The sequence below is a fragment of the Corylus avellana genome, chromosome 3 (assembly GCF_965113065.1).
Source record: "Corylus avellana chromosome 3, dhCorAvel1.hap1.2, whole genome shotgun sequence".
NCBI lineage: Eukaryota > Viridiplantae > Streptophyta > Magnoliopsida > Fagales > Betulaceae > Corylus > Corylus avellana.
This window is the reverse complement of record NC_142492.1, coordinates 25,771,128-25,827,639: the sequence shown is the minus strand read 5'-3', so window position 1 is coordinate 25,827,639 and position 56,512 is coordinate 25,771,128. Positions and strand designations below refer to the sequence as shown.

Here is a 56,512-nt window from a genome sequence, read left to right as displayed (position 1 = left end):
TTAAGAAAAAAGATTTTAAAAAAATAATTCATTGGACCAATATTCGGCCAGGGCCATTTTAGAATGTTTCCATCCCATCACAACAAAAGCCCACACATTCTCATCCAATGACTTGAGAAAAGATTGAGATTGTGCCTTGACAACAAGGGTCAAAAATACACTCAAAATGTTAGTTCAAAAGGAGTGAACCTTGATAATAATTGAGAGGATCATATTCAAACCCCAATGCACCACACAAGCAATAATGAAATAAGATAAAATAAAATGCTACAGTTAAAGGAAAACTACAAGGATAATCACCCAAACAATCAACACCACATTTTTGGTGACGAAATGAAAATCCTTTGAGCATCTCAAAACTACAAGGCAGTCAAACTCAAAAAAATCATTCACTATAGAAAATTCAAAGTGACTTCTATGTACATAGACAAACTCTTTGCTTACCCTTTTGCCTCCTTAGCAGCTTCAGCTTCTCATTGGCCAATTCTATACATAAGTTACTTACCAACCCACTGGTACACTTCAACGATTGAAAGATATGATAAAGGCTTGTGGTTTGAAACAAAATTCCAAGAGAGATGAAGCAACAAAAGCTTTCAACAATAGCTCTCTTGGCAGACAACAAGGTGAAGCTAAACAACTTTACAAAACGTTCTAGGGGCTTAGACTTGGTCTATAGTAGACTATCATCATCCTTATAAAGATAAAGGATAGAAAACCCTAATCCTTTTGTGTGAAAAATGCTTCAACATTGTGTAGAAAATCTTTCAATGTTAGGATGTGTAAATGCACTGTCAAGATACCTCTAGGGTTTCTTTATAAAAAGCCATGAATATAGAAAAGTATCAGGACAGCTTGTTGACGATGGCCTCTGGTAGGCTCTATAATTAATCTTCCATAAGTAGCGTCAGGACAATTTTTTTTATGGTACTTCTAGCAATGCTCTCGGGTAGGCTATGAAAATATCCTTTTACAAGCAACGTTAGGATGTCCTTATGATTTCTTCATAACAAACTATAAAAATAGATTACCATCTCGAGTGGGCTCTAGAATTCATCTTCCACGAATAGCATTATGACATTCTTCTGATGGACCTTTTGAGGGTACAATTGGGTAGGCTCTGAAATTTTTTTTTTTACATGTATAGTGTTGGCATGTTTTTCTGATAGTCTTCTAGGATAGGCAAAAGTTCTATTACCACATACCATGTGAGAACGATATATGATGGTCTTTCTGACAGTAGCTTAAAATTTTCAATCTAAGCCTAACTTTTTACACCAAAACATTTAGGTGATAAAAAGTTTACAACCCATGTTTTGATCACCAAAATGGGCCAATATCTAAAACCTAACACACATTAACATGGTGGATCCTACCCATTGTTCACACATCATTTATGAATTCTTACTATTTCTCTTGTAGGGTTTAGATCTTTACTGAAACATGAATTTATTGAAATTATTTTCTTTTAAATAGTGTTCCATAGACTTTGTGGCCTAACTTCTCAATAAATTGATTAATTAATTTTTTTAGGGAGATTGATACTTTAGGGATTTTAGTGAGCCATAACATAGCATGTTAAAACACCACACAACCCAAAAGCTTAAGCCTATGGGTTTGATTTACTATGGCTTTTCAATATAATTAATGAAAGATGGCTAGATATTGAAATTGACTTGGTGTCAACATAAGTAAAGACGCATGCTACTATGGTTTCGGGTTGGTTCGCGTCCACCCCAAAAGGGTTGGGGTTGTAACGTCTTCAAAATTAAATAATTAATTTTACTTAACTTGGAGTGTGACTCATAGTGTTATCAAACTAATTAACTGATAATTAGCTGAATTCATCACGCTATACTAAATATCAGAGTATACTATAGCAAAAAATGAAAATAAGTGATATGAGGCAACTAATCATATGATCTTCCTTAAATAACATCATGTATCATCAATATAGACTCGAAGCCTCCAAACAACATTGCTATAACGATAATAACTAACACCTGTCTAAGCAAACTTGATAGTGTGAGTCATTTTCTCGGCATCTTCATTCCAGCGAATTTTTCATTATACAGCCTGACAACATGCTAATATGCAAAATACCAAAGTGTTCCACAAGTGAAAGAAAGTAATTGTGTAAATCCATGACTTATTAAGTAAATTATTATGAAATTGGTCTATGTAATGAGCCCTAATAAAAATGTGTTACTACGGTGAAATTAGTCTATGTAAATTAATGATTTAGTAAGTAAATTATTATGTAATTACTAAATTTTAAGTTATTACACCATTGAAATATGATTTACTTTTAAAAAGGGGTGGCATAATTCCGGTGATAAGTCACTCATGTTTTAATGCAAGAAATAATGTGTTAGACACATACAAATCTTAATAGTCATAGAAATTCTCCATATGGTCTGCTCGGATCCTTAACTCCTTTCTGCTTGGGTTGATGTTGTTCCGTGGGATCTGTAATTCAATACCAGTATCCTGAATATTGCCGCATACTGTCATGTACTTATAGAGGTCGATCATTCGTGAACAAAAAGCAAACGTTTGGTAAAACAATGAAACGTTCGATGACTTGTGAGGATGCATGAGAAACCCAAAACTACCTCTTAAAATCATTTTCCCAACTTAACCAAGATTCCTAACATCCGTAAAAAGAAACAACAAACCATAATAACGTGACATAACAAGCAAGTAACGTTTGAGCAAGTTTATAGCTTTTTGAAAGTTTAGCTAATCCGTGCATGATTATTGGAAAATCCAAATGAAATATACTTGAATGTCTTTAGAATACACATGATACTAGCTTGTTAAACAAACAAAAGCAGTAGATTAAAGCAAAGGAAAACAGACTAATACATATTAAGACAAGATTGAGGTTTGACTGGTTGAGGCTGTATGTGTGGATTCGTTTTCTTCGGCGTGCTTCCTGCCGTTGGTGCGTTTTCTTTTATTTTTTTGTTCTTGTTTTAATAGTGTACCAGGCCCATTCAGATAGTTTCCATTCACCGTCAGCATCGAAACAACACTTCAGAAACTTCATTGGGTATATATATAATCTTTTTTTTTTTTTTCTTTCCGACATAGGGTATCCGACTCAAACAAGACGCGCGCGAAGGTAAAGAAAGTAAGTTTTCTCCGGCGTGCTTCCTGCCGTTGGTGCATGCGTTTTCTTTTTGTTTTTTTTGTTCTTGTTTTTATCAAAATAAATGGTGTGAGAAGGATCACTTGCTAGTTTATTAATAGTGATGATTAAGATAATGTAGACTGTAATGGAAACGTCTTAGACTCAAGTAATCAATTATAAAAGCATCCATCATCCTTCCATGGGGCAAGTATGTAGACCTATTGACTTGAAAAATCAGCACCGAAGGAGCATCTCCTCCTTCCTTTAAAGTGGTGGATAATAAATAGCCCATTCTTCCACATTAATTTCTTTGAAAGCTATAATTTACCATGGCTTTCCAATATATTAATGAATTCATAGGACAAGTAATCAACCACCAACATTAATAATGATGGTTAAGATAATGTAGACCGTAATGAAAACGTGTTGAGTACCTCATGGTCATAGACTCATAGGTCAAGTAATCAATTAACTATGTGTCAAATTAGACATTTTTGTATTTTTTTCATTAAAATACTTTTAAATTTATTAAAAAAAATAACCATTTGAAAATACTTTTAATGTACCTCATGGCCATAGACTCATAGTACAAGTAATTAATTATGGAATAGGATCTTCTCCAATCTAAAATGGACTAGAGAATATTCAGTAGTTCATGGCTAGATTTCTTTTAGAAATCCTAAAGCCATAAATAAGTCCCACAAACAAAAAATAATAATAAAATATTATTTTATATTACAAAAAAAATTATAAAATATTAAGGGTTGGCTAGCCACTCCATTGGGGGTGGCCGAACCACCCCAGTTGGGGGCTAGGGTGGCTTCGGTCACCCAGACTGGCGGTCTGGGGTGGCCGAAGCCACCCCATGACCCCAAAGGCCAAATCTAAAATAAAAAAATAAAAAAAATAAAAAAATAAAAAAATTCGTTCCTTGGGGGTTGGCCTTACCACCTCCAAGGGCTATGGGGTGGCTTTCACCCCAACCACCCCTTAATATTTTTTGATTTTTTTTTAATTTTTTTTTAATATAAAATAATATTTTATTATTATTTTTTGTTAATAGGACATGTGTCTTATTTGTGGCTCGAATTTCTAAGAAAAAATCATAACTATGAACTGGATATTCTTCGCTCCAAAATAGACCGGAGAGCATCCTATTTCATCAATTATAAGGATATTCAAATCTATTAACTAAGCATCCATCATCCTTCCATTGGGCATACAGACCGTGTTGTAGTGGTCTATTGAGTATAGGGATACCCATAGACTTATAGTTCAAGTAATGAAGGTTGGATCAATAAATTATGATAGGTAAAGCATGTTTGGTGAAGAGTTTTATTGTGAATTTTTCGTCAATTTCGTAGGCCTACAACTTATTAATTTCACGGACACTAATTTTCTACTACTTTGACTCTACACGCAATATTTATTCTTTAAAATATTAAAAAAAAAATGTGCTTCTCAGATACTAAAAATACATGTTACTTTTAAAAGTTAATTTGTATGAAATTTCTTACAAATCAATTTATAGGAAATTTTTGTCCAATGTAGACTAGTTGCCATCAAAGATATATAGTCAATTCTTGAAAACATTTTTTAGGGTGACTAACATAGCTAAAGCCACCCCCAGCAGCTTGGGGTACCCCCTTTTCATTCGGGTGGCTGAACCATCCCGTAATCGACCACCCCTCCTCATGGGATGGTTCAGCCATGCATCTTAAATGTTTTTTCTTTCCCTTTTTTTTTTTTTTTTTTTTTTTTTTTTAAGTTTAAATTTAGTATTAATAATTAAAAAGAATACATTTGGTTTTTCAATTGCCAAAGCATGGGTATTTTTGAAAGATTATGATCAAACTTTGTTTTACCATTTATTCTAGTGGTCAAATGCCAGTAGATTGGCCTTTTGCCATAAAAATGGTAGTTTGATGTATCAAAGTGTTATGCTTGTCACTTTGTAGGGTTTTTTTGAAAATGAGTGGTAATTGAAGGGACTTTTTTTGCTATATTTTTATTACACATCCAAACAAGTTCCAACATTTGGAGTCATGCTATGTACATGAAACATCACCCTATTATCCTCATCCTATCCCTCCACAATTGATGTACACCCCTCCTCATGGGATGGTTCAGCCATGCATCTTAAATGTTTTTTCTTTCCCTTTTTTTTTTTTTTTTTTTTTTTTTTTTTTTTTTAAGTTTAAATTTAGTATTAATAATTAAAAAGAATACATTTGGTTTTTCAATTGCCAAAGCATGGGTATTTTTGAAAGATTATGATCAAACTTTGTTTTACCATTTATTCTAGTGGTCAAATGCCAGTAGATTGGCCTTTTGCCATAAAAATGGTAGTTTGATGTATCAAAGTGTTATGCTTGTCACTTTGTAGGGTTTTTTTGAAAATGAGTGGTAATTGAAGGGACTTTTTTTGCTATATTTTTATTACACATCCAAACAAGTTCCAACATTTGGAGTCATGCTATGTACATGAAACATCACCCTATTATCCTCATCCTATCCCTCCACAATTGATGTACACCCCTCCTCATGGGATGGTTCAGCCATGCATCTTAAATGTTTTTTCTTTCCCTTTTTTTTTTTTTTTTTTTTTTTTTTTTTTAAGTTTAAATTTAGTATTAATAATTAAAAAGAATACATTTGGTTTTTCAATTGCCAAAGCATGGGTATTTTTGAAAGATTATGATCAAACTTTGTTTTACCATTTATTCTAGTGGTCAAATGCCAGTAGATTGGCCTTTTGCCATAAAAATGGTAGTTTGATGTATCAAAGTGTTATGCTTGTCACTTTGTAGGGTTTTTTTGAAAATGAGTGGTAATTGAAGGGACTTTTTTTGCTATATTTTTATTACACATCCAAACAAGTTCCAACATTTGGAGTCATGCTATGTACATGAAACATCACCCTATTATCCTCATCCTATCCCTCCACAATTGATGTCGTGCATGTGGTATATATATATATATATATATATATATAATCTTTCTTTCTTTTTTTCTTTTTTTTTTTTTTTTTTTTTTCTTTCCGACATGGGGTATCCGACTCAAACAAGACGCCAAGGTAAAGAAAGTAATTTTTCTCCGGCGTGCTTCCTGCCGTTGGTGCATGCGTTTTCTTTTTGTTTTTTTGTTCTTGTTTTTATAGGGTGGCCCTAGGCCTACGTTTATCAAAATAAATGGTGTGAGAAGGATCACTTGCTAGTTTATTGAAGAAGAAGGTCCTGGAGGACCACCAACATTAATAATGATGGTTAATAATTAATATAATGTAGACCAATTAACTCGAAAAATTGATCAAGTAATCAATTATAAGGATATTCAAACCTATTAACTAAGCATCGATCATCCTTCCATGGGGCATATATGTAGATCCCGTGTAGTAGTCTATTGACTAGAAAAATCAGCACCGAAGGTGCATCTCCTCGTTAATTCCTTTGAAGTGTTGGATAATAAATAACCCATTCTTCCACATGAATTTTCTTTGAAAAGCTATAATTTACTATGGCTTTTCAACATATTAATGAATTCATAAGCATAATTGATTCTAAATAAATCTCCAAGTTTGAAGAACGTAATGAAGGTTGAATCAATAAATTATGATAGGTAAAGCATGTTTGGTCAAGTGTTTTATTGTGAATTATTCGGCAATTTGGTAGGCCAAAAACTTATTAATTTCACCGACACAAATTTTCTACTACTCTGACTCTACACGCAATATTTATTCTTTAAATTATTAAAAAAAATAAAAATAAAATATTAGTTTCTCACATGCTAAAGACACATGTCACTTTTAAAAGTTAATTTGTATGAAATTTCTTATAAATAAATTTATAGGAAATTTTTGTCCAATGTGGATTAGTTGCTATCAAAGATAGTCAATTCTTGAAAACATTTTTTTGGGGTGACTATAGCAGAGGGTTTGGGGTTGGCTCGTGGCCACCCCCAGCAGCTTGGGCTGCCCCCTATTCATTTGGGTGGCCGAACCACCCCCTCACGGGATGGTTCAGCCACCTTAAATTTTTCTTCTTTTTTTTTTTTTTTTTTTTTTGTTAAAAAAAATAATTAATTCAGTATTAATAATTAAAAAGGATAAATTTGGTTTCTTCAGTTGCCAAAGCGTGGGTATCAAAGTGTCATGCTTGTCACTTCGTAGGTTTTTTTTTTATTTTTTTAAATGAATGGTAATTGAAGGGAATTTTTTTGCTATTTTTATTAAAACACATCCAAAGAAGTTCTAACATTTGTTTTTTTTTTGAAGATCACGCCACATCAGCTATGGGGATGAAAGGGGGATAATAGTAGGGTACAAGCAAGCGGTTTAATAACCACTATCAACTTTTGTTTACGGTTAACGATTTTAGAGGTAGTCGAAGATGGTTGGTAACTATTAACCACCTACCCTTAAATATAATATATATTAAATCTATAAAATAATAAAATACCAAAACGACATCATTTTGGTTTTTAATACCATTTTAAATAGGCCCTAAATAGTCCAAAAACAAAATAGGTCCTAAAAAGAGGTTTAAGGTGTGCCAAAACACTAAAATAGGTCCAACCTAAAAAGCGTTTATGTGAAGTGGTTTTCGGTTTCAATAACCACTAACTGACAATTATTTCAAAACTACTAACCACCTAAAGTAATTGCGGTTATGATTTTTTTTTTTTTTTAATTGAATAAGGGAAAAAAGGCTACAGGTTGTACACCCCTAGCTAGATAATAGGGTGACGAAAAGAATTACAAATTACTCCATTTGAAGAAAATCAAATTTGCAATTTCGAATTATCTAAACATTATAAGGATTCGAAACAAATGTAAAATGTTGTGGGAACTCTTTTCGTGATTATGTGGTTTGAGTCTAGGCCTCCAATGACTTAATATTCATTTAGGTTCACAGAAGATCATAGTGTTTCTAGCTTTCAACATCTAGCTTTAAATGTTTTAAGGTTTGATACAAGAAAAAACATGAAGTCCTTACATTGAGAGGATGAATTAGTATTAAGAGTACAAGATCATTGCAAACCAATATTATTATCACATACGCTAAGTATACATACAATTATCTAATTATGGGATAACCTCTAACTCCTGATTTTTACGTTTTGTTGGTATATTTGCATTATTTTTTTACATTGCCAGCAGAGGCAAAGGGATTAAGATGCATAATTAATATATCTCCTTCTCCTTCCAACATTTGAACCACATCTTTCATGGAAGGACAATCCACTAGGTGCCATTGGATGCACTAGAGTTCTACAGTTACAAGTTTCTTTGCAATTTTAGCATCTTTATCATTCTCAACAAAGATTTGTATGTCTTCTTTTTGTTCCAAGATATTGTAGATCCATTATGGAAAGTAGACTTGGCTAAAGTTCTCAATTGTAACATCAACAGTTTTCCTCTCTCCGACTATTTCAAGTGACAATATTCCAAAGCTATAAACATTTGCTTTAGAAGGCACATTTCCAAAATTTCTAGAGAACACTTCGGGTGCAATGTAATCCGTAGTCCCCCTGGATATGGTCATGGACACTACACTTTGATCTTTTGAACACAACTTGGCAAGACCAAAATTAGAAATTTTTTGATTGAAGTTCTGGTCTAACAAAATATTGTGAGGTTTGATATCAAAATGAAGGATTCATTGGTCACATCCTTGATGAAGATATTCGATTCCCTTTGCTACGCCAAGAGAAATATCTTTCAGCTTACCCAAATTAAGGATGGGGTTCTTGACGGCCATTGAAGATATGAGCATCTCTAGTGAATCATTTGGTAAAAACTCATAAACTAGAGGTCGTCTAAATCCATCAGCACAAAAGCCAACCAAACAAACCACGTTCACATGATGGATTGTACCCATTGTTCCTACTTTGTTTAGGAATTCTGCCCCATTTCCCTCGAAAGTGTTGAGAATCTTCATCGCAACATGAATTTCATAAGAAAGCTTTCTTTTGAATACTGTTCCACATGCTCCTTCGCCTAACTTCTCAGAAAATTGATTTGTAATCCTTTTATTGTCGACATACGAGTATCTTGTGGGTTTGAAATTTCTGCAATCTTCCAAAAACTTTTTGATCTGCTTGATGTTCTTTTTCTACTTTGTCATAAGTATATAAACGGTAGAGAGCAAAGATAACTAGTAGTAATAGTAATGAACCTAAGGTGATACCTGCGTCATAAACATGTGTGAGTCAATAGTTTAAATCTCACAAATAAAAGAATTTCCAATGATCAAGACAACTCACCAGTGATCGCTAACTTTGATAATGCACCTTCGAGGAAGCATTCGCTTTCTAATTTCGAGCTATGTTTCTTCAATCTGCATTTCTTGCCTTTTGCTTCACAGTGTCCACATACTCGTCTGGACAACTTCAATTCAAGAATTTTCTCATCGGCACCGAGTATTGTAGTATTTGGAATTGATGGAAGAGTATAAATCTTTGTACAAGATGATAGGGGGTAGTCCATGATGTAACCACGCGTATCGAAAGCATAAACCTGGTGGTTTGGGCTACTAAGACAATGGATAAACTTGAATTTTACTTCTCTTGGGGAACAATTGAATAAGCCAACGCCTGAATGGCCATAATCAGAAGGTTCTATAGGGGAATCTTCTTCGAATTGGAAAGGCGAGGAAGATAAATTGAGTTTACGAAGCTGCCTTGGAATGCAATGATTTGGATCGTATAATTGAACTGAGATTTGTAGTCAATCCGTTTGACAAAAAGCTTGACTGAAATCGGCAGCTCAACCACTGTATCATTTGTATCGATGCAGGAGAGAGTAAACCCAGGATACCCACAGTGCTCTGGCTGGCTGTTAACTCGGAAGGAAAATCGGATGAATGGGCCATGGCCTCCACACCTGCATTCAGCACACCCATTACTTTGGCATCCTCCAAGGTCTATGATGAAAGCCACAAACAACAAGAAGTATGAGAATTCCATTTCTAAGCAAAAGATCCAATCTCTCTGCTCTGGAATGCTTCTCAGAGATATATGCTATGTAGGCTTTCTCCAGGAAATTTCGGATGAACTTCTCTTGGACTTGGACTTGGACTTCTGTAGTATTGGTGACTGTATGAACCCAAGAAAAGTCAGCTTCCCAAATGTCTTTCAATTAATCCGGCTGTTACAAAGTTTCCATTCCCATTTCAATAGTTGCAAAGAATTGCTAAAGTCAAGAAGCACGGCTGAAATTATTTCTTTCCCTCCTACTCCCATTATTATCGCAAAGGGCACAAATTTTCTAAAGGAAATCTTTTTCAAACCAGCCTCTCTCTCTCTCTCTCCATCCATGGCAAGAGGAATGTTCTTCCCTGCTGGATTCACGGTTGTAATTGTTGTTCTTGTGCTCGTCCATGAAGCTTGAAGTGCCAACGATAGTCATCATCACTCATGTCCTCCTTCTTCCTGTGGCAATATCCAGAATATAAGCTATCCGTTTCGGGTGGAAGGCTATCCACCAAACTGCGGAGATCAAAGGTATAATCTGTCTTGTGAGGATAACCAAACAATGTTATACTTATATGCTGGAAAATACTACGTACAGGAAATTGATCACAGTGCCTACACAATCCGAGTTGTAGACCCAGGCATTGAGAAGGACAATTTCTCCTTCATCCCTCGCTATTTTCTAAACCGCTACAATTTCAGTTCAGGGGATCCATATAGCCTACGTTATCCAGGTACCATATATGGCAATTGTTATAGTGTTCAGTACCCGGGGGGGCTTTAGGATAGTGGGTTTATGCCAGAAAAGGGTGTGGTTTGGGTGAAGTGCGAAAAGCCAGTGATTTCTGATATGTATTTGGACACGTCTACATGCTTTGGTAATGGAGTGAATTCTTCCAACTCTTCTCTTCTCCATTCCAAGGGCTATCGATATGTTTTATCTTCCGACTCTATATCTCTATGGGGTTTGGGGGACTTGTGCCAAATAGAGCAAATGTTTCCGACAGCGCCGTGGGTATATGATGAGTACCCAAGGACGTGTTCAGACGTTTACGATCAAGTGGCCTATGGTTTTAAGCTTTCATGGTTCCATGTTTTGTGCGATAACTTCTCTAGAGATGACTTTTGCGTCTGTTAAAGCACAAGTCATATTGAAGTCAAGCTCTCAAGAGAAGATAGAGTTAGAATCAAAGACTTAGTACTTATGATAAGATTGTATTTATTTATAGATAACTCATCTGTAGAGAATAGTTTAAATCTCTTTAATTCTATACATGAGTTTGTATATAACTCAATTTCCTTTGATTCTATAAATATGAATGAAGATATCTCAACCAATTACGGTGAGAAGATTATGACTTGTGCTTTAACACCCTCTTTCAAGTTCAACGGGGGACAACGCACGTTGAGCTTGTAGCAAAAGTCTTGAAAACGAGTTGCGACAATTGGTTTCGTCAATACATCTGCAAGTTGATCTTTACTTGGAATATACAGAACTTGGAGAGATTTATCGCAACACGATCCCGAACGAAATGAAAGTCAATTTCGACATGCTTTGTTCGTGCATGGAAAATAGGGTTGACCGAAAGTTATGTAGCACAATATTATCACACCATAGTTTTGGCAGAGGGATTTTAGAAATTCCAAGATCACGAAGTAAAGCTTGAATCCATAGAAGTTCAGCAACTGTGTTGGCAACGGACTTGTATTCTGCTTCAGTGCTTGATCTAGAGACCGTACGTTGTTTCCTAGAGCTCCATGAGACGAGATTTACTCCAAGAAATACACAATAAGCTCCAGTCGATTTTCGATCATCCGAACAACCTGCCCAATCTGCATCCGAAAAAGTTTGAAGTTGGTGAGAGCTTGTGCGTGTCAGAAGAAGACCATGAGTGATTGTGTGCTTTAAGTACCGAAGAATTCTTTTAACAGCTTGCCAATGAGTCTTGGTTGGACGATGCATGAACTGACAAACCCGGTTGACGGAGAATGCTAAATCTGGTCTTGTGAGTGAGAGATATTGAAGAAAGCCCACTGTGCTTCAAAATAGAGTTGTATCTTCCATAGGATCCCCCACAGTTGTGGAGAGAGAACTCGACGACAACATAGGTGAAGAGATTGGTTTTGCCTCCAACATATTCGTTTTCTTTAAGAGATCAAGAATATATCGTTGTTGAGATAGCAAGAGTCCAGAATTCAACCGTATTACTTCATCTCCAAGAAAATAGTTTATGTCCCCAAGCTCTTTGACAGCAAAAGTAACCTTGAGATTTTGTAGTAGATCATCAATGGCAAAGTCATGAGAGGCTGTAATTATAATGTCATCAACATATATTAAAATAAACATGGTAACTGAATCTGATATAAACATAAATAAGGAAGAATCAGCTTTTGAACCAACAAATCCAAGTTCAATAAGCTGGGTGCTAAGACGCGAAAACCAAGCTCTAGGTGCTTGCTTGAGTCCATGCAATGCCTTGTGCAATTTGCATAGATGATGTGGTTTAGAAGGATGCGTAAACCCGGGTATACTTCTTCAGAGAGAAAACCATGGAGGAAGGCATTTTGAATGTCAATTTGCTTTATGGACCAGCCAGCAGAATATGCTATAGAGAGGACAATTCGGATGGTCGTCGGTTTCACTACCGGGCTAAAAGTTTTTCCATAGTCAAGACCCGGTTGTTGGTGGTAGCCCTTGGCGACAAGACGTGCTTTGTGTCTTTCTATTGTTCCATCAGCTTTACGTTTAAGTTTGAAAACCCATTTGCACCCTACTATATTCCGAGCAGTAGTAAGTGGAACCAATGACCATGTTTGATTGTGAAGAAAAAAAAAAAAAAAAAATCTGACGGGAGCAGCAAATAAAATGAAAGAAAAAACAAAGAAACCAGGAATCAAAACAAAAACAACGCTAGTCAATATTTTGCTCTGATACCATAACAAAACTAAAAAATATCTCTGATGATAATTTTCTCACCGTAATTGGTTGAGATATCTTCATTCATATTTATAGAATCAAAGGAAATTGAGTTATATACAAACTCATGTATAGAATTAAAGAGATTTAAACTATTCTCTACAGATGAGTTATCTATAAGATAAATACAATCTTATCACAATTACTAAGTCTTTGATTCTAACTCTATCTTCTCTTGAGAGGTTGACTTCAATATGACTTGTGCTTTAACAGCGTCCTCAAAAACGCGACTTTTCCTGTTCAATGCTACAATCCAACACTTGGTGCGTACAGAATCCGACAAACAAAGACATTTTTCAGTTTCATTCTCCCCTTATGCCATATTTTGATGAGCAACATTATCCCAACGATTATTGAACTTAAAATGTCTTTAAGACGAAACATCTTGGCTGTTTACATTAATAATGACTGGATGTTTTTTTTTTTTTCTTTCTTCAGGTTTACAATCATTGATGTTATTCTTTCTCTGTGGAGCAGAATATGATAAACTATCTCGGATGTTTGGAAAAGGTGAGGTTTCTATTTTTTTGCAGCTGAGAGACTTTTGAAATTATTTCATCCACCTTTTCAATTAATTAATAAAATTTATCTATTTTTTAGTTATTGGAGCTCTTTACAACATATTGGTACCGTGGATCATCAGTAAGATACTGTATCTCTCTTTTGTTTTCTTTTAGCAGATCTTTTCTAGTTTTCAACGTGCAAACAAGATGAATTGAAATGGCATTTACAAGAAAAAAGACAATTAGTTATACATTGTAACTATATTTCCAACTAAAATAAATATGCAGATTTTTAATTTCAAGTTATCAAATGCTGATGTTATTCTTTCCTTGCCAAAGCAGAGGACAAATTATGGGGGATTTCCGCATTAGATCGGCTTTCCATAGGAGATGGGCCATACCATGGTAAGGTTTCTATCCCGAAAATTTGTGTGTGAGGGTGGTGGGGTAAATGCCAATCAAAGACATACCCAGCTAGCAGAAATTTATCTATTCATCAATAGTCAAACTAGCACCAAAACAACTCACCAACAATGTAGAGAAATAAATCAAACCACACACAAGCAAGAAAAAACTAAGATTTGTACATGGAAAACTATTCAATGTGAAGTAAAAATCATGGGACCTATTTGTTGTGCCAAATGCAAATCCCAAGATCACAGGAGAAGTAGAAAAATGCAGAATAAAAAAATAACACAACCGCAGACGACATCAAGATTTAAATGGTTCGGCCCAACAAGTCTACATCTACTGGCGGAGACGATCCAGAAGAAATTCACTAACAAAAGTAGAGTACAAAGAGTAGTACAAACAAAACCACTCAAACCCAAAAGCCTCAATACACCCAAGCTCACATTCACATAAAAGAGAATTAAAAAAACAAAAGAGAAATTAATCTCTTAATTCTCTAAGAGCTAGCTGCCCTTTCACATTTTCTCCCTCACATGGAGCTGCTGCCGAGCTCTCTCAATTTCCTCACACACAAAGCTGCAGCAACCCCCTTTTACCAAAATGGCCGAATGGTTATATATAAGTAGGCCAAGAATACCTCTCCATTTAAAAAACTCCACCGAAAGTGTATTGAATGTGCCGAAAAAAGAAAAAACAAATCCAGGATTTTGTTTCTCTTTTAACAAAACATGTGGGCCCATATCTTTGACAAACACCAATATGAGCCAAAACACCTATTCTTTCAACACTATTCTAGTTAAATCTTCTACTATCAACAATAATGAAATTAAACATGTCTTCTCTAGAACAATATCAAGAGGCTTCTACCACATCAAGAATACATACATTCTTGGATCATAATATAAATTCGTCACTTGAAGAATAGATTTCAACAAGAACAACAAAGAAATATCACATTAAGTGGGTATGCGCAACCAAGCAATTGAAGAGGAAAACTATCAATCAACACCAAACAATAATTAAATTTCATTTCTTTTTCTCTTGACCACAAAAGGCAAAGGGTTGCTACCCATTTACTTTTACTACTTACATAGGAGGAACCACCCAACAATTTGTTTGAAGGATAATATAGAGTGACACAATGTAGTAGAATGAGTTGGAGCAGATGATGAGACAGAGGAGGGACTATGTGTTTAGGCGATGGGTGATCTCAAATTTTTAGGCTTTGTTTAGACATTAGAAACAATGAGGAAAATGAAAGGAAAAATATCAAATTTCTTAAGAAATTAGCTTTTTCTCTTTATTTAAAATTTTCCTTTCTTTGACCCCATTATTTTGGGGATAACAACGGTTCAGTATTCTATGCATGTCTTCTCATCAATTATATTATGAAAAACCCTCCTATGCGGTCATGCTGCAAAAGGAGGGTTTTGTAGCACCCAATAAAAGGACACCTCACATAAAAGGAAAAAAATGCAAAAAAAAAAAAAAAAAAAAAAACCTACACCCTAATCCACCTGATTTTCAACTAAAGAAGAAAGAAAAATAAAGAAGAGAATGAAGAGAGAAAGAAGAAGACCGTGGGTCTGCAGACCCACGATGCAGACCCACGGCCAGCCTGGATCTGGCCAGCCACCGAGACCCACAGCTGGGTCTCGCTAGCCGTGGCTCTGCCAAAATGCTGGCCACGTGGGTCTTGCTCCGATGGGTCTGATTTTTTGGTTTTTTCTTATGGGTCTTGCTCCAGTTTGGGTTTGGTTTTTTGGTTTTTCACATGACTCTAGCGCCGTTAGTGATAGCATAGCTCCAGTTTTAGGGTGATAAAATCTCAAAAAGGGTTAACCTTCCCCTCTAGGTTTTAGTTATGAATCCAAAATTGAACTTTGAGGCATTAGAAACTAGTTTTGTAGCATTAGAATCGATTTTTGAGGCATTAGAAACAGGTTTTGAGGCATTAGAATCAATTTTTGAGGCATTATAATCGATTTTTGAGACTGAGTTTGGCAAAAAAGTCGCCAGAGAGGTGACCGATTTTTGAGGCCGTTTTTTTCTAGATGAAGAAAATAGAAAGAAGAAAAGAGGGTGGTTTTTTTTTTTTTTTTTTTTTTTTTTTTTTGTAACAAGAAGAAAAGAGGGTTTGGGAGAAAGAAAAGAGGCTTTTTTTTGGTTTTTTCGGGCCAGTTACGCTCAGTTTGGGAGAAAGAAAGCTGGCCAGTGATGCTATTTTTCCGACCGGAAAGCTGGTTTACCGGCCGGCATGCTGGCCAGTTGTATGCTCTTCGTCGCCAGTGGGGGGTGGGTTTGTTGGCGCCAGTTTGTGTTTTAGTTTGCTGTTTTGATTTCATTTGTCAAAATGAGCTTGGTGATGTGTCATCACAAGAGTGGATGCTGCAAAACACCCCTTTTGCAGTATGACCGCACAGTAAGGACTCTCTTATATTATAACCTTCTCTTTAAAAGGAAAGGAAAAAAAAAAAACTATTATAACCTAACTAAAACCTCACTTGCAATCCTCAATTGGCAAATAATGCATCTAAATCAAACATTGGGAAGGAATGGAATCGAGCTCAACCCCACTTAAATCCCAGACATGTAAAGTCTAGACGTTTATATAGTTATTTAGATTTAGAGAAATGTTATAGGTACCAAATCTTGGTAATTACTAATAGAAACTTACTAAATTAATGTGTAGCTCATTCATTGGTATCTGTTACATTTTTTTTTTAATTAATTATTTTGTTTCTCTCCAATGAATGAATTACACATCAATTTGGTAAGCATGCTTACCCAATTGATGTGTATACCACATTTTTTACCAAGAGATGCGCATCTCTTGGTAAAAAATGTGGTACCCCTAGAATTTCTCTTATATTTATTCTTTAAGCATGGTCAATGGGAAAGTTGTTTATGGAATTTTATTAGACCATAAACTTCTCAAATTAGTCAAGTCACTTTCTTGATTTTAATTAAGTAATTTATATTTTGCATATTTCTTGCAGAACCTGCGGAAAAACTTGTGATAATCATGACCACCTATGGCGGTAAGAACCTAATTATATCTCTCATCTGATCTTCTTTAATTTTTTCCCTTTTTAATTAGCAGATAATTCATTCGACCGTGAAACATGAAATATTTGGAAATGCATGCAGGATGAAAATATTATTCACATGAAAAAGAAAACAAAAATTGTGATTAATTACTAGGATTTAGAAAGGTAGTGGGTTGAGTTGTAATAAATAATTAAGATCCTGACAGTAGGTCATCTACACGTTTGTTTTCTTATAATTTATTTTGACAATGTTCTTTCATAGGATCATACCTTGCAGCAAAAGCTGTATTGTTGACTCCACTACAAAAATTATGGTCATTAGCGGCGACTCCAAGTTGCCGCTAATAAGGAAAAAGTTGCCGCTATTCACAAATACCGGCGACCCGTGGCTGCTATTTGGTGGTTGGTAGTAAGTGGACGGTGAAGCTAAATACCGGCGACTCTCAAAGTTGCCGCTATTTGTATGTCAACAGCGGCAACATAGAGTTGCCGCTAATACCTTTTTTTTGGTCGGAAAAAATGGTTCAAAATGGTTCGAAGGTTGCCGCTATTGTATATCATTAGCGGCGACCTAGAAGTTGCCGCTATTTGTATGTCATTAGCGGCGACATAGAGTCGCCGCTAATGATAAAAGAAAATTGAAAAAATAAAAATAAAAAAAGTCAATAGCGGCAACTTAGAGTTGCCGCTATTGCTCTATCATTAGCGGCAACTCATAGTTGCCGCTATTTATCCAGCATTACCGGCGACATAATAAGAAAATTAAAAAAAAAAATTGGAAAACGTCAATAGCGGCAACTTGAAGTTGCCGCTATTGCTCTATCATTAGCGGCAACCCAGAGTTGCCGCTATTTAAACAATATTATCGGCAACTATATTTGTAATAAGAAAATTAAAAAAAAATAAATTGGAAAAGGTCAATAGCGGCAACATGAAGTTGCCGCTATTTGTCTGTAATTAGCGGCAACTTAGATGTTGCTGCTAATGAATTAAAAAATATAAACTTAATAGCGGCGACCTACGGGTCGCCGCTATTTAAAAAAAAAAAAAAAAAAAAAAAAAAAAAAAAACACATATATATATATATATATATATATACATACATATGCAAACACTACACACTTGAACCAGGAAAGAAAAAACTGCAAAATAACATTATTCAAAAGCAAGAATACAAGAAAAATACACACACACACACACACACACATATATATATATATATATATATATATATATATATATATATATATATATATATATTCATATGCAAACACTACACACTTGAACCAGGAAAGAAAAAACTGCAAAATAACATTATTCAAAAGCAAGAATACAAGAAAAATACATTACTTAAAAAAGGTCCTGTTCAAACAACTATATACCTCCTCATGGAGTAGAAGAGTGCAACTTTCTATTTAATCTTAGTCAATCAGCAATCAAGATTCAGTCAATTTTAAGCAACATAGAAGCATGAAAGGAGGAGGTAATAAAAGTATTTGTAATTTGATGAAAAAAATAATTTTACAAGCCAAGTTTTATCTGTATCTTTAAAAATAATATCCATAACCTACATTACACACACCACCACTTAGAACCGACAATTAAAAGTGAAAAGGAGTAATTTATCATGATTTATTACCTAAATACTGTTCTACATTTGACAGGGGTAGGCAGACAGAAGTTTCTTTGGCAAAGGTTACATGACTTTGGCTAAGAATTTGACTGCCATGGTAATACACAATCCAAAATATAAAATTACTTAAGCTTTTCAATTATATACCAAGGTACATATTAACTGCTAAATCACAAGGCTTGTCAACTAGTTTATAATAGACCAAGAAAGAGATGGGAGTAGACGGTGAGGGATTAGTCACGTAACTGATGTTCAGATGATATCAAGCATATAATTTGAAGAAAACATGCAGGTAACAACTTGAATGCCCAAAATTTTGGAAGCTAACCAAGATGTAAAGAACCAAAGCAGCCCAAAAGGTTATAAGAAGCCCTTTACTTATCCACTAAAGAAAAGGTCATTAGAAATTCTAAAAGACATGATTTATTACCTAAATCTTTCTTAGCTTGTTCTGTTTTCCCCTGTTCTTGCAATTTCATATATCGCTCATGAGCTTTCTGTTTCTCTATCTCCTCTCTGCATGATCCACAAAAGTTGATAATAAATACAATTGCTTTACATGCAAATCTGTTCAAAGTATAAAACCAATTTGAACATCAGCCTACTCCTTAATTATTGGTTCCAAACAGATAAAGTAAAAAACAAAAAAACAAACAAACACTAGGTGTACTCATTTGAACCCAAAATTGCAGAGTCGGCTAATCTCATATCATATATGCACACACTTTGTACCCCTGATCTCATTTTGTTTGGCAAATTACAACCAAAATACACCCTGTATTTTTAAAACCTCAAACAACAGTAGCCAATTGACTACTTTCATGCTATATATATATATATATATATATATATATATATATATATATATATATATTTTCCAGATAATTAACCATGAAACCCTTCTTTGTCGAAAGAAAATAACTTAATTATACAATACATACTACGAAAAAGATAACTTAGATTGCAATACGCACCCATAGAGAACCCAACAAAACAAATCCAAAACCAAAACTCCATAAATCAGGAAGCAACTAAACCTTTAAAGACGACAACACTTATTTCCCCAAAAATCACCAAGAATCAAATTATCTCAAATAAAGTCAAGAAGCCAAGAAAATAGAGAACAGACTATTACCTTGGATGCACTGCCTTTAGGCCATCCAAGGCCTAATCCTCCTCCACCGTTGCTGGACAAAAGATCAAAAATTTCTTCGTTATATATCTCCAAGACCGTCCTTCCTCCCCATCTCCAATAAAAATAACATGTACACTACAATTGCAAACCGTGTTCAACAAAAGCAAGAATCTCCTCAACATATATTTGACAAATTCCACAAGAACAAATTCAGTCCTTTCTTTGGGATTTTTTAAGAATATCTAATAAATCATAATCCTCTTTTATCTCACACTAGAATGCTTTATTGAACATGTTTATCTTATTCAAAGCTTGTGCTCCTATCCCACTTCAGCAAGCATGTTGACAATTATCACCAATCCTTGGTAGCAACATAGAAATTCATACTCTGTGATCAACTCAGAGATCATTTCAAAATTCACAAAACAACACAAATGACTTCTTCCTCCCAAATCCTAGGAATAAATTTAAAAATAAAAAATAAATAATAACTGAGTTGAAGCAATAGCATCAAATCTCCCCCCCTGTATGATTGCAGTGAAAATCAAAAAAACAAAAAAAAAAATATTACCTTAAACTAAGCATAGGAGAACAACAAATTGTTACTCTTCCCCAGGATCCAAGCATAGGAGAAATAGAATTAAATTGTTACCTGAAACCATAAGTTATGAACTATTCTAGTCTTAAATTGAATTTAACTTACCCATTGTTATTTGAGCCCTTTAGCGCCACAACTCCTTACACATCTTCCACTCGTGCCATCCTGTATACACTTAAAAATGAAATATTGTTATATAACAATATTACTCTCTTGCAATGTTTACTCAACTTGATAAACATGTCAAGAGAGGTTCACTAACTCAAAGTTTTTAAACAAAAAACTAGTTGAAGTTGTTACCTTCTAACACAAACCAAATTTGTTATAATTTTTATAATATTAAGACAACTTCTTAACAAAGTATATACAAGAGCTCTCTCCAAGTTCTTAAACAAAAAACTATTTGAAGTTCTTACCCTCTAATACAAACCAAAATTGTTATAATCATTATAATATCAAAACAAAGTCTTAAACAAAATACAAATGGATATGTCAACTATGTGATCGTATGAGTGTGAGACCAGCCTATTCTTGCAGCTACCCCTGATTTGCTACCAGAAAAAGTGCCAGCGTTGCCTCAGATATTGCTGGACTTAACACATAGCATCTTGAAAGAACCCAAGACGCAATAGAGCAGCTGAGGAACAAAAGTGGCATTGGTCTTCCCTAGCGCCTCCAAGTCTTTATTTGAGTGGATATCAAGCAATTTTTATGCCTCCAAAAGATAAATATTTCATTTCCTTTTTATTCTTAAGAGTTATTTTATTTGCTTCCAAACTAAATTCTTAAATTCTTTTATTTTCTTTTCGTTGTTGCCAAAGTGGCACCAACCTGACCTACTAAATTCTTAAAAAAAAATAAAAAAATAAAGGTGAATTCCATAGCTTACCTTTTCTCTACATGATTGATCCTTATTGGTCATGCAATTGGGCAGCTAAATCTAGGCCATCGACATTGCTCACCTATGAAACAAAATTAGGTGCTCAAAGGTGGCTCAAATGTCATGCTGTACAACAACATTACAGCATTATGATGATTATGTTGGACTTTACCAAGCAAGTATGAAATAAGAGCCTAAGCTATATAAAAAAACTGGTAGGATTTCTGTAAATCAATACTGCACCTTGCCAGTAGACAAATTTGCATGATGAGAACACAAAAAGAGCTTTAGATGTGATACACATCGAGTATCAGCAACAGCCTATTTCATCAAAAACCGTCAAAACACAACTTGGCAATGTCATTCCATACAGTCAGACGCCCATGAGGAACTTTGTATCCCTTGGGTTCTTATACCTCCATTTAGGAAAAGGAAAACCATCATGTGCTTCCGATTCATATTTTTTACGTAGCCCCATCAAAGTAAGGATGGTGAAACATTATTATCTCTCACGTTTGCAAAAGAACAACCATCTCCAAAGATTAGAGCAGAAAGCATTGAGAAATTACCAGATACAGTACACACATGAATCATTCCTCCCACAAATAAAGTAAGATTCCATATATTTTATAATTGATTCATGAAATTCAATTAGAATCAACAATAAAATCTAAGGACCTACCCTTGAAATCCCAATATCTAAACAAATTAAATATATCTCAATGGGCTCTCTCCGGTCTTAACGCATCTCAGTGAGTTCAATCTAGCATAAATAAAGAAAGAAGAAGTCCTACATGCAAGAACAACGTTTACAACAATAGAACAAATGGGAGATTAATCAAATACGTACACCACCTAGAAAATCACCAAAAGCAAAAGAAAGAATATGAAAAGCATCTCATTGAATTCAAATTAGCGACTAATACAAAACTATATCTTCTACTCCAATCTTAAGGGCAAAAGATGTGCCACTTGAACTAGAGCTCATTGGTCAGTCACCTCCTTTTTGGAGAGGGGAAAAAAGGATAAATTTGGCAACATCTATGCCCTTAGTACAAATTGTATTACAAATTATAACATGGTAGATGATTGAACAAGAAAAAGTATGCTGACAAATACAGAAGGTTCAAGCACCCAAAAAAAAAAATAAAAAAATAAAAAATAAGAAAAAGAAAAAAGTGGAGGAATACAAATAAAGAAACCTGTTGTTCGTAAACTATGAGTTTCAAGAACCAGCATCAGCAAAGCAAAGAATTCATCTTCATAGTCTAACACCCTGTGGAGGAAGGGTCTTCTTAAAGCCAGTACCTGTGGAACAACGCACAACCCTGAACATACAAGTTTGTGAAGTAAACAATAAGCGATTAATAGTGAGTTAGAAATTTGAGACTGGAGAGGCTTGAGAGGTGCAGTAAAAACCATTACGGCTATTTGTTGCTCAGTAACTGCAGATAACTTGAGTTATCAACTCTCAAATTGTGCAACAAGCAAGTGTAGAAGCAAGCAACGTTTAATAGCACAAGTTTCTTTGAATTATTAATAGAATCATATTAAAAGAACAAAAGATGAAACCCAGAGCAAACAAAGAAGCATAGCATACACATTTAAATTCCTTATAGACATCCTGCACTGCACGGCTGCACATAAAGTTTTGAATTTCCTTAAGCAGCGCAAAAGATTTGAAGGGTCTTCCCTAATTCCCACAGATTATCCAGAATGTTTTTATCAACAGTGTTTAAGATGTCTCAGCGGCAGCCTCAAACACTAAGTAAAGAGTGTCCCTCAACGACATTATCGTGCCAATTTCATAGAAAAAAGCTACAGTGCTACACCACCACGTTACTGAGAAGATTTATAGAGATACATCAATCACAAAAATGAACAAAATGAATACGTTTTCCTCACTATATAACAAATATTGGAGGTCACGAATACGTTTCCAATGCTAAAAAACTACTTTCTGGGTCGTCAAGCTATCAAATTGACAACCTAAGAAATAAGATAAATAGCATTTGAGAAGTACTTTCAGCTGGGTTTGAAAGCAAAGTATGCGGTGAAGTTGTCCAGGAAGAAAGAAAACAAAACAAAAAAAAAAAAAAAAAATTTATATCATGAAACTTTAGTTTCATGATATAAAAAGACATCATTTCACCATCAAAGCCAATGTTCACAGAAAAGAAAACAACATATGCAAGCTCAACTCAAAATTACAGGGGACGAAAACAAAGACCCAGATCCATAAACAGCCCCAAAACACGAAAATACACAAAGACCCACGTACATACCAAGAGGATGTGCGTATGTGGGTCGGATCCGATTCGATTCGATCTAGGTCCGTCTATCTTCTCCTTCTCCTTCTTCTTCTTCCTCTTCCTGTCTTGTTGATTTCGTTGTTTCTCGGAGTGAGATCGAGAGAGAGAGTGAGAGTGAGAGAGAGTGATTTTATTTTGAGTCAGACTGTTTTTGGGACTTTGAGTCAGAAAGCCAAAAAAAAATTGGTATGAAAATTTCATAAAATTTTAGAAAATTAGCGCCAATTTCAGAGATGGCGCTAATTGCATTTGGTACAACCATGTTGTCGCCGCTAATTATCTCAAATAGCGGCGATGCAATATGTCGCCGCTATTTAGGTATTTTTTTTTAATAAGCAAATTATACTTACAATTTTTGTTCTGCGGCGATGAAACGTTTTCGTAAATTTATACCCACTGGCCCAGCACAATTGTAATGCCAACTCTGTCTACAAAAGAAAACAAACAGGGAAATAATCCATCATAACAAAATAACAACAGATTCACGACGCTAACACTGGCCACCGAAGAGAAAGACCCAAATCAGCGTTAACGCCATTTGGTTGTGCTTTAATTTCTTTTGGTTCCGAGCGGAAGAGAAGGAGCCAAATCAGCGTTAAAACCAAAAACAGAGAATTGCTAAAAAGAACAATTGTGCAGCAATAATAGAAACGGCAGAGACAGAGAATTGTGCAGCAATTTAATTTCAATTGTGCAGCAAGCCAAAAAGAACAAACAGAGAATTGCTAAAACCAAAAACAGAGACAGATGGAGAGATAGAGAACCTGCGTTAGAGAAAGAAAAGGAAAATAGAGAAGAAAGAATAAATGATGGTTTAAAATTAAATTTTAAACCATCCGATGGTTTAAAATATGCCATCCTAGATCTATATTATATTATATTATAATATAATATAATATAATGATGGTTTAATTTCCTTCAGATATGCCATCCGATGGTTTAAAATTTTAAAATTTTAGTGTTTCACTTAAAACGATGGTTTTAATATCAAATTTTATTTTGATATGCCATCCTACTTAAAGCTCTCCAATTATATTATATTATATTATATTATAGACAAATGCTTGATTTTATTAAAAAGTTCATCCTCTGGCCATTTTAATCCTAGGCGACATGGTCAATTTTTCAAAAATATATTAATTTATTGTTTAAAGTCTATTAATTTTAAAATGGACTATGCCACCTAGGATTAAAATGGCCAAAAGATAGACTTTTTAATGAAGCCAAGCATTTCTCTATATTATATTATATTAGATATTAGATATTAGATTATATTAGATTAGATATTAGATTATATTATAAATAAATAATTAATTATAAAATAATACAAAATCCAAAGATAATATAAGATCAATATAACTATGGCACTAAGATAATATAAAAAGCTTACAGTTTAGTTGAATGTTCGATCGAACCTAGAATTGTATCCAATTTGATCTATCAATTGATCATATCATGATCAATCGAACTAATTTATTAGGATCGATCGGATGTTTGTTTTTTTAATTTTTCTCTTGTAATATGTTTTTATTATTATAATATTAACTAAAAATTTCTGTTTAATAAATTTTTATGATAAAGATCTTTAAGTTGATAGTTATCTTATAATTAATTATAAAATAATACAAAATCCAAATATAATATAAGATCAATATAACTAAGACACTAAGATAATACAAAAAGCTTACAAACCTTCAATTATATCCAGTTTGAACTATCAAATTATTCATATCACGATCAGTCGAACTAATTCACTGGGATCGATCGGATGTTTGATCGAACATTTAATCCTATCACGATCAATCGAACTAATTCATTAGGATCGATCGGATGTTTAATTGATCATTTGATGCTATCACGATCAATCGAACTAATTCACAAGGATCGATGAAATGTTTGACCGATCATTTGATCATATCGTGATCAATCGAACTAATTCCTTAGGATCGATCAGATGTTTGATCGATCGTTTGATCCTATCACGATCAATCGAACTAATTTACCTGGATCGATCGGATGTTTGATCGATCATTTGATCTTATCACGATCAATCAAATTAATTCAGTAGGATCAATCGGATGTTTGATCAATAATTTGATCCTATCACGATCAATCGAATTAATTTAGTAAAATCGATTAAACATTTGATTCTATCAAGATCAATCGAGCTAATTCATTAGGATCGATCAGATGTTTGATCGAACATCTGATCCTATCACGATTAATCGAACTAATTCATTAGGATCGATCGAATGTTTAATCGATCATTTCAACATATCACGATCAATCAAACTAATTCATTTAGATCGATCGGATGTTTGATCGAACATTTGATCTTATCATGATCAATCGAACTAATTCATTAGGATCAATCGGATGTTCAATCAATCATTTGTTCTTATCATGATCAATCGAACTAATTCATTAGGATCAATCGGATGTTCGATCAATCATTTGTTCTTATCACGATCAATCGAACTAATTCATTAAGATCATATCACGATCAATCGAACTAATTCACCTGGATCGATCGATCATTTGATCCTACCACGATCAATTGAATTAATTCACCAAGATCCCTCGATTGTTTGATCAAACATTTAAATAAGAATAAGAATAAGAAATAGAAAACTTCAATAATAATTAATAGGAGAATTTGTTCTCTTTAAAAGGAAAAAATAAATATTGATTTTTTTATAAAAAATACGAATAGAAAAAAGAAAAAATTCACCAATAATTAATATAAAAGAAATAATGACATATTATTGGAGGTGAATTTTTGGTAAATAATATTTTCTATTATATATGTAAGGTCAATAGCATTGCCCTAATATTTATAATTTAATTAATTAATTTTTTTTTATTATTATTTTTTTTTTCAGTGGTAAATAGCGGCAACTTTATATCGCCGCTAATAGGCCAAGTATTTTTTTATTTGTTTTTTGTCTGGACGATTAGCGGCAACTACAAACATTGTTGCTATTGATCCTCCAATAGCGGCAACTTTTAAAGTTGCCGCTATTAGGTCCTCAATAGCGGCAACTTCATGTTGCCGCTACTAGGCCAAGTATTTTTTTATTTTTTTTGTCTGGACGATTAGCGGCAACTATCAAAGTTGCCGCTATTGATACTCCAATAGCGGCAACATAGAACGTTGCCGCTATTAGGCCAAGTATTTTCTTATTTGATTTTTGTTTGGACGATTAGCGGCAACTACGAAAGTTGCCGCTATTGATTCTCTAATAGCGGCAACTTAAAGTTGCCGCTATTAGGCCAAGTATTTTCTTATTTGATTTTTGTCTGGACGATTAGCGGCAACTTTGAAAGTTGCCGCTATTGATTCTCTAATAGCGGCAACTTTCAACGTTGCCGCTATTAGGCCCTCAATAGCGGCCACTTTAAGTTGCCGCTATTAGGCCAAGTATTTTTTTTATTTGTTTTTTGTCTTGACGATTAGCGGCAACTACTAAAGTCGCCGCTATTGATCCTCTAATAGCGGCAACTGTCAACGTTGCCGCTATTAGGCCCTCAATAGCGGCAACTTTATGTTGCCGCTATTAGGCCAAGTATTTTTTATTTTCTTTTTGTCTTGACGATTAGCGGCAACTACTAAAGTTGCCGCTATTGATCCTCTAATAGCGGCAACGTTTAAAGTTGCCGCTATTAGGCCCTCAATAGCGGCAACTTTATGTGGCCGCTATTAGGCCAAGTATTTTTTTATTTGTTTTTGTCTTGACAATTAGCGGCAACTACCAAAGTGGCCGCTATTGATCCTCTAATAGCGGCAACTTTAAACGTTGCCGCTATTAGGCCCTCAATAGCGGCAACATTATGTTGCCGCTATTAGGCCAAGTATTTTTTTATTTGTTTTTTTGTCTTGACGATTAGCGGCAACTACCAAAGTTGCCGCTATTGATCCTCTAATAGCGGCAACTTTTAAAGTTGCCGCTGTTGCGCTCCTAATAGCGGCACTAGATTGTTGCCACTAATTGTGTTTAAATAGCGGCAACTGAAATCGCCGCTATTGAGTGCCTAACAGCGGCAACTTGTCAATGTTGCCGCTGATGGGTAGTAAATAGAGGCAACAAGAGTCGCCGCTATTAGTGTTGCTGCTAAATATCGTATTTTTTGGTATTTAGCGTCCGCGATTAGCGGCGACAATAAAGTCGCCGCTAATGGCCTCTCATTAGCGGCAACTTTTAGTAGTTGCCGCTAATAACCCCTCATTAGCGGCAACTTTTGGGTCGCCGCTAATAATTTGGTTGCTAATGACCAAATTTCTTGTAGTGCTCCCTGCGTGATTGCATTTTTGATATATAAATGGCGAAGAAGACATTTATCTATGTACGATGTTGTTGAAGAATTTTTGCAAAGCCACAATAACCTCATACCAATAAGATACTCTTACTCCGAGAAAGATGACCATAAATTTCAAGGACAAATTAGGCGAAAGAGGCTATGGCACTGTATTTAAAGGAACACTTCGAAGTGGCCGACTCGTAGCTATAAAGATGTTGGGTAAGTCCAAAGCTAATGGACAAGATTTTATCAATAAAGTTGCAACCATTGGAAGGATTCACCACATTAATATAGTTCAATTCATTGGTTTTTGTGTTGAAGGATCAAAGCGAGCTCTAGTATATAAGTTCATGCCTAATGGCTCTTTGAATAAATACATATTTTCCTCAAAAGTAAGTACCCTCCTAAGCTACGACAAAATGTATGATATAGCTCTAGGAGTGGCTCGTGGAATTGAATATCTACATCAAGGATGTGCCATGCAGATTTTGCACTTTGATATCAAGCCTCACAACATTCTTCTTGATGAGAATTTGGCTCCCAAGGTGTCTGACTTTGGCTTGGCAAAGCTATATTCAATAGACGATAAGATTGTCTCTTTGACTACTGCAAGAGGAACGTTAGGATACATGGCTCCTGAGTTGTTCTACAAAAACCTTGGAGGCATTTCATACAGAGCTAATGTTTATAGTTTTGGAATGTTATTGATGGAAATGGCAGGTAGAAGAAGGAATTTAAATGCACTTGCAGACCATTCAAGCCAAATTTATTTTCCTACTTGGGTTTATAACCAATTGCATGATGGAGAAGACATAGAAATGGAAGATGTTACAAAGGAGGAAAAGAAAATAGCTAAGAAGATGATCATGGTTGCGTTATGGTGTATACAAATGAAGCCTAGTGATCGCCCTTCAATGAACAAAGTCGTAGAAATGCTTGAAGGAGAAGTTGAAAGCTTACAAATGCCTTCCAAACCTTTCTTATCATCAATAAAGAGCCCCACGAGGGATGCTGGAGAAGATTGAAATCAAATTTGCTCATCAATTCAATCAGAAGAATCAAGTCAACCAACTCAGTTTTGAATGCAATTAATTGATATGAATCTCCTCAATTACATTCCCATTAAATGGGGGCAATTAGTGTTCTCATCTATATTTGATGGCACAAAGATGCTTTATATTTATGTGTAGTAAATAAGATCAGTTCCTTTGATTCATGATAACTTGCCTTATTACATCATTTATTTTTTTTGAAGTCTATTTTCTCATATTTAACCAATGAATTCAGTTTCAGTTTGAGAAGGTATGATGCAATTCTTCGTTCTCCGTTAGTCATCCCCTGCATTGTAAATTTGGCATATCACAATTCATAAGTTTATGTTTTAAACTTTGAAGAGAACGAGCTAATGAAGCAGCTGTGTTTTCAAAGTTTGGAAGTATAGAATGTTTAAACAATGGTTAAAAGTTTAAAGTCGCCCTAGAAAGCTTTGGATCTGATGTATCTGTTGGGTGTGCATTGATTAATATGCTTGTGCCAATCTTTAAATTTTAGCATATAAGATGTTTGAGAAAACACCGAAAAGAGAATGAGGTTACTTGGACTTTGATGAGAACTTAATTCATGCAATTGGGGTACTCAAGAAAGGCAATAGATTTGCATTTGGATACAATTTTGAGTGGTTAGGTACCATCTTAATTGGTTTACTCTAAGTGCATTTTTATCAGCTTGGGTGGAGTTAGAATTGTTGTCCCTTGGGCAACAATTGCATTCTTGTGTTACTCTAGTGGGGTTGGCTTTAATGCTAGTGTGTGTGGCGAATAAATTTGTTGATGATTCAAGGAAAGTGCTCAATCGGATGGTAAATCAAAATTTCATGTCTAGATGTGTATCAGAACATATGTTGAAAGTGAAGGGAATTATAAGGAAGTTTGGAATTTCTCTGGCTTTTCAAATAAAGTTAAAACTGGCTTTTTAAAAACAATGAATCAAACACGAGCTCTTCTAGAAACATCAGATGACAAAGCAGAAAAGCAACTCCTCCAATCTGAAACCTCCTTAGGAAACCCAAAGATCCAGAAATCAGGATCCTGCGAGAGGTTGGTTAGGGGGAGGAAGGTCTCCGGAAGGACATAATGTTCCGGACATAATGCAGAGGATTTTGTACATTCTTTTGAGCCTCTTTACCTCCTTGGACCACCTTTCTGCCAAGGCCTTTTCAGAATGTTTCCCATCCCATCACAACAAAAGCCCATACATTCTCATCCAAGGACTTAAGAAAAGCCCTCATACGCATCTTTCAATATGAGCAATTATTCCTATCAAAATATGGAGAAATAGTCAAAGATTGAGATTCTGCCTTGACAACAAGGATCACACACTCAAAATGGTTCAAAGGAGTAAACCTCGCTCTGATAATAACTGAGAGGATCATATTCAAACCCCAATGCACCACAAAAGCAATAATGAAATAAGATAAAATAAAATGCTTTAATGAAAGGAAAACTACAAGGATAATCACCCAAACAATCAACACCATAATTTTGGTGACGAGATGCAAACCCTTTAAGCACCTAAAAAGTAAAACCACTAAAAGGCAGCCAAACCCAAAAAATCAATCATTGTAAAAAATTCAAAGTACATGCATATTGAAACGTACAACCCTTGTAGTCTATTAAGATTGCTTCACACAAACAAACTCTTTGCTTACCTTTTTGCCTCCTTGGCAGCTTCAGCTCCTCACTGGCCAATTCTTTACATAAGTTCCTTACCGACCCACTGGTACACTTCAACGGTTGAAAGATAAGATAAAGGTTTCTGGTTTGAAACAAAATTCCAAGAGAGATAAAGCAACAAAAGCTTTCAATAATAGCTCTCTTAGCACACAACAAAGGTGAAGCTAAACAATAGTACAAAACAATGTTTTAGGGGCTTAGACTTCATCTATAGTAGATTATCATCATCCTTATAACGATAAAGGATAGAAAACCATAATGCTTTTGTGTGAAAAATGCTTCAACATTTTGTAGAAAATCGTTCGGTGTCAGGATGTGTAAATGCACTGTTAGGACACCTCTAGGGTTTCTTCATAAAAAGTCATGAATATAGAGAGTTATCAGGATAGCTTGCTGACCCTGCTCTCGAGTAGGCTCTATAATTAATCTTCCACGAGTAGCATCATGACATTTTTTTTATGGTACTTCTAACGGTGCTCTCGGGTAGGCTCTAAAAATCTCATTTTACAAGTAACATCAGGATGTACTTATGATTTTTTCATAACAAACAGTAAAAATAGAGTAGTGTTAGGACAACTTGCTAATGGTGGTCTCTGGTGGGCTCTAGAATTCATCTTGCACAAGTAGCGTCAAGACATTCTTCTGACAGACCATTTGAGGGTGCAATCAGGTAGGCTCTTAAATTTTCCTTTTACAAGCAGCATTAGGATGTTTTATGACGGTCTTTTAGGGTAGGCAGAAGTTCTATTATCACACACCATGTTGGGACGATATATGACGGTCTTTCTAACAGTATTTTAAAAAACTTCAATTCTAAGCCTAACTTTTAACACCAAAACATTTAGGTGATAAAAAATTTTAACAACCCTTGTTTTGATTACCGAAATAGGCCAATATCTAACACCTAACACTCATTAACATGGTGGATCCTACCCATAATTCACACTTCATTTATGAATTCTTACTATTGCCCTTCAACATGAATTTTATTGAAATTATTTTCTTTTAAATAGTGTTCCATAAACTCCTTTGCCTAACTTCTCAATCAATTAATTCCTAATCCTTTTTAATATCGACATACGAGTATCTTGTGGACTTAAAATTTTTGTTATACTCTAAAAACTTGTCAATTTTTTCTTGGTTTTTTTTTTTTGAAAGTCCACAAGCTCTCCTCCTCCTCAAACTACCAAAAATTATCAATACTCCCCCCAATGATGAAAGTACCTTCAATAAATAAAAACAAAAAAAATACTAATTTCTTTTTAAAAATAAAAAATAAAACATAAAACCAAGGGGTGACAACATTTTTTTTTATTCTTATTTTAAAATAGCTATAGATACAATAAAGATCAAAGTTTGCTAGTGCTAATAGAAATGAACTTAAGATTATATTTGCATGTAGGGTTGTAACTGAGCCAAGTCGAGTCGGGCTTTAGGGTTTCAAGACTAGCTTGTTTACGAGGATGGTTACTCGAGCCGAACTTGAGTTTGAGCCAAACTATGAAATATGTGTTCAAACTCAGCTCTTTGGAAGCTTGGACAAACTCAAGCTCGTTAAGAATGTCATTCGAGCCGAGTCGGGCTCAACTCGAGTTTGAGCTATGCTATTAAATTCTTTAATGTATGATCCGAACAGAGTTCAAGCCTAAATTTTTGAACAAACTCTATACATTTATCTATAATATAAAGGAGAAATTACATTTTACCCCTGCAGTTGTACTACTTTTTTTATTCTACCTCTAATCTTTAAAATTTGACAATATACTCCAACCAAGTTTCTGAAATTGTTAATGTAACCCGTTCGTCAAAAAATTCCATCTTCTTTGACACAACAAGGACCACATGCGCCGCACGTAGGTTTTTAGGGTCTTTTATTCCAAAGATACCCCCAATCTAAACCAGGTTTTTAGCGTCTTTTATTCCGAAAATACCCTCTGTCTACACCAGGAAGAAGCCTAGAAGTTTTTATTTCAACTCACGTTCATGAAGCCTGGAAGTTTTCATGGGGATATGGAGCGCTGCATTGCATTTGCAATTAAGTTTTCGTGGAAGAGGCAGATGTTTTCATGAGCAGTGCAATACAAAGCTATCCGGGTGGAGATTAAGAAGATCTACAACAGGAAGATTGCAGCAGGAGCTCCTCTTGCTCTTGGAGCTTCCAAAAGAGCTATCATTGCATTAACTATGGAGTATAGAGTGAATTTTGAGAGTAGAAGAGAGAAAAAGAAGAGACTTAATTTGGTGCTTCTTCCGTCCTGGAACATTCTATGAATGATTTCTTATTTCAGTACTACTTCTGAATCTTTTTTAATTTGTTTTTGTTTTTGTGAGTTCTTTATCTCCTTCATGTTGTGCTAAGTGCCTGAAGGCCACCACACTACAGGGCCGGCACGTGAGCCAGCTTAAAGGTGGCTAGTAGCAGCCCCGCCACGCCCGACCCATGGGGTGGCGCACGGCCACCTCCAGCCACCTCTGGGGTGGCTCATTGGCCAACCCCTCCCATGCCAGCTACCCCTATTTTTTATTTTTAAATTAATATTTTTAAGTTTTATATACTTATATTTTTTATTTAAGGGTATTTCTATTTTTTAAAGAGATTTAACGTCTAAAAGAAAATATTTTATCCGATTTGATGAGGTTGATTGACGGAATGGGTTTTTGGTAAGAAAATGATAGTTTGATGTGATCGGATGGTGAACGTGGTAGTTCATGGACGTATATTGATGGAGTGTAGTCCATCTATCCAAGGGAGAAAAAGGTAATTACCTTTAAATATTATTTTGTGTGGGAGAGAGAGTGCAAGAAAGAGGAGAAAGAGTAAAAGACAGAAAGTGAGAGAAAAAATAATAATCTGTCTATTCGCTATTCACACTATCCGTTTGTTTCCCCGTAAAATGATTTTCGGAAAATGTTTTCTGTATTTTTGGATGTTTGGTGCGACGTAAAATAATAATCAACAAAAAATATTTTTCTTTTGGCCGAAAATTTTTCTTTAATTTTTGGAAAATAGTTTACATTTTTAAAAGCCATAAACAATTTTTCGAGTTTGAGCATCTCATTCTCAAATTGACAGACCCTAACAAGACTCACTCGGGACTCGATCGGACCTACGTGGGACCTCGCCGGGACTCACCCAAGACTTTACCATGACCCCGCCAGACTTGACCAAGACCCGCCCAAGACCCCATCGGACTTAATTGGGACCTCGCCTAGGACTTGCCCGGAACCCTGCTAGGACCCTACCAAGATTTGATTGAGATCCGTTGAGACTCGATTTCAAAAAATATTTTCGGCAAAAAACATTTTATTGGAAAATAATTTCTTAGAAAAACATTTTCTGGTATTTGGCATGTACAGAAAATCAAGTGGGGTCCCCAATGTCAGAAAATGTTTTCAGCAGTTGGAAAATATTTTTTGGTATTTGGTGTGTATGGAAAATCATATGAAACTCTAAATTACGAAAATGTCTCTATCGGTTCCTGGGTTGATCCCAGTGTGTCTCGATAGGGTCTAGGCGGGGACCAGGTGGGTCCCAGGCGAGTCATAGTGGGGTCCCTGTAGAACTCAGTGAGAACACCTCTAAGAGTTGATAATATGGGTAAAGAAAATCGGAATGAAGAACGAAATTAACTTGTATTTCTCAAATTAATTATGTGACACGCCAGGAAAGTCTAGTATTAAATTATAACAACAGGAAGTTTTCTTGGTGCATAAAATATGCTAAAAAAAAAGTCCTCTTTATGTCACTGGATATCCCAACCCGGTAAAGGATTCTCTCCATTTCATTTGAAATGAAGATGAAATGGAAGGTACCTAGTTAGTGTATTATAAAAGGGAAAATTGTCCAAATACTTAAAATGACAATTTTACCCCTCTATTCTTCTCAACCCAAACAAGACACCAGGAATTAAACGTCAAGAAAGTTTTATTGGCATTTATTTTGTACTTTTTGTCGTTAAAAAAAGGCTTAGAAGGTGCTTCTTCTTTTTTCCCGACATTCGAGTATCCCAACCCAAACGAGACGCCAAGAATTAAAGGTCAAGAAAGTTTTCTTGGCATTTAATTTACACTTCCTACGAATAAAAAATGCTCGAAAGTTTTTTTCTTCTTTTTTTTTTTCCGACATTGGGTACCCTTACCCAAACGAGATGTCAAGAATTAAAGGTTAAGAAAGTTTTCTTCGCATTTAATTCATGCTTAAAAAACTGAAGAGGATCATAGTTCGTTAAAAAAAAAGCTTGGAATGAGTTTTTTTTTTTTTTTTTCTTAATTTATTTATTATTATAGGGTGCCCTAAGCCTACATTTAGCAAAATAAATGGTGTGAGAAGTCTTGCATACTAGTTAAATAATACTACACTTACTCCCACTTCTTTCAATAATTTTTCCACACCTATAGGTATTGAAAAATTATGTAAAAAAGTAAGAATAAATGTAGTCTTGTAGTAATGGTCCCTTTTTTTTTTAACAGAAATATTAAATTTCATTGATAAAATATGAAAAGTATAAAGGTCTTACAATACATATATAGCACAAAGCTATTACAGAGAGTAACCTCTGATAAAACATAGCCAGATGCTATGAAGTTACAAAGTCATGGATTCAATCAAAATTTTTTACAATCAAGTATTATCTATGTCTTTTGCTTCCGCTAACAAATGCAGTTATGAATCACATCTGCAGCATATCTACTCCAAGCAAACTTGATCTAGGACATGGTTTGCACCTATTTCAGCCGTGATAGATAATCTCCCACACCGATCTACTCCTCCTCAACCCAAAAGGCCAGGAGAGAACTCATGTCATCAACCCAAAGGCCAAGACAAAAAAAAAAACTAAAAAAATCAAAGCTAAAAACTAAAAAACAATAAAAACCCCAAACACAGCAGCAATTAAGAAGCACAACATTATAGACATTTCAAAAAGATACGCCTTGGTTAGTGAAGACGAGTAAATCTGAGTTTGAAAACTTAGATTTAGATCTAGATCTACAAACTATATTTAAACCAAAACCACCAGAAACGGGAGCCAAAAGATATTACAGCGAAGACACTAACCACTGCTACCAGGAGAGGAGGGAAGAACGCCTCCTCTATGATTTGTGTTTTTTTTTTTAGTGTTACTAGGAAAAAAAGAAAAAAATAATAATTCGAAAGAGAATATAGAGCCTCCGAGTGATGATACAGTTTACGCCAGCATGCATCAACAGTGATGCACGCCAGGCATAAATTTTTTTTTTTTAAAAAAAAAATAATAATTAAAATAATAAAAAAAAAAAAAAAAAAATTTACGCCTATATAGTGTGCATCATTGTTGATGCACGTCGACTGTAGACTGTATCATCACTCTAGAGCCTCCTATCAAAAAGCATGTTGTAATGGTCTATTAACTAGAAAAATCAGCATCAAAAGAAAATTTGAGTCGGTGGCAGTTGGCAGTGGTGCAAGGCCAACTATGGATAAAAATGAGGGTCAATTTGGGTTGAAAATTGGTCAACTGTGAGGCCATAATAAACTTGAGTCATCAAACAAGACCAATAAGGTCAAAAAGATTAGCTACTTGGCCAAATATCGCTAGACAATTTCGACTTTTTTTTTTTTTCTCAACCAATTTTTTTTCTCCTTTATTTTTTATTTTTATTTTTGAATTAACTTTCCTAGAAAAACAAAGAACAAAAGATACACGAACAAATAACTGATAACAACTCTTTAAAATAAAAAAATTTAAATTTTTTTTTTTTTTTTTAAAAAAAGAACCTTATAACAACAATGCAAATTCGTGCCAATGTGAATTGGAGTTATTTTCTCTGTGGTGTTCGTTGACTTTGTGCCACCGACAACAATGTGTGCGTTGTTTGGTAACTAATGTTGCCAAACCCAACGCAACGTTGCATTATTTGCTGTCAAAGGCAAAGCATGGGTTGACGAGATGTATTCTATATGGAGCCTTGACATAACCAGTTGCAGGAAAAGAAAAAAAAAAGCCGTGTTTAAAGAAAAGAGTCAAATAAAATTACTATATTGTCCCTAAACACGGTGGGTTCAACTTTTTTCCTCTGTTCACCTTCACACAAACATTTTGATAATTTCGTACCTGAGGGCTTATGTGTGTTTTTACACGTTTTGGCTCGTCCAAAGACTCGTCTTTTTCCCAGTCAATTGCCCCAGGAGGGCACTGATCGAGGTCTGACCACAAACTACCGTAGAGCCTTAGGTTTGGCAATGTATTGCAAAATGGGATGGCTGTGGTTTGGCAACGTAGCGTACCATGTGAATTGAGTAATGGCTGTAATTTGGCAATGTAGCGTGCTATGTGAATTGAGTAATGAGTTACGTTTCTCTGACGTTTGTTGACTGAGTGCCACCGACAACAACGACAACACTGGCTTGTATAGCTTTAACGGTGCAGGTTTGCTGCAGCGTTCTTGTCGGCAACATGTGGTTCTTGTTTCCAATACTGTGTATAACACTGAAGCTTCACGGAAAATTCCCTTTTTTTTTTATTTATTTATTTATTAGGGGTAATACAACCACCTCATTTTGAAAGTTCTTGGCAAATAATTTTTTTTTTTTTTTTTTTTTTTTTTTTTTTTAGTTCTTGGGATAATATAGTCATCCCATTCTGCAAGTTGGGGTGATCGGTTAGGCCATTTTCATTGGGGATGGCTCAAGTTACTCTTAGCTAAAATGGGGTAGCCTATGGCTAAGATGGGGTGATTATCCCATTCATTTTTTATTTTTTTAATAATATATATATATATATATGTATATATATATAGCTAAAATGGGGTGGCCTATGGCTAAGATGGGATGATCACCCCATTCATTTTTTATTTTTTTAATAATATATATATATTATTAGTAAGATACGCATGTATCCTATTTGTAACTTTAGGATGAATTTTTTTTTAATTTTTGAGAAGAAATTTTATAAATAAACTAAATATTCTCTAGTCCAAAATATACTGGAGAGGATCTAGATCCACGCTTGAAGTGGTGTATAATAAATGAACCATTCAACATTAATTTTCCTTGAAAATTATAATTGACTATGGCTATTCAAAATATTAATGAACTCATAAGCATAATTGATTCGAAATAATGAAGGTTTAATCAATAAATTATGATAGTTCAATGAAAAAGCAGAGGTTGGAAAAATTGTTAGATATTGACAAGGAGAAAACATTCAATCCCTTTCCACCGTTACGCTGTTCCTTATAACTTTTTTTATCAAAAAAAAAAAAAATTAAAAGGGTACATAGGCTGAGGAGACCAAACATCAAATTAGGGGTGCAAAGGCGGTTACGGTTAGCGGTTAGTGGCAATAACCGCTAACCGTAACCGCCCTAGCGGTTAGTAAATTTCACTAACCGCAACCGCTAACCGCCTAGCGGTTAACGGTTAGCGGTTAGTGGCCGGTTAGCGGTTAGTGAAATAGATAACCGCCCGCTAACCGCTTTTTTAAAATTAGGCTTTTTTTTTGGGCTTTTTTTTACCCTCATTTTTTTTTCTTGTATTTTTAATATCTTATTGGGCCAAATTGCTATAAATATTTGAATTGTCATTGGATCATATGATTAAATGTTGATCTTATAAACTTACAAACAAACAAAAATACTTCAATTGTAGTTATAAGTAACACATTGTTTAATCCAATGTCAATTACTTAATTTGATATTATATGAATCACATTGTCATTGTCATTGTACATGAATAATTGATTAAGTATTGGAATTGTAATTGGATCATATAGTTAAATATTTATCTTATACATTTATATTATTCAATATGCATATAATATAACTATAAGCAATTATATATATATATATATATATATATATATATATATATATATATATATATATATATATAATTCAAAATTGTTAATTTTCTTTTTTTTTTTTCTTTCAAAAAATGGTTAAATTTCTTTTTCTGAAAAATGTTCAAAAAATACATTAATACTTCAATTGTGATTATAAGTAACACATTGTTGAATCTAATGTCAATTACTTAATTTGATATTATATAATCATATAGTCTCATTAAATTATATTATATGATTCATATGATTAATTATTTAAATTCTTATCATATTTACTTATAATCTTTTTTCTTTGAATTGAACTTAATATCTAATGGTAAATGGTAATGTTCAAAATCCTAAATCCTAAATTCCTAAAGTATCTAATAATGCTTTAATTAAATTGTAGACTTGTAGTTATAAGTAACATATTGTTTAATTCAATTGAATCAATTGTGATTATCATTATACATGAATCATATGATTAACTTGTAGACTTATGACTTATGAGTTATGTCATATTATATATGTATTATTTATTATTATATAATCATATGATTTAATGATCAAGTCATCATGTGATATAATCATATCAATTATAGTGATAATATATAAATTACTAAAATTATAATGATAATACATTAATACTTAAATTATGTTTATAAGTAACACATTGGTCATTGTTTAATCCAATGTCAATTACTTAATTTGATATTATACGAATCATATCATCATTGTACATTAATAATATGATTCACTTGAAGTCTTGAATAAAGTATTTGAATTGTCATTGAATCATATGATTAACTATTGATATTATACATTTATATTATTCATATACATATGTAGACTTATATAGACTTATAGGTTTATAACATACACTGGAAATAAGTCTCTAGATATTTAATTGTTGTATTAGTATGAATTAGTATACTTATGAGTTATGTCATATTATATATGTATACTTTGTTATTATATAATCAAATGATTTAATAATCAATCTCATGTGATATAATCATATAAATTATAGTGATAATATATTAATACTCAAATTGTGATTTAATTTTTTTTTAAAAAAAATTGTGATTTAATGATTAAGTGATTATATGATATAATCATATCAATTATAGTGATAATATATTAATACTCAAATTGTGATTTAATTATTTTTTAAAAAAATTGTGATTTAATGATCAAGTGATTATGTTATATGTATAATTATAAAAATATATTATATAAAATGGCGGTTAGCGGTTAGCGGTTACGGTTAGTAGACCCAATAACCGCTAACCGCTAACTGCTAGGCGGTTATGGCGGTTAGGCGGTTAGCGGTTAATGTGGTTAAACGGTTAGGCGGTTAGGCGGTTGGCGGTTATAGCGGTTAGCGGTTAGCGGGCGGTTAAAAACCGCCCGCCTTTGCACCCCTACATCAAATGCTCGGCGAAACAATGAAATGTTCAATGACTGTCAAAATGCACAAGAAACCCAAAACGACCTCTAAAACCCATTTTCCAACTTAACCAAGACTCTTAACAACACTAAAAAGACACAACAAACCATAATTACGTGACATAACATTGAAAATATGAACAAGTTTATTACTTTTTGAAAGCTTAGCTAACCCGTGCATGATTATTGAAAAATCCTAATGTAATATACTTGGATGTCTTTAAAACCCACATGCTATTTGTTAAACAACAAAAGCAGTAGATTAAAACCAATTAAGGAAAACATGCATACTAATAACAAGATTGAGGTTTAGGGGTTACCTCCTCTTAAGAATGAAGCCTCACAAAAACCACATTTTCTCTCTCTAGGACCTCTCTCTCCTCTAGGGTGGTTGGTGTGAAGAAATGACAAAATTGTATTCTTATGGAGATAAGCATGGCTTTATAAGGATCCTCCCATGTTCAAAGGGCCAAGGTGGCTAAAAATGTTTTCAGACAAGTTCAAATGTTTGGGAGACACTTCGAACATTCGATGAAGATGTTTGATGAAAGAAAATCTTGATCGTTCAACCTTCAAAAATGAAGAATTAATTTGCAAACTGTCAAAGGTTTTTTTTTTTTTTTTTTTTTTGGAAATTTCAGTCCATAACATTTTCAAATGTCACTTAAAATAAGGGTTCGATTTTTAAATTGCAATGGTCGTAAAAACTAATTATTTTGATTTAAGAGGTATTACAAGGTTAACCAACGAGTCACTCCTAGAGGTGACCAGGGGTGGTTCTTGGGTTAACCCCAAACCCTCTAGGGGTGGCCACGAGCCACTTCTAGCAACTTGGGCCGCCCCCTTTCCATTTGGGTGGCAGAACTACCCCTTATGGAATGGTTCAACCATCTTAAATTTTGGTTTCTTTTATCTTTTAATTTAAATTTACATTCATAATTAAAAATAATAAATTTGGTTTTTCAATTGCCAAAGCGAGGGTATTTTCGAAAGATTATGGCCAAATTTTGTTTCAATATCCATACTAACGGTCAAGGCTAACAAATGTGCATTTTTGCCACAAAAATGGTAGTTTAATATATCAAAGTGTTACACCTGTCACTTTGTGGGGGTTTTTTGAAAATGAGTTGTAGTCGAGGGGGCCTTTTTCCCCTATTTTTTAAAACACATCCAAACAAGTTCTAATATTTGGAGTAATGATATATACATTTTCCTATTATCCTCTTCTTATCCCTTCACAACTAATGTGATGTGGTCTTCATAATATTTGATGCCTGAAGATTAGTTTTTTTGGTTGGGAGACCACACCATCTCAGCTATGGGGATGAAAGGGGGACAATAGTAGGAGTATACAAGCAAACGGTTATTAACTGTCTAATAACTGCTAACCGCATTTGTTTATGGTTAGTAATTTTAGAGGTAAGTGAAGACGCTTAATAACCGCTAATCGTTTACCCTTAAATATAATATATTATATTAAATAGATATAAAATATAATAATATACCAAAAGATCGTTTTGGTGTTTAATGCCATTTTAAATAGGCTCTAAATTGTCCAAAAACCATTTAAAATAGGTCCTAAAAAGAAGCTCAAGGTGTGCCAAAAAAATAATAATAATAATAATAAAAAAAAAAGGCACAAAAGGTCCAACCTTAAAAGCAGTTATGCAAGATAGTTTCAGGTATCAATAACCGCTAACCAACTATTATTTCAAAACTACTAACCACCTCAAGCAGTTGTGATTAGATGCAATAACCCTTAACTGTAACCACTAGTACACCCCTAAATAATAAGGTGACGAATAGAAGTACTCAATTCAAATTTGCAATTTTGAATTTTCTAAACATTATAAGGAATCGAAATAAATGTAGTTGTAGAAATTCTTGATGTGATTATGTGGTTTCCCTAGGCCTCCAATGAATAATTCTTTATTTAGGTTCACAATTGAATATAGTTTTTCTAGCTTTCCAACATCTATTTTTAAATGTTTTAAGGTTTGATACAAGAAAAAACTTGAAGTCCTTACATTGGCAAGATGAATAAGGTTTTATCCTTTTCCCCCTCTCCCGCTTTGAATAGAATAAAAAAATAAAAATAAAAATAAAAATAAAATAAAATAAAAAAGAGACAAGATGAGTAAGGTTTAAGAGTACAAGATCATTGCAACCAATATTATTATCACATATGCTAAGTTTACATACAATTATTTTGATTCTGGATGACCTCCAACTCTAGGTTTTGACGTTTCGTAGGTATATTTGCATTATTTTTTACATGGTCAGCAGAGGCAAAGGGATTCGGAGGCATAATTAATTTATCTCCTTCTCCTTCCAACATTTTAACCACAACTTTTATAGAAGGGCGATCCACTGGGTGCCATTGGATGCACCAGAGTCCAACAGTTGCAAGTTTCTTTGCAATTTTATCATCTCCATCATCTTCAACAAAGATTCTTATGTCTTCTTTTTGTTCCAAAATATTATAGATCCATTCTGGAAAGTAGACTTGGCTAGTATTTTCAACTGTAATGTCAACATTTTTCCTCCCTCTGGCTATTTCAAGTAACAATATTCCAAAACTATAAATATCTGCTTTAGAAGACACATTCCCAAAATTTCTAGAAAACACTTCGGGTGCAATGTAACCCATAGTCCCCCTAGCTGTAGTCATGGACACTGCATTTTGATCCTTTGAACACAACTTGGCAAGACCAAAATCAGAAATTTTTGGATTGAAGTTTTGGTCTAGCAAAACATTGTGAGGTTTAATATCAAAATGGAGGATTCGTTGGTCACATCCTTGGTGAAGATATTCGATTCCTTTTGCTACCCCAAGAGCAATATCTTGCATCTTATCCAAATTAAGAATACAATTCTTGGCATCCGTTGAAGATATGAACTTTTCTAGTGAATCATTTGATAAGAATTCATAAACTAGAGCTCGTCTAAATCCATCAGCGCAGAAGCCAACCAAGCGAACCACGTTAACATGATGGATTGTACCCATTGTTCCAACTTCGTTTATGAATTCTTCCCCATTACCCTTGGAAGTGTTGAGGATTTTCACTGCAACATAGATTTCATGGGAAAGTTTTCCTTTGAATACTGTTCCATATGCTCCTTCACCTAACTTCTCAGAAAACTGATTTGTAATCTTTTTAATGTCGACATACGAGTATCTTGTGGGTTTGAAATTTCTGTAGTCTTCTAAAAACTTCTCGATCTTCACTTGATGTTCCTTTTCTACTTTATCATAAGTATAGAAACGGTAGAGAGCAAAGACAGCAAGTAGTAATAGAAATGAACCTAAGGTGACACCTGTGTAATAAACATGTGTGAGTCAATAGTTTACATCTCCCAAATAAAAAGAATTTTGTATGACCAAGACAACTCACCCGTGATCACTAACTTTGATAATGCACCTGTTAAAGATTTAACATAATTAGCTTCTCATTCTACATTTCCAAAAGAAAATATATCTTTCGCCTAAAATTTTCTTGCTAATAGCCAAGTTATACTGAATTTAGACCTCTTGAGGTCAAGAGGGCTAAAGGTACTGTGCAGTGAGTTAGCATATGTTGATCAAACATTTTATTTTATTTTTGGGTGGAAATGAATGCACGTTGGCTTGAAAACTGTACATGAAGAAATTGAGTACAAAGGTGGAAATTGGAGAGAAGACAATACCTTCGAGGAAGCATTCGGTTTCTAATGCAGTGCTATTATTCTTCGATCTGCATTTCTTGCCTCTTGCTTCACAGTGTCCACATACTCGTCTAGACCATTTCAGTTCAGGATTTTTCTCATCATCACCGAGCACTCTAGTATTTGGAATTGATCGAAGAGTATACATCTTTGTACAAGATGATAGGGGTAAGTCCATGAGGTCATCACGTTTATCGAAGGCATAAACCTGGTGTTTTTGGCTACTAAGACAGCGGATAAACCTGAATTTTACTTCTCTTTGGGAACAATTGAAGAAGACAAAGTCTGTAAGGCCAGTTGAGGAAGATTCCCCTGAAGACGAAGTCTGGTCTTCAGGGGAATCTTCTTCGAAATGGAAAGGCGAGGAAGATAAATTGAGTCTCCTAAGCTGCTTTGGAATACAATGAGCTGGATCGTATAATTGAAGTACATGAGATTTGTAGTCAATCCGTTTGACAAAAAGCTTGACTGAATTCGGCAGCTCAACCACTGTATCGTTTGTATCAGTGCAGGAGAAATTAAACCCAGGATACCCACAGTGCTCTGGCTGACTGTTAACCCGGAAGGGAAATCGGATGACTGGGCCACGAGCTCCACACGGCCATTCAGCACACCCATTACTTTGGCATTCTCCAAGGTCTATGATGAAAGCCACAAACAACAACAAGAAGCATGAGAATTCCATTTCTAAGCAAAATATCCAATCTCTCTGCTCTGGAATGCTTCCCAGAGATATATAGCTAGGCTTTCTCCAGTAAATTTCGGATGAACTTCTCTTGGACTTAGAGTCTTGGACTTGCGTAGTAATGGTGACTGTATGAACCGGCTGTGGTCCCAAATGTTTTTCAATAAATCCGAATGTGGTCCCGTTTGGCAACCGACGGAAGAGAGATTTCTTGGACGGTTTCTGTAGCTTATGGAAAAAGAGAAGCAGAGTACAGCAGCGCCAGTCTTCACGTGAACATGCAGGCTTTTCTATTTTGTTTTTTCGACACCATTTTGAAAAAGTACGGCTGCAATTATTTCTTTATTCAGAAGGGCAATTATTTTTTTCCCTCCCACAAATTATTTACAGGAAATCTTTTTCAAAACGGCCTCTCTGCTCTCTCACTCTATGCTAGGATCTCCATATCCATGGTTAGAGGAATGCTCTTCCCTGTTGGACTCACGGTCCTAATTGTTGTTCTTGTCCTAGCCCATGAAGTTTGCAGTGCCAAGGATAGTCATCATCACACATGTCCTCCTTCTTCCTGCGGCAATATTCAGAATATAAGCTATCCGTTTCGGTTGGAAGGCGATCCACCAATGTGCGGAGATCAAAGGTATAATCTGTTCTGTGAGAATAACCAAACAGTGTTATACTTATATGCTGGAAAATACTACGTACGGGAAATCGATTACGGTATGTACACAATCCGAGTTGTAGACGCAGGTATGAAGAAAGACAAAACCTCCTTCATCCCTCGCTATTTTCTAAACCGCTACAATTTCAGTTCAGGGGATCCATATTCCTTACGTTATCCACATAACATATATGTCCTTTGTGATAGTGGTCAGTACCGGCCGATAAGGTACCTTTTGAGTTGGTACGATGTCCGTATGCGAGAAACGGGTTTGGTTTGGGTGAAGTGTGAAAAGCCAATGATTTCTTATCACTATTTGGATACGTCTACATGCTTGAGTAATGGGGGAGTGAATTCCTCCAACTCTTCTCTATTCCATTCCAAGAGCTACCGATATGTTTTATATTCCGACTATATATCTCTAGACGATTTGGGGGACTCTTGCCAAATAGAGCAAATGTTTCCGAAAGCGTCGCATAGTGGTTCCCCAATTAGGTGTTCAGACGTTTACGATCGAGTGGTCGATGGTTTTAAGCTTTCATGGGTGCAAGTTCTGTGTCATAACTTCAGAGGAGATGACAGTTGCTACCTCAATCACGCGAATTTCCCTGCTCAGTGCCCCTATCCCAGTTCTAAACTATCCGAGATACTTGGAAAAGGTAAGGTTTCTATCTCACAAAATTGTTTCAGAGAATTATTTAATTCACCTTTCAATTATTTTTTTATTTTTTTATTTTTATAGCTATTGAAGTTGTTACCAAAACACTGCTACCGCAGATCATCGGTAAGATCCTATATCTCTCTTTTGTTTTCTTTTAGCATATCATTTCTTAAACTGTGAAGCATGGAAATAGTTTCAACGTGCAAACAAGATGAAAATTAATAGCATTTACAAGAAAAAGACAGTTGGTTATACATTGTAACTATATTTCCAACTAAAATAAAAATGCTATTTTTTTTTTCGAGTTTTCAAATGCTGATGTTATTCTTTCTTTGCCAAAGCAGAAGACATATTTTTTGAGCATTCCGGAGAAAATGGGCCAGACTATGATCGTAAGGTTTCTATCTCAAAAATTTGTATGTGAGGGGTGGGGTTAATGCCAATCGCAGCATAAATTTATCTATTCATATATATATATGTGCAAATTAAATAGTCAAACTAGCTCAACCCAACTTAAATCCCAAACATGTAAATTCTAACGTTTGTACTTATTTATTCTTTAAGCATGGCCAAGGGGAAAGTTGTTTATGGGATTTTATTAGACCTTAAACTTTTCAAATTATTTAAGTCACTTTCTTCATTAATTAAGTAATTTATATTTTTCATATTTATTGCAGTCACTTTGGGAAAACTAGGAATAATCATGATCACCTATGGCGGTAAGAACCTTTTATCTCTCATTTGATCTTCTTTAATTTTTTTTTCCCCCTTTTTACTTAATTAGCAGATAATTCGTTCGACTGTGAAACATGAAATATTTTGAAATGAAGGCAAGATGAAAATATTATTCACATGAAAAAGAAAACAAAATTTGTGATTAATTATACGAGGATTTAGAGAGGCAGTGGGTTGAGATGAAATAAATAAGATGCTGACAGTAGGTCATCTGCATTTTGTTTTCTTATAATTTATTTTGACAATGTTCTTTCATAGGACTATACCTTGCAGCAAGAGTTGTATTGTTGATTCCCTGCGTGATTACGTTTTTGATATATAAATGGCATAGAAGGCATTTATCGATGTACGATGTTGTTGAAGAATTCTTGCAAAGCCACAATAACCTCATGCCAATAAGGTACTCTTAGTTTGAAATTAGGAAGATGACCAAAAATTTCAAGGACAAACTAGGTGAAGGAGGTTATGGCACTGTATTTAAAGGAACACTTCGAAGTAGCCGACTCGTAACTATAAAGATGTTGGGTAGGTCCAAAACTAATGGACAAGATTTTATCAATGAAGTTGCAACTATTGGAAAGATTCACCAGTTAATGTAGTGCAACTCATTGGTTTTTGTGTTGAAGGATCAAAGCGTGCTCTAGTATATGAGTCCACGCCTAATGGCTCCCTGAATAAATACATATTTTCCCCAGAAGAAAGTACCCTCCTAAGCTATGACCAAATATTTAATATAGCTCTAGGAGTGGCTCGTGGAATTGAATATTTACATCAAGGATGTGCCATGCAGATTTTGCACTTTGATATCAAGCCTCATAACATTCTTCTTGATGAGAATTTTGCTCCCAAGGTTTCTGACTTTGGCTTGGCAAAACTATATCAAGTAGATGATAGCATTGTCTCTTTGACTGTTGCAAGAGGGACATTAGGATACGTAGCTCCTGAGTTGTTCTACAAAAACATTGGAGGCATTTCATACAAAGCTGATGTTTATAGTTTTGGAATGTTATTGATGGAAATGGTGGGTAGAAGAAGGAATGTGAATGCATTTGCAGACCATTCAAGCCAAATTTATTTCCCTACTTGGGTGTATGACCAATTGCACGACGGAAAGGACATAGAAATGGAAGATGTTACCGAAGAGGAAAAGAAAATAGTTAAGAAGATGACCATGGTCGCCTTATGGTGTATACAGATGAAGCCTAGTAATCGCCATTCAATGAACAGGGTCATAGAAATGCTTGAAGAAGAAGTTGAAAGCTTACAAATGCCTTCCAAGCCTTTCTTATCATCAATAGAAAGCCCCATGAGGGATGCTGGAGAGGATTCAAATCAAACTTGCTCATCAATTCAATCAGAAGAATCAAGTCAAACAACTCAGTTTTAAATGTAAATTAAGTGATATGAGTCTCCTCAATTACATTCCCATTAAATAGGGGTAATGTAACAACCTCATCTCATATAGCGGAAAAACTGTAATTATCAATACAAAAAAAATACTGTTAAAATACTTTTCTTTATACAAAAATACCCAAAGCTATGTCGTACAAGGCATTTATACAGATCTATCCGACAGTCTAAACTCTAGACAAAACTTAACCAACTTGGAATCTCTGTACATCTCAATATGAATCTCTAATCACAACTGCATAATTACCTTGATTTTCCATTCCTGCAAGCACTACAAAAAACTGTGAAGTAGTGAGTCAATTGATTTCCGACAATATAAATCATTGTTGAATCATATATATAGCAAAATGCTAGACAAGTTATAAAACCACAAAAATCCGTATTATTGGATATCAATATCATACTCAGTAAGTAAGAATACTTACAGTGGATTACATGAATGGATCATCAAAGGTAATTACTTGAAACCCGTTCTGCTGCAGTTGGTCCATACCCATAACAATCCCTTCACTGACTTTCTCTTTCTCTCTCTCTCTCTCTCTCTCGCCTAAACTCTCTTTCTTCCTCTTCAGCTCTCTGTCTTAAATTTCCCATCTCACTCTCGGTTTCTCTTGTGTTCTTTCTTTCTTGTAGCGCTTGGTCTCGCCCTTTCTCTCTCTGTTCTGAGTAAACACTCTTAGAAAGAAGAAAGACCGAGTAAAAAGCGGAAGAATGAAGAATATATGCAAGAGATGGGAGAGGAGATGAGTGGTGAAAATTCTGAAGGAGAAGAGCTCTATTTATAGGAGAAAATCAAATACTATTCCACCAACCCTACACTATTTCACCAACCCTATACTATTCCACCAACCCTACACTATTCCACCAACCCTATACTATTTCACCAACCCTACACTATTCCACCAACCCTATACTATTTCACCAACCATATACTATTCTACCTTCTTATTCTACCATCCTTATACCTACCATATACTATCTTATTATATCACCAATTATTACAATCATACTCCAAATTATACCAATCAATCATCAATTATCATATCTCTTAAATCTCCCAATAAAATAATCAATATAAAATCATCATCATGATATAATAACCTCAAATCAATATTCATTCCAATAATATTCATAAGATCTAATAAGTTCCTCAAGAATAAATATTATTACCTAATATCATCAATAAATATCTCAACCTCAAAGTAAATGTCATTACCTAATATGAACATTAATAGCATCAAATTAATATCTCTAAAATAAGACTTTAAAAATCTGGGGTGCTACAGGTAATTAGTGTTCTGCTCTATATTTGATAGCACAAAGATGCTTGATGTTTATGTGTAGTAAATAAGATCAGTTCCTTTGATTTATGATAACTTGGCTTATTACATCATTTCTTTTGTTTGAAGTCTATTTTCTCATATTTAACCAATGAATTCAGTTTCAGTTTGAGAAGGTATGGTGCTATCCTTCTCATCCCCTGCTTTGTAAAATTGGCATATCACAATTCATAAGTTTTTGTTTTAAACGTTGAAGAGAAGAAGCTAATCGAGCAACTGTGTTTTCAAAGCTTTGGAAGTATAGAGTGTTTAAACAATGGTTAATTAATGTTTAAAGTCACCCCAAAAAGCTTTGGATCTGATGTATGTGTTGGGTGTGCATTGCTTAATATGCTTGTGACAATATTTAAATTTTAGCATATAACATGCTTGAGAAAACACCAGAGAAGAATGAGGTTACTTGGACTTTGCATTTGGGGTACCCAATTAAGAAAGGCAAAAGATTTTCATTTGGATACAATTTTGAGTGGTTAGGTACGATCTTAATTGGTTTACTCTAAGTGCATTTTTATCAGCTTGGGTGGAGTCAGAATTGTTGTCCCTTGGGCAATAATTGCATTCTTGGGTTACTCTGGTGGGGTTGGCTTTAATGCTTGCGTGTGTGGCGAATAAATTTGTTGTGATTCAAGGAAAGTGCTCAATCGGATGGTAGATCAAAATTTCATGTCTAGATATGTATCAGAGCATATGTTGAAAGTGAAGGGAATTATAAGGAAGTTTGGAACTTCTATTTAAAATGATCAAGGACCTTTTTTTTATGCGCCAATTTGTCTTGAAATTCTCTTATTAGCATATATGCACGGCCTGACATAATGGAAGATGCTTGGAAGCTTTTGATGCTGCTTGGGAAGAGTTTTATTTCGTACAATACAATTGTTCATGGTTGTGCTAGAAGTTTGAAATCTGAAAAAGCCTTTAACCTTCTTCATGAAATCAGAGGATACAGAAATCAAGGCGAGAGCTTTCCCATTTGGTAGCCTCTCGACTGGAGCTGCTAGTATATATGGTTGTGATTGGTAAGAGCAAGCAAATTCATTCCAGGGTACTAAAAACAGGGTTTGTGTAAAGCGAATGCATTTGTAAGGCTTTGGTCTCCATGTGTTGTAGGTGTTGAGAGATAGAATCCGCTTTGCAAGTTTTGAAATCCACTTATAAATGGATTATTTAGAATTTTTGTTTTCGGAGAGCATATAATTCTACCAACATGATTTAGGTGGTAGGATTTTACATACCAAAAGTGTGATTTTAAATCTAATTACAGAAAATATATCATTTGGAAATGCAATTGCAATTTAAAAATATAAAAAATTAAATATGCATTTTCAAATTACAGGCAATGCATGACTTTTTAAAAAATGTACGATTCGAAATGCTATACTTATCCAGTACGTTTGATTCAACAAAAGCAAGAAATTCCAACAAGTGATCAACAACACCAATATTGAAAAATGGGCAATATTTCAAAAACCAAAGGACATGAAACTAATCAACTAATAATAATAATAATAATAATAATAATAATAAAATGGCTTACATATCTACAAATCTTTTTGGGAAAAATGCATTGTACCCCTATAAAGTTTCAGTGGTTTTTCAATTTGAACCTCAAAGTTTAAAAATTGGCAATGTACTCCCCTTAAGTTTCAAAAAATTTCAATTTAAAACCTTCCGTTAAATTTTTCAGTCTAAATGGATGGAACTCGCCTCACGTACTTCCTCACGTGACATATTAACCCATTTTCTTCCAATTTTATCCTCTATTACAGACTCCAAAACCCATTTTGTCCTTTTCTTCCTTTAGGCCCATTTTGCCCTAAAGGAAGTATAAAGTTAAGGATGAGTAGATGAAGAACTAATATTATAACTTGTTAGTCTGGTGGTGTGCATGTGGTTCTTGGGATTTATGGGTGTCAAAACGATGGCAATGATGCAGAAAGTATTCTGGTGAATTTCGGACAGAGCAAATTACACTTGGTTCTAATTGGTTACCATCTTTCTTGTGTTTCAGAGAACGTAACACGCTGAAGGCTACTTAGCAAGTGCACGCGAACGGGCACACACTCGCACCCTGTAGCTATAATGAAGGAAAAAGAATGATTGATCAAAGTCAAAACAAAAAGAAAAAATGAAAAGTAGATACTCATTGATGACATTGAAAAATATTCAGAACAAAGAAGTGTGGAAATATATTTTGTATTGGAGAACTTACTCTTTTCTTGGCTTTTTATGTACAATGGTAACTGATATTTGATCATACACATATACGTCTCCCTCTCCTTGGGCCAATTACTTATAAAAAAAAAAAAATAAATAAAAAAAAAAAAAAAAAAAGGAAAAAAAAAAAAGATATTTGATCATATGCATATGCTTCTCAAAAATTCTCATGCTGTTGAATTTCACCTCCAACTTAATTGTATAACATTATAATCTTTCCAATCACTTCCTTTTCCAGATAATGCACAGCAAAAAAAGTTGCAATACTTCGGTTGAGGGAGGAAAAGCTGTTGGTGGCACTGGGGAAGATGCATCTGCTGATGTTAGTGAAAGTCATGAGGCTAGAAGGTTAGTATATAACTGTGCCAGATCTAATTCCTCATCTACTATATTATCTTTTTTTCTATAGAAGTTTTGGAAATGTTTATATTTAGAATGAAAAATAATAAAATTATTTCTGCCGGCTGAAAATCTCCAAAACATCGATGGCATCCATGGCCACAACACAAACTCACAAACCCTTGTCATTTAGCTTATTCAGTTTTCAGTCTTTTTGGGATAGAGTGGGTCATGCCTCAACATGTGGTGGAGTTGGTGGTTAGTTGGAGAGGCCAATTTGGTAGCCATCGTATTGATGTATAGAAGATGATTCCTCTTTGTTTGATGTGGTGCATTTGGAGAGAACGCAATACTAAGAATTTTGAAGATTGTGAGAGAACCATGATGGAGCTAAAAGTTTGGTGTTTAAAAACTTTATGGGTGGATGTTTTCTCTCAACAGTTCTCATTTTTCTAATTTTCACAAATTTATAGATTTGTGTTCTTCCTCTTCTCCCTTATTGGATGACTCTCTTGTATACTCCTTGTCATTGTGTGCTTAAATTGCGTCCCTTTGTGCCTTCTAATAAGATTGAATTACTTATTAAAAAAAAGAAACCATTGAAGACTCAAAATTAACCAACAATAGTTGCTAACAGATCATGTGAGCATGCATAAGCTCAAAACCAAATCCTTACAATCTTTTAGTTCCTGCATTGCAAACAAGAGTTGTTTTTCTATGGCTTATTATTTTTTTCTTTTTCTAATGTAAGTTTATTACCTTCTCTTTTGTTTTGTAATAATTAGGGATGCAGAAGAGAAGAGCAATGTTTCATCAAGTACAGCAATAGACTTGGGAGAGACTAGTAATATTTCACATGTTAAAGAAAATCACTGTGGAGATTCATGTGCAGCTGAGCCTTGTGTAGATTCATCAAATAATCTACACAAGCAAAATATGGAAGATGCTGGTGAAGGCTATTCATATTCTCATGGTGCAGAGGATTATAACAAGTTACTCAACCTATATAATGAGCTTGAGGAGAAGAGGCAAAAGATTTTGGAGCAGCTTCATCAATTTGGTGGTTGGAATTATCAATATTCTGGTGAAGGTTCTGGTTCTGGTTCTGGTGCTGGTGTACAGTGGGGTACCTATTCTACTTACCAAGAACGCGCTATTCCTGCTAGCCAAGTTTTTCATCCAAATGTTGTCTCTTCATGTTGTGGATGTCAGTATTTGGTGGCTCCATGCACTTCATGTCCTGGCTGCTCTTTGGGTGGGACATCTGTTTGCAAGACTTGTACTGATGATTCTGTGGCAATGGTTCCTGGAAAGTCTTACCCTCTTGAAGATGGTGACATTGTCAAAACAGCGATGGGAGCTGCAGAAAAGGAATTATCTTCCATGAGGACAAGAATTTCCAGTGATCCTAATATAATTGAAGGTATACCTGGTTTTCCTAGAGTTAACAATTTGCATGAAAATTGTAGTTGCTCTTAGTTGATAATAAAATGGTTTGTCAATGGTGCTACTATGAAAAGAGCCAGAATGCAGGGTTAAAAGCTCCTATTTGGAAATGTGACTACTAGTTTCTTTTGCCCGGCAAATTTGACCTGTTGAGATGACCTCTTTTTTTCATTGAAGAGTTAGATGACCCCTGTCAGCTCATTTTAACTCGGGATATATTTGGATATTTATTAGTTTCTATTTCTTGTTTCTTTGGGGTAACATGATTGATTTTTCGTTTTATCTGATGTCTTTTTGGTTGATTTGCTTAATACTAATTGTATCAATCGTTGGACCCAAATTTACTTTGCCTTTGTTTTTTCTATTTGTTCATCTGTGCAATTGAAAGGTTCTTGACATAATATTGCTTTTCTGTTGTTATCCTTTGCTTAAAACAGATGAACACTGATGGGACTCAAAATGAGTAGTTTAGTTTGATTAACTTGGCATGAGTTTACTTTTAATTATATAGTATATTGTCCGGATGTCCCCAACATCTCATTATTTTGTGTTATTGTTTCCCTCTTTCACTTTTTGTTCCATGATAAGAAGTGGATCCTTGACTCCACTTGTCCTTCCATATACAATGCTTGCACCAACTTGTTTTAATGGTTTAGCTATCTCTATCGATTTGGGCTTATCATATTTTATGCATTTTTCATGGAATACAGAGAAAGAGAAAACTGAAGGGGAAACAGCCCCGACTACCGGCTCCGAAACAGATCTTACTGTTGTTTTAAATGCTTGGTATTCTGCAGGCTTCTACATTGGCAAGTAAGTACTTATCAAGTTCCTCTTCTTTATAACAATGAAACTCAAATTGATTGTTTTCTTTGATGTGATTACTTCATGTTCCAGTTTGTGCTGCTCTTGTCTTTCATTTTCCACTTCTTGTGGATGATTGATAGCAATGCTGACTAATATCTTACCTGGCCTAATTAGTTCTTCACCTTACCCTTCATGTACCTCACCTCTTAGGGTTTTGTAAAGGAGTCATAATTGACTCTTAAACCCTAATATATTTATAGTTTATGACTTTGATGCCATGATATGTTCCAATTGAATCCACTTTGGCCATGAGCACCTGTTTTTATACGTCGACCGTCTGACCTATGTGGACCATTTGTGACTGATGATCTTTCAACTCCTTTTAATCACGGAAACCTGCAATGCTTCTTCTCTAAATGGATCTTATATTAATAATGTTTTTCAGAACTTTTCATGAATTGAATATGTCAGTTCATTATGTTCTGGTACAACTATTTCAAATGCTGGCATTGTTACAGGTATCTTACCGAGCAATCTATTGCAAAGAACCGGCATAGCTAGAGCTTTCTCCAGCAACTTCTAGTAGAGGCCGAGTGGTGTTAAAAATATTGTCAATTGTACAACAGATGGGGTTGCAATTTCTTGTATTTGTTCTTCATTGTGATTTTTTTGTTTTGTTTGGTTTACAAAACACGTTTTTAGCTTCGCCCTCCAACAAATGCTTAGGCTTTTTATTTTTTATTTTTATTTTTTAACGTTTTGAGAATACTTTAAATTGTTTTTCACATAAACTTTTCAATCTATAAAAAAAAATTTCCTTTATGAACCCCAAAGAAAAATACTTTTGTGACTGACGCTAAAAGCACTTCTCAATTTTCACTTTCTAAAAGCTCATTTTGCAAAATCCAAAACCAAAAAACACTTCTTAAAGACACTTCTCATATATATGTATATTATAGAAAGATAAACATGGGTCTCAATATCCAAATTACTAAATCTCCACAATCTAAACACGCATAACTAAAAATTTAAAATAGTCTCAATCAACTAACATATAGATTAATAACATAACCAACTTAGAAATAATACGTTCTTTGGGTCGTTTATTCTCATTTCTCACAACCATAAGGAAAACACAAAATCTACATGTTTATTTTTATAGTTGAAGAGAGACGTAAATAAAAAGAGTAAAACAAGTAGGAGTTGTTATCCATACAACCCAATTATTCAAGATCTTGTTCACCAACCCACAATACCATCTTAGACACCTGAAATCACCAATACAAATTCAAGAAGTGAGACAAGTTTTGTGTATATATTAGATAACAAGGAGAGTGGGGAAAAATTCATAACAAGGTGGAGACTAAGAATTAAAAGGAAAAATTACACTTGACACCTTAAACTGGCATCGCTTTTACAAAGACACCTTCAAATGTCAATTTTTGACATTTGGCACATTCAAAACTACAATTGTTTGATGGTGTAGAAAGTTCAACAGAAGATGGGGGGCATGTGCAAAATTTCAAGTTGAAATGCTCAAAATTTGCCTGTCCAAAAAAAAAAAAATGAAGGTAAAGGTGGTGGAAGAGTAATTTTGGTATTTTTTTATGTAAAAAAAAATTTCTCATTCTAATCACAAGTGCAACTTTTCATACACTTTAATACAAAATTCTAACAGACTATGTAAATTTAAATGAAATGTAGTTTGAATGAGCTAAGTAGCATAAATGATACAGTGGGTTTTTTTTTTTTTTTTTAAGAGGTTTCAATTTAAAGAGATTAAATATAATTTTCTAATAAAAAAAAAAACTGATAATGAATCATCTATTGCTATCTTAGAAATGTATAAAAATGTTAAGTATTCATTTACCATGTTTGAAAAAAACATTTCGTATATATTATGAAACACCTTCTTCAAAAGCATGTGTATTCATATTCTTGAAGAAAGAGCTAGAAAAGTAGTTGAGAACCTCTTACCAAACTTGATGCTCATTGATTATAGATATAGATATTTAAAAGTTCTTCATTTTCCCTTTGTAGCACTCTGCTACACAAATTGCATGATCGGCACCAAAACGTTTCTCCATAACATAACATTGGCGATAGCACCTCATCCAAGCCTCCCCAAATTGTATGGGATAATCTTTAGGATGCATTGGGTCATTAAAAAGGCATAAAAGAAGATGTTTAGCAATATAAAATGAGTGTATATCCTTAGTAACCGTGCTTTCAATGCAACGATCGATATAACTCAAATCCTTAGCATCAAGTTCGAAAGGATGAAGCCTGTTTAGTAGTTTAGTAGGAGCGGGAGAGACGGGTATTGTCATTAGCATGCACTTCAAGTATCATGAGGACAATCAACTCCATCATCACCAACATAAATGTTATTGTACTTTTCCTTGACATCATATTTCTCTTACTTCAAAAGTCCTCTCAATTCGATGTTAATACATAACCTATTTATTGAGATTAAATCCTTGAACTGTTATAAATATTAAATCGATTGAGACCCTTAGAAAACAAACTTTTTATTCATTTTTTTTAATATATATTTTTAAAGAGATGTAGCTTTTGGAAAAATGAAATATTATAGTAAAATAATTCTTGGGTCAAGTAATGTCTT

At 34.4% G+C, this 56,512-nt stretch overlaps 2 protein-coding genes, 1 long non-coding RNA gene, 1 other non-coding gene and 3 pseudogenes across 9 annotated transcripts; 4 read left to right on the top strand and 3 right to left on the bottom strand.

Moving 5' to 3' along the window:
• Positions 1 to 8,219: 8,219 nt before the first annotated feature.
• Positions 8,220 to 10,102, bottom strand: LOC132174105 (rust resistance kinase Lr10-like; annotated as a pseudogene).
• Positions 10,103 to 10,451: 349 nt separating this feature from the next.
• LOC148587010 (uncharacterized) lies at positions 10,452 to 11,246 on the top strand (annotated as a pseudogene).
• A 7,082-nt stretch (positions 11,247 to 18,328) lies between these two features.
• On the bottom strand, positions 18,329 to 24,432 carry LOC132180262 (uncharacterized). Of its 6 annotated transcripts, none has more exons than XR_015911729.1 (7): positions 24,372 to 24,432; positions 23,958 to 24,035; positions 23,581 to 23,752; positions 22,498 to 22,603; positions 21,305 to 21,377; positions 19,818 to 19,869; positions 18,329 to 19,198 (listed from the first exon to the last, which is right to left on the bottom strand). It is a non-coding gene; the product is annotated as an uncharacterized LOC132180262 (long non-coding RNA). The 6 variants fall into 6 exon arrangements; XR_015911730.1 differs by lacking the exon at positions 24,372 to 24,432 and adding an exon at positions 21,539 to 21,711 and having other exon boundaries at positions 23,958 to 24,365; XR_015911727.1 differs by lacking the exon at positions 24,372 to 24,432 and adding an exon at positions 20,521 to 20,580 and having other exon boundaries at positions 23,958 to 24,365.
• A 3,671-nt stretch (positions 24,433 to 28,103) lies between these two features.
• Positions 28,104 to 28,931, top strand: LOC148587009 (rust resistance kinase Lr10-like). The gene has a single exon (XM_088514446.1). The coding sequence runs from the start codon at positions 28,119 to 28,121 to the stop codon at positions 28,929 to 28,931; it is 813 nt and encodes a 270-aa protein (XP_088370572.1). The 5' UTR covers positions 28,104 to 28,118.
• A 13,149-nt stretch (positions 28,932 to 42,080) lies between these two features.
• Positions 42,081 to 44,507, bottom strand: LOC132174658 (rust resistance kinase Lr10 pseudogene; annotated as a pseudogene).
• Positions 44,508 to 44,691: 184 nt separating this feature from the next.
• LOC132174659 (LEAF RUST 10 DISEASE-RESISTANCE LOCUS RECEPTOR-LIKE PROTEIN KINASE-like 2.5) lies at positions 44,692 to 47,763 on the top strand. The gene is made up of 4 exons (XR_015911725.1): positions 44,692 to 45,593; positions 45,677 to 45,718; positions 45,940 to 45,987; positions 46,589 to 47,763. It is a non-coding gene; the product is annotated as an LEAF RUST 10 DISEASE-RESISTANCE LOCUS RECEPTOR-LIKE PROTEIN KINASE-like 2.5 (transcript).
• A 3,235-nt stretch (positions 47,764 to 50,998) lies between these two features.
• Positions 50,999 to 54,614, top strand: LOC148587008 (uncharacterized). The gene is made up of 5 exons (XM_088514445.1): positions 50,999 to 51,016; positions 51,533 to 51,642; positions 52,419 to 53,056; positions 53,790 to 53,892; positions 54,405 to 54,614. Exons 1-5 carry the CDS (start codon positions 50,999 to 51,001, stop codon positions 54,445 to 54,447), a joined length of 912 nt encoding a protein of 303 aa, XP_088370571.1. The 3' UTR covers positions 54,448 to 54,614.
• Positions 54,615 to 56,512: the final 1,898 nt, after the last annotated feature.

Coding starts and splice junctions, on each gene's coding strand:
- LOC148587008 (XM_088514445.1), top strand. Junction 51,643..52,418: donor GAAAGTCATGAGGCTAGAAG/GTTAGTATATAA, acceptor TGTAATAATTAG/GGATGCAGAAGAGAAGAGCA. Junction 53,893..54,404: donor GCAGGCTTCTACATTGGCAA/GTAAGTACTTAT, acceptor GCATTGTTACAG/GTATCTTACCGAGCAATCTA.
- LOC148587009 (XM_088514446.1), top strand. CDS start 28,119: ATGTTGGGTAAGTCCAAAGCTAATGGACAAGATTTTATCAATAAAGTT.